The following is a 56,735-nucleotide window of genomic DNA, read 5'->3' as shown; positions in this document are numbered from 1 at the left end:
AAAAAAGGGTTATCACCCAAAAGTTAAGGTCATTTCGAGGAAAATAAATTTGACAAGCAAAAAAAAAAGGTTGTCATCTCAAAAGTAAGGTCATCTCGTCCTAAAATACACGTTTTATTACGATTTTAAATGCATTATGAAAAATACGAGACATTTGACTTCCTCCTGCTCGTACGCACGGGCGTCCGTCGATATAACACATAATATTTTTATGAAAATATGCACTTTTTTCTTAAAAGTTGATGGAGAGGGGGGAAAATTAATCGTATCAAGTCGGGGTATTCAGTAATGAGTACAGGAGAAACTATATTTTACTGATTTTAATGATTCATCCCATTTGATTAACTCATCTATTCGTGTTTTGGGGCTAATCTTTCCCTTACGCATTGCTTTTTGGCAGAAGTTCTATGGAAAATGCACCTTTTTTCACACAAACTTTGAGACACTCTGTATTCATTCCCCCATTGCTCGAGAATGAATGGGCAGTTAACGACGGGGTTAAAGATTTATTGAAGAATGGAATGTATATTTCATGAAAATGAAAGCCATTTCCCTATTGGATGTTATCTTCAATACGTGTTTTTTAGATGAAGTCAGTTATCGAATAGGCTCTCCTGGCATTTGAGGTCTCTATCGGTGACGTCACTCAGGATCGTCATGCCTGGACCATCGGCCAGGCAGGGGTCGCAATGGTATATGATTTATGCATAATGCACTCGATATATACAATAATCTTGTCCTCCCGTTCAAATGAATGTGAAACTCATATAATTTCCATCAGAGCATTCAACAGGAGTACTGTAGTACACATTTCTTTGTTATAAGTGAATTAAAGTCCCTCCAGTGAGTTTGCCTCACCCCTATTGTGAAAATGTATCACCCCTAAGTTGTAACACAGTCAGCTGTTTGCACTCAGGGTCACTCCGTGACCTGTGTGTGCGTTCAAGAGTTGTACACGATTTTCTGTCTCATTTAGGCAGAAATCTTTCATAATGTGTTTTTCTTACCATTATAAAAGACCAAAAATAGTAGGGGGACATTTGATATTGTGTCCCCCCTACTATTTTGGGTAGGGGGACGCGTACCTCCTGTTCCCCTGGGATTTCCGTCCATGCCCACAATATAATAGCTTTCTCACACTAATCGTTACCTTCACCTTCACCTGTCTTGCTCGTAAACATGATTGGGTTTTTCTTCTTTTTTCTTACCGTACTTTTAGTCAAATTCACTCCATTATTTGTTTATTCATGATGTACACTACATGCTTAACAAGTCTTTTATTCCATACATTATGGATGAACTTAAAGAATATGCAAAGGATGTGTTGTTCAAAGCAAGAGATATCTTAAATCAGATCAAAGAAATATTTTAAGGTCTTTTATAATATCGCATATGAGCATATTAGTATCAAGAGTCAAGCCATGCAGGTGATGTGATATCTTGAATCAGATTAAGAATAAATTCTACGCGTCCTATAACATATCTGTAAGGGAACAAAATCAAAATAAATTAATTCCTATCGCGTACTTTTTTTATTATTGATTTTATTTGGTTGATCGAACAAGGTCAAACTTTTCTAGGACGCGAAAAAACTCGAACATATATGACATCACTACCAGACTTTTTTTCAGTGATTCAACGAACCCTCTTGGAATGTACAATATGGATTTATTAAAGATTTAGAATTATTCGCTCAAAATTGAAGTTTTCAATGATCTTTATTTACTTGGTTGATCGAACAAGGTCAAAATTTTCTAGGACGCGAATAAAAACAATGAATATAAAAAATCTCCACCAGACTTTTTTCAATGAATGAACGAGCCCACATGGAATCTACAATATGGATTTACTAAAGGTTTAGAATTATTTGCCAAAATTGAAGTTTTCAATAATCTGATTTTTATCTGTTTGGTTCATCGAACAAGGTCAATTTTTTCTAGGACGCAAAAAAAATCCACCAGACTTTTTTTTCAATGAATGAACGAGCCTACAAGGAATGTACAATATGGATTTATTAAAGCTTTAGAATTATTTGCTCAAAGGTGAAGTTGTATTGTTGCAAATCAATGATCTGATTATTTTTTTAGTGCATCGAACAAGGTCAAATTTTCTAGGACGCGAAAAAAAATTCCACCAGACTTTTATCAATAAATGTACGGGCCCACATGGAATGTACAATATGGATTTATTAAAGTGATTGGTTAACATTGGTTTGACTTTTAAAATATCTGAGCTAGAAGGTCACACTTGTCACCTGTGCCTGTGATATGTTCCAAAAATGAAGCCCAGAAAAAAATTGTGTTCGAAAATGATTATTTAGTGCTTCATGAATTGAAATATAAAGTGACCGGAAACACCATCTTAATTTCATCCCGTACACTTATGTGTACTATTTAGGTGTCTATAAGACGCCTATTTACAAAATCGGGGTTTGCTTGTAGTTTTAGCTTTTCATTCTAAAAAAATGGTTGTTTTCAGGGTTTATTAGTTCTAATACATGCACTTGTACACATGTTTCATCTTGTTGGTGAGAGAATTTTCTAAATCGGCTGCTCACAAAGTTAGACAATACCTTTAAATGTTTAGAATTATTTGCTCAAAGGTGAAGTTTTATTATTTGGTGCAAATCAATGATATGAGACAAGGTCAAGGTGAATAGACATTGCTGAGAAATTACCATTGGAATATTGTATTATATATCATGATTAAGTGCCGAATTTATTCTAGATTTTGATATTTATCTATACCATAAATTATGGGAGGGGGTACAGAGATTGACTAGATTTGGGGAGTCGAAATACGCAACAATGCGAGGTAATATCATGCTTGCAAATTAGAATTTAATCACCCTTCCCCCTTGCCGTGCTGCAACTCCGATATTTTCAAGTGATAGAAATAATCAATAGTCTTTCATGAAATGGTCTATTTCACACAGATGTGAATATTTATGATAACATACGATCATTTTATTTATCATGACTTTACAATCTTCTTCATTGTACTCGCCCATAACTTGCAATAATTATACATGTACTTAATATATTTTATGTATTACACTCTGGATTTGTTTTGTAGAGGGGGGGGGGGTTCTTCCCTCAAAAAAAAAATCCCATGTACAAGAAATATGAAGCAAAAGAAAGAGAAGGGGGCGGGTTATTTTGTTGGTAACACTTCGTAATTCCGAAGGTTCGTAATTCCGAAACATGCAAATTGCCTATACCTCGATGTTCGTTACTCCGTAAACGTAAAAGGGTTCGTTAATCCGAACATTTGTGGCGTTATTCCGAAGGTTCGATAATCCGAAAACGAAATAAGGTTCGATGTTCCGAAGGTTCGTTATTCCGAAGGTTCGTTAATCCGAAAACGAAATAAGGTTCGTTGTTCCGAAGGGTCGTTAGTCCGAAAACGAAATAAGGTTAGTTAATCATTTAGATTTCGGACAAACGAACCTTCGTAATTACGAACCTCATTTCTTTTTCGGATTAACGAACCTTCGGAATTACGAACCTCACTTCGTTTTCGGACTAACGAACCTTCGGAACAACGAACCTTATTTCGTTTTCGGATTAACGAACCTTCGGAATATCCGACCGAACCTTCGGAATAACGAAGCTTCGGAATTACGAATGTATGCGATTTTGTTCGCTATCAATATGTCAAAATCTATCACAAAAGTATATAGATTTACATGTTCAGTTGATCAGTATACTCATATCATACTAAGATCAAATTTTGTCTAATGCGATTGACGATGATTTCAGAATTGGATTGCCCTGTCCAAGTAGTGTAGTTCATATTTACAAATAGACCCATGTAATACATATGGGGGTGGTGCGAAGAACAATCGGGTGGTGGTGGTGATTTTTTTACTGACTGCTAAGAAAGCATGAATGCTTGAAAGCAAGCAACCAGAGGACCGACGGCTTAAGGTCCTCTCCGAAGGACCTGCATGGTACTGAGGATCAATGCCTTACCAAAGGGCACTAGCGCACCAAGTGGGAATCGAACCGGTCACCGGAATACGGCCCGCTCCACCGACTGAGCTATCGCGCCTCCTCGGGCATGGTTTAAAGGACAAGTCCACGCCGACAAAAAATTGATTTGAATAAAACGAGAAAAATCCAACAAGCATAACACTAAAATTTTCATCAAAATTGGATGTAAAATCAGATAGTTATGACATTTTAAAGTTTCGCTTAATTTCACTAAACAGTTATATGCACATTCTGGCTGGTATGCAAATGAGGAGACTTATTTTTTCTTTTCTTTTTTATTATATGAAGTATGAAATATTCTAACTTTCTCCTCATTGTCAAGTGATACAACGATTAATTCCTTCCTGAACATGTGAAAGTAGCATTGTTTTATACTATATGGTTCAGTCAAGTTGGTCCTTAATGTCAAATCTTTAAAAAATGAAATATTGTATCATTCAAACAATAAAAAAAACAAAAGAAATAGTGAGTGATGGACATCATCGACTGACTCACCTAGTTGTGCGTATCACTGTTTTGTGAAAAATAAGTGAAACATTAAAATGTCATAACTTCTTATTTTACATTCCGATTTTGATGAAATTTTCAGCACTATGTTAGTTTGATTTTTCTCTATTTAAGTCAGCATTTTCTTGAGCTGGACTTGACCTTCAATAAGTTGAACTCACTGACCAGATTGTTATGAAAGTTCTGTTTTGGTGCTGTACAGCCCAAAAAATAATGTTACCTTTGAGTACTCATTATTAATGTGGGTAACAATCCCTTTTCTACTGCATTATCGCTTTTTGAAGCGGCGTGTCCCCCCTACCTGAATTTACGGTCACTGTAAACCCCTCCCCCTCACTGATGTTGCTCGCATGGGCGGAAATCTGTCCCCAAAGCTAGGGGGACCAGGGCCTTGAAAATTTGACAAGAAAAAAAAAAAGATTATCACCCAAATATAAGCTCATTTTAACCGAAATATAATTTGACAAAAAAAAAAAAAAAAAAAAATTATCACCCAAAATGTAAGGTCATTTAATCCAAAACACAAGTATTATTTCGATTGTGAAGTGATGTTTTTCTCCATCATAAAAGACCAAAAATAGTAGGGGGACATTTGATATTTTGTCCCCCTACTATTTTAGGCAGGGGGACACGTCCCCCTGTCCCCCTGGGATTTCCGCCCATGGTTGCTCGTATACTCTTTAAGAATATGATTCAGTGAGTCGGTTTTCATTCAACGGATTTCTCCGTAGCCACTCAACCAAGAGTTTCAATCAAACTTTTTAATAGCGCCACCTCCATGTCGAAAAGGACAAATGCTCTACTTGCCTCACGCCCTCTCATGCTTTCCCAACGAAGAAATAAAAAAAGGTATATTCACATAAACTTTGCATTAATCTTAATCTTGTTATAATCTCAGCAAAATAAGTAAGATAATTTGCTTCATATGTGTTTTATTAAAGTTTATAGATTGCTGCATATTTTCTGTTGCAAGACTGAACTCTTCTGTGTCGGTGCAATTTCACGCCCCCATTTCCATGGTTACGCTCTGGTCAACTTGGCTCCTCCCATTCCCTTTTCTTTCCCATCCTGATACTCTTCTCCCTTTTCTATCCTATTTTTCTACCCTGCTTTCACATTGTAAAAAATCGCAATTTAAATGATGATTCCAGTGAAAAATAAGGCTAATGACGAATATTTAGCACGTGTGAGACCAAACTAGAACATGATTAGAACCACGAACGCTTATCACATTCGCGATTACAATAGCAATCATCATTACAATGATGATTCAAGATCCACGTGTAAAAAGGCACTCAATTTCCTCTATTTTTTGTATTCTTTCACCCTTGTCTCCCTCCCCTCTTTATTCTCATTTCTCTTTCCCCTTTTAAAACTCGATCTGCCCCCCCCCTCCCCCCCCCCCCCTCATTGTCTGTGTTTGCAATTCCCTTTGTCATGTTTTTTCTTTTTTTTTGCCTTAGCGCCCTCTCCCGGGTACGCCTTACGAAAAGTCTATAAACACTAAATGCTTTAAGAACAACGGCAGGAATACTTCAAACACATACACTCCAGTCTAATTTATTTGTTCGAATCCTTTTTAATTTATATTGTTTGCATTGTAACATTAGAGCCTCATTTTGTATGCGACATTTTTAATGACAAAATCTCTTTCACGATCAATCAAACAGAAGGACAACATTGTACTTAATTCTTAACTACTCCGAGAAATCATCATATTATTCTTGCAAAACTCTTACATAATTAAAAGAAAATAAGCATACTCATCATGGTGGCAGTCGGGACCCAATGTAAACACCACTTGTTGCTATGGTTGGAAAACCTATTATTTATTCATTCTTCTACTCATTTATTATGTTATCATTTATTCACCCACTTCATCAACTTGTTTATTTATTCATGTATTCATGTATTTATTTATTCATTCATTCCATCATTTATTTTTTTTTTTTTTGGGGGGGGGGTGGGTCATCCCTGGTAACATAGTATATTATTTTAATATACCTTCATTGATTGATCTATTTATCAATCTATTTTTACTTGTTGATTTAATCGTCATTCAATTATACATTTTTAGCATGGCTGATAATAATAATGAATCTGAAAAGATTTTCGTCTTATTTCTGAAAATGCCGGAATAGATTTCAATACAAATATACATATTTTAATACAAATACATCTATGTACCCAATACTCGAAAATATATGTCATTAATGAAACATTGCATAATATCACAGTGAATTCGTAAATACATATAAAAAGGCATATCATATGGTATGAAATTAAGTAAGCATTTCTGAAAGAAAGGCACAATATAATATATAATACTGTATTTGATATTTTTACATAATGCATAGTAATTATTCGCAAATAAGCGAATTATATTAGAGAAAAGTATAAAAAGATGAATTCATTATTCGAATAGGAAAGCTCTCGCGGTGATGCACTACATTATATACATATATACAAATTTTGCAAGTCAATTATAATTACGATTGATGCAATTGGATGTAAATCTGTCTGTAAATCATGTAAATGCACATGATGTATCTTTTTTTCAAATAATACACGGAGAAACCTTATACAGGGAAAGCCGTAGAATAGTTTTGATTTTTTTTCTGACATTCTTACATTCTTGACACACTCTTGAACTCATCGACAAACTGAACTCCAAAACTAATCCCTTATTTGAAGACGCCCCCCCCTCCCCCCCTGAGAAAATCACATGACCTTAATTTATAGAATCATCAATCTAGAATCATTGCAACGTATATCTGGCAAGGAGTGATGCAATGGAGGGCACAGGGGGAAAGGTTTTTTTGTAGTGAAAATAATATCATAGAAAAGGAGGAAGAGGATGTTTAAGAGGAAAGAAGAATACCCCCCCCCCAAAAAAAAAAGGGTGGTCTTGCTTGGCCATGTACCTCGATGGTAAACTGTCGATTCGTCTATTGCAACCTCGTCCACTCAGCACATGGTCTAGCTTCATCTAGTCTAATGCCATTTCGTCCATCAATATTTCGTCTAACAGCCATTTGGTGCAATAACCATTTGGTCCAATAATCACTTCGTCTACTCTCCAGTTCGTCTGTTACCATTTCGCCTTACAACCAGTTAGTCTAATGTCAATTTTCTTTTCATTCATTTCGCCCAATTAACACGAAGTCCAATTAGACCAAATCGACTAAATGGCTGTTTGACCAACTGGCTACTAGACGAAATGGTGAATTGACGAAATCGCAATTAGACCATGTGTGGATAATGGACGAACTGATGGTAGACCAAATAATAGTAGACGGGTTGGTAATTGGACGAATCGGTATTAGACCAAATGGATATATACCGATATCTTATTATCAGCTGTTAGCTCAATGTGATTGAATATTAAAGTAAATTGCTGTATAATTTCTTGAAGGCAAAGTCTCACATGCAAGATGAAGAATCAAAGGATTAAGAATATGAAGTAGTTTCACACATCTGCCCTATCGGATTAAAACGGAATCTTAAAATCCCTTCCTACTGCATAACGTAATCCATTGTTATCCCTCTGAATGCGCACGTGTCCTCCTACTTGTTAGCCTACAAGGAATTTCGAGAAAATTCTTTGAATTTTTAATATTTTGAGAACACTCTTCATTATGATTTCATTTATTTTGAACAGATGATATGTTTCTTTCACGCTTTTGCACGATGGATCAGAAATGGTTGCAATTACTTTGTTTAAAGAGATTTTGCTACAGGGTCGTTTTTTTTTTCAAATCCGCCTTGTGTTTGCAGGGTTGTTACATTATGGATGTTGTACATTTTTCTCTATATTTTTCTTTTACAAATAAGACACTTACACTTGCCCGTTTAACATGTTCATGTATTCAGTTTTTTGTTGTTGCAATGTTTGAAAATATCGAGAATAAAAATATGTCGCATCGCGATAACAAAAAAATACAGCATCATCTATAAAATTAGACAGACATTTTTTTTGGGGTCTGCTTTACGTCGCTGTATTGGTCTGCTAATTAGTTATGGTACATGTATAACATGATAAAGTGTTATAATTTTCCATCGTTTATGCTGACTGTTCCATAAAGGCAAATGGTTCGATTCTTATTTATTTTTTAAAGAAGTCTTTGGTATGACTCGGTCGCAGATCGAACCCATGACCTCTCGTTCAAAGATCGTGCTCTCTACCACAGCGTCAACATGTCGACCGCCTTGTAATCATCATGATCATAGCGTAGTCTATATCCCCCAACTCCTCTTAGTCATCAAACATCAAACCAAGAAGTGCCCTTTCTCCGAACTTTTGGTACAGAGAGGCGAGTGCTCAGAATGAAGCGGAATCGTCGACCGAGTCGACTCTTGGCTGTTCCTATGACAACAGGGACGCGGGATCACGCCCTCCTCCGCCATCTCGGCGTCCAAGATCTCATCATCTCCGCCATCACGGATCCTTGTAGGGCGTTGGGACGGGGTACGGATCGGGGGAGAGAGGACCTCGCGACAGGTGATCCATAGAGCATCGGGTAAGTCGCATTGTGAGACCATGATGTGGAGTTGTAGGTTGAAGAACTCCTTGGTGTAGGTGAGATAAAAGACCATGAGGGCTATGCTCATTACCCATTCCGCAAAGGCACTTATTAGATGAGGAATGTAGCCCTGAAAGAGAAGAAACAAAAGCAAGAAGACTGAAATAACGATCACGAACATACTTTAAACTTTCACGAAATAAAATGATAACATTTCATCTTATAAAATAATGTTTATGATTTTTTTTCTTCAACATTATTAGTATTTTTTACTAGCTTTCATCCACTCTTATGGACTTTCTCAAGCCAAGTTTTCAGTGTGGTCACAAACACAATGCTGTCTTGTCTGAGGTTTGTGGCTTCATGATTTCATCTGTTCATGGACCTATTTGTAATAGGTCCATGGTGTGTTAATCACATATCTGGAGAATCTCTCTATTAACAGGATTAACTACTTGGTTAATCCCTTTTTATCCACAGCCACTCTTTCACCTTTCTGGGCATGAACAGGATGGGTTATCGATCGTCAGTTTGTCACCCATTTTTGGCCCATGCAGTGACTCAGTAATTAAAAAAACAGAGCCAAAGACCCCACGTAGCATTGTACGAGACTTATCACTTGGCTTGAGAAAGTCCACAGGACTGACAGTCCTGTAAAAAAAGGGATGGTAGAAGGTTCTCCAGGAGCTTGGCAATTATTTCTTTTGATCATCCCAAATCAATGAGAGTTTTCTGTATCATTATTCATCTTGTTCTCTGAGGAATGCTGGGAGAAATGATCGTGGCCGTTGCCGGACGCAGGATCCCCAGCCCCTAGTAGCGGGGAGGGGGTGGGGAAAATTAAATTTTAACAGAAGAGAAGTCCTTCATAGAAGCAAGGTTGCGAACCAAACAGGCAGAAGAAAAATATTTTTTTAGATAGGTTTAGATTCAAGGTTGTGGACCGCAGGGCACATTTTGTTGGAATTTTGTTAAAATACAATCGTAAATTATGTTTCCTAAATTTCTGGGGGAAGATCCTCCTCTCTACTTAAGGAAGAAGTTGGTGGCAATGGAAACGGGTTTATTACATGGTAAAACAACAGGACGTATTATATTATCAATCAAGTTAAATGTACCATTTCCCTATCTGTTCCTGGACTAAAGGAGAAGGGACGTCAATATCATGAATATGTCAACCTGTTGGCCATTTTAAGCCAATTAGATGAAAGGCATGGCCTAACTGAAAATTAGACAAAATAGTAAATGGTGAAAAACAAATATAGGATTTCGTACCAGAAAAAAATTGACAAGCCCCCCCCCCAAATGGTCTTCAAGCTCGTCAGGGGGGGGGGGCAGAGATAGGTCCTTTGGATGGGGTATGACTCGTCAGGGGAAGGGGCAGACTGCCCTCCTGCCTCCCCCGTATGTACTCTAGTGATTATTACTTACCCCATCTTCTGGTCCCCAATGCACCTGTGATCGATCTCTCGTATGGTCACCGTGTGTATGATACCAAAGCATCTCAGCTATTACACCTGTTATGATACCTGTGGGGTCACTTGGGTTAAGGTCAATCACTACATTCTATTTCGATAGTAATATTCATCATTATATGGTAGTTAGATTAAGGTAAATAATTTGATTTTATTCCGATATAAATATTCATCATTATATGGCAAATAAACCAAGGTTAATCATTAAATTTAATTATTTATCATTATAATTTATGTTCATTACTTTAATAATTTCATTTCATTTCTATATGAATGTTCATCATTACCATCGGCATTGGGTTAAGGTCAATCATAATTATACATATATTTCTACATGAATATTCATCATTATAATGTTCATTGGGTGAAGATCAATCAGTTATTTCTATTTCTATATAAATATTCATTATTATCATGGGCATTGAGTTAAGGTCAATCATAATTATACATATATTTCCATATGAATATTCATCATTATAATGTTCATTGGGTGAAGATCAATCAGTTATTTCTATTTCTATATGAATATTCATTATTATCATGGGCATTGAGTTAAGGTCAATCATATTATACATATATTTCCATATGAATATTCATCATTATAATGTTCATTGGGTGAAGATCAATCAGTTATTTCTATTTCTATATAAATATTCATTATTATCATGGGCATTGAGTTAAGGTCAATCATAATTATACATCTATTTCCATATAAAGAATTAATCATTATATGTTCATTAAGTTAATAAACAAATTTCATTTCTATATGAAAATTCATCATTATCATGACCATTGGGTTAAGGCCAGTCATAATCATACTTCTATTTCCATATGCATATTCATCATTAAGTTCATTGGGTGAAAGCCAATAATTTACTTCTAGTTCCATATGAATATTTATCTTTATCATGGTCATTGGGTTAAGGTCAATCATTTATTTCAATTTCCATTTGCATATTCATCATTATCATGTTCACTGATTGGGTTTAGGTCATTCAATCAACTCAATATGAATATTTATGTATCGCATGTCCTATTCTGTCTCACCACCTCTCAGTTCACGAGATATGTCATCACATTTAAACTTGACGTCATTATGACGTTATGGATAGTAAAACAGATTTACTAACATGTGCATGTCATTTCCAAAGAGGCTGAAGTATGATTGTATGGGAAAAGGGCGATCTGTAGTTTGTATTAATGTTTCCTTCGATCTTGTCTTTAAAGAGTTTCGTCATGTTAACCGAATGCCCAATAATCAATCCTCGATTCAAGAACCAGAAAAAAATGTTAATAAAAATTATTATTTGTTATTGATAACTTAATGACTTATCCGTTTATTCTGTATCAATATTCAGCCAATCACGGTATGTGCTCTATGTGTTTATATAAGGGAACACTCTTAAAACAATGAATGTAAGGGGTAAATCTCCCACTAAAAGGAACGAGGTAAAATCGTTTTCAGTTTTAACAACAACAAAAAAAGAAACCATACAACAAAATAAGAAATTTGGTGAACTTAGGCAATATATCCTGAACATATGACATACAGGTGCTCGCATGTGACGTCACAAAATGTCAAGTATGCACAAGTCTGTTATGATTTGATGGATTGTCGTTGAATATTCAATAGTACTGATGTCTCTCTATTATTTCTGCTATTTCTGCTTTTTCTTGAAACCACCTTAATGCCAGGGTTATTTTTTTCCTTGAAATGGCCAAAGATTGATGGAAACTCTTGATTCGCTTGGCCAAAAGTTTTCAAGAAACCTTCCTACCACATCCACAAATTGACGTCAATTAGCGTACATTCGGCCTTAATACACTCCCATGGGATGACAATATAATGATATAATTACCAATGAAAGGGATATCATTATCCTATATTAGAGGAATCCTACCGTGGCAAGTGGTCAGATGTTGGCACAAGTATTACAACCAAGTTCATGTGACGTCACAAAGCGATACACTATATTAGAAATAAGTCGCGGTGTTAATAGAGGACAGCACCCTATAAAGTTACACCATTAGTTTTGAACATGTTGAATGCACATAGCAAAACAGGTAGTGTTTATTGGTGTTTAGGATTGCACTTGTCATTTTAATTCGGTGTTACATTTTGGTGTTAGCTCAACACCTGTGGGTGATAATCCAATTCCTTTGGTTGTTACATGTACACGCTATGGTACGTTCGATCTCTGTACAGTGTATTCTGAAAACTCCAATGTGGCTCTCTGTTATTTTAACACCCCAGTTACTGTAAAAAACAACTGTCATTGTTGTTAGAGGACCCGCTCTCACAGCACACCAAATATAGGCTTAAAGACAAAAAATATATATGTTTCGATGTAAGATACATTTATTAACACCAATAAAATATCGAATAAACTTTTGAATTATTATTAAGCATGTATGTCTTGCACATACTGAATGTTAGGAATGAAACATTCAAATTGAGTATACTTTAGAAAAGTCCTTTGTTCATCCACCCAATTGACCTAACACAACTTTTCTACAAACGCTGAGCTTGGCAAGTAACTCGAAGAACTTTTATTAGAAATGACGTCATAATGTAAGCTAAAACATTGGATTGTGACGAAGCTCACATGTGACTTTTATATTGATTTTGATGACGTCACATGATGTCCGAGAGATACTAGAATCACATCACATGACCTTCGGACGCTTTTGATTTTCATCTCAGTTTACAATTGCGGATTTTTGATATTGGGATAATTGGGTATTGATGGTTGCAAGTCCGCAAGCTCGGAATTGTGTTAAATCTAATCATGCTACATGTAATTGAAATCCTTTGGAGGGATTAATAGTACAGATCTTGAGAAATTATTTCAATGTTATCCAAGGTACATATCGCTTTTCTGATAATCATACTTGTAAATAATAAAAGATAAAAGAATATTTGATGGACAAGTTTGAAATATAATGTTAATTTAAGATAAAGATTGTAGCTGGAAGATTAAAGGTATTGTTTAACTTTGTGAGTAGCCGATTTAAAAAATTCTCAAACCAAGATGAAACATGTGTACAAGTGCATGTATTAGAACTAATAAACCCTGAAAACAATCATTATTGAGAATGAAAAGCTAAAACTACAAGGCAAACCCCGATTTTGTAAATAGGCGTCTTATAGACACCTAGATAGTACACATAAGTGTACGGGATGAAATTAAGATAGTGTTTCCGGTCACGTTATATTTCAATTTTTGAAGCACTAAATATTGATTTTCGAACTCAATTTTTTCTGGGCTTCATTTTTGTAATATTTCACAGACACAAGTGACAAGTGTTACCTTCTAGCTCAGATTTTTTTAAAGTCAAATTTAAGTGCATGAATGAATCATGATTAAAAAAAGAAAGAGACAAAAAACAAGGGAAAATGAAACAAAATAGGGGACGAACAAAAGTGGAGTAAAGCTACAAACAGACGAACAAAAATACACAAAAACGAATGAAGAAAGAAAAACAGAAATGTAGAAGAAAATGCAAAAATTAATTAGGAAAGGTAAACAGAATGAATGGAATAAAATGAAATAAAGAAAGAAAAAGGCGGAAGAAAATGAAAACATAAAAAAAAAGAAAAACAGAATAGTCACAATTTGATAAGATGATTTAAAGAAAGAAAGTCAGAAAGGAATAAATGATTAAGCCACAAACTCTCAGTGGGAAAGAAGAAACAACAAACTAAAATACCAAAGGCGAAAATAAAAGAAAGATAGAAAATGGTTAACAATATATGAACAAAATACACAGGGGCGCTAACAAGGTCAAGATGACATTATACCCCAGTTCAATAGGCCTATAATATTGGTCATCTATTTTTGCCACGATCGGAAATAAATATCTATCATTGAGTTTGGGCTGAGTATCTCGCTGTCTTCCTTTGGCGAAAGAGAAATTCCGATTCAAATAAAAAGGATGAAACGAAATACAGGAAAATGTATGTTTTGCAACAAGGCTAAGGTAAATTCATAATTCGGATTACGTAACTCACATCTGAAAGTGAATGCCAGAGAAACGTGTCAAAAGCAGGAATTAAAGGGATAGTCATCTAAATGTGGCCCATGTGTTTATGTCATTTTCAAGTGACAAAATGATTGATAAGGGATCATAAAAAATAAATGTTTCTAATCCATCAACACGAATAGAAATTTGATTTTATGAGAACACAATAGAAAGTTAAAGGTACATGGAATCCATTTAAATCTCACTTTCGAAAGTTTGATAAAGTTTAACTACAATCAAAGAAAAGGAGAAATTACCATAATATACATAAGACTAAACTTCAGTACTCCATACTAATATGAAGGCCTACAATCTGTAGTTTAACAGTAACAAATAATATTATGATGTGGATCACTTTTATTAGGTCATTATGGTTTTATGCGATTACATCAAATCACGGATCAGACGCTATAAGCGCTTGAGATCCGATATTTACGTCTCTTCCGCAAAAGATTGGTAATTCGAGGATTTCAATATCAGTTGCATCCATACCTTGTGAATTTTCAGTAGAAAACTGGTTTTGTACACTGCATTTAACTCAACATTCTGTTTCACTGATAAAAATGATAGTGAAGAGTTTTTTGTAGCTTCAGAAAGCGAAAGAAAATAACTATTATTTCTTTCCATTTATCAATTTTAATTAATCATTTCTTACACTGGTTAGTCGTGCAAAGTGAATGTGTCAGCATTCCCGATCTTTTCAACATTTTATAATTTAATTTGAAGAATCCATGATTTAAACCAGTTATTTTCAGTTTTGTGCTTGTGATCTTTAAGGTTCTCGAGGTGCTACCCCCTTTGTTCATTTCATATACATTGTAGCAGCATCTGAATTGAATTGAACTGAATTTCTATTAAAGAAAGATGGTGATTTAGTACCATAGAGATGTATACTAGTTACAGTTTTATGTTTAGTACCAAACGCCCCCCCCCCCCTGTAATTACACACACCCCCTCCCCCCTCCCCCACAAACCCGTGCAGATCATTCGAGGATTGCGACCGATTTCCCTTCAAAATGTAACTTGGCATGTTCAGATCATGGACCTATTACATATAGGTCCATGTTCAGATGCAGTATAAGCATAAGCCTATTCCTCGTGCAGTAAGTGATTTCACGTTCCCTGAATTTGGATAGGTGAAATTTTTACTCAAATGCTAGTAATGAATTGAAAATGAGAAGTTTTATAAGGACTAGTTTTTAACAGTAATTTTCTCGAGTGAACTTATCAATGTGAAAGGGGTCTGATTCTTAATCAGAGTACCCCATCGGTGGGCAAGGGGTACGTCTCGCCGGATCTCTGGGGAGGTTACCTGAGCAGACAGGTGTCAAATGGAGGGTACCTGTGATTAGAACAGGTGATGACAATAATGGGATGGGTGTACTTAGCGTGCAGTGATCCGTTACGTCACGCCATCGTTACAGTCAGTCAGCGTGACGGAGAGATGATGATGGAAGAGAGAGAGATAGAGAAGGGGAGTGGGTGAAAGAGGTAGATAGGGAGAGGGGGATAGGAACAGGGAGAGACGGAGAGAGAAAGAGGGATGGATAGAGAGTTAGTGTGTGGGGGTGTGCGTGAGTAAAGGAGGGTGTGCGTGTGCACGCATGGGTTGGTTGGCGAGTGTAAAAAAAGTTTGTGAGATGTGCGTGAAAGAGAGGGAGTAGAAGTTGTAGAACGAGAGAGAGAGAGAATTGGGAGAAAGGGTGGGGTGAAAATGAGTAAAACGCATAATTTCCTTCCAACAATTTGAAATAACCCCCCTGCTTTGCGCTTGCAAAGATTAAGATGACTTAAAGAATATATTTTGTATTTTACAGAGTCTACGAATTTCTCTTTAATATAAACATTTCATCTCCTCTTTCAACATCTCAAGCTATCTAAAGTATCGTATTATCGAAAAAAGGATACTGATTATCATCGATACCGCCGTTGTCGTGGTGATGACCAGTCGCAACCGGCAGAGCAACATCGTGTTGTATTGTGGGTAGAGTTTGTATGAGATGATGGTATGCGTGACGCAATAGGCGGTTCCCATCACGAACAAGAGAAATGCTCCAATCAGATGGACGATTAGTACGTTTGAATCCTGTGGAAATATAATAGGGGTGATTTATTTACGACTTAAACACGAAACCACAACGATTGGCAAGAACGTCTGTTTGGTAATGGAGATCGTGCAAGTTCTCAATCTGCTAATAATTCAATTTTATCATGAAAAACAAAATTCCAAATGGTAATGGGTTTGGAGTCTTTTAATTGGTGCATTACTTAGGGATGTATGAATCGTTAAAAAAACATGTGAAAAAAAAACACTGCAGGATTTGACCTATGTTATAAAGAGTCAACTTTGCAATTAATGACTAAAAATTAGAGCAAGTTATTTAGGTTTCTGAAGGATAAAGATTATTATTCGACATTGCTTTCTTTTTATTAATTCCTTATTCGTAGTGTATTAGAGGCTGTGGAAATGTATCACGAATACATACATACACTAACACCGAAATTGAATTCCTATTATATTTCACTCCAACAGCCAATCATGAAAATAATAAATACAAAAATGAATGTAGCATCATGGGTATTCATATAAGCATGCTTTCGATACATCAGCATGAATATTCATAATCAGTTTGCTACGAATATAGCCTCGTGAATACTAATTATCCATTGGCTATAAATAAGGAGGCAAGATTATTATTGAATAGGTTAGTACCGACTGAGTGGCAAATCGTACTTAGTTATTATAACTATCTTGAATTTATTTATTGATGAAATAAGAACGTATACGTAGCAAAAATATGACACGCTGTATAAGATGTAAAAGATGTTTTAACCTTTTTTTCAATTGTTTTAGCAAACTTGTTTAAAACTTAAATCAACTTGTTTTAAACTGTTAATAACTTAAAAAAATTTAATAAAAAAATGATTTGTTACAGTGACGGGCTTAAACAACAACGTGATTATAACTTTAAACAGCGTTTTACACTGTAACCTTTCATCAACGTGAATTAGCGAGCCGAATACAGCTCTGCCGTAACACCATCACACCCAAACCATTTAAATGAAATACAATGAAAAGATTTGGAACAACCCACTGTCTTATTAAGTGCGTCATCGTGTGATCAAAACAGGATGTTATGATCTCCAAACTTCTTCCCCTCTCTTTATGGCCAGGTGCTTCCCCGTGCAGGGATTTTTTTTCTACGAGATTTCGCGAGAGAAAAGTTTTCAGCGCTGGCAATTTCTTGTCGAAAGGGAGCGCTATTTCTTGGAGCGTTTCATCAGACAAATTTGTTGTCATCAGATATATTGTCAGATCTGACAATTTTCCTTGATTTTAATTGGCTTAGAAGCACTATTACTGTCGAATTAAAAAATTTTGTCGGATGAAATATCCGACAAGTCATTTTATGAAAGTCTCCCCTTTACACGCTGGGAGGAAGAGCGCCATGCACCGCTTCCAAAACGCCAATGAGCAGAGCGAGCGATAAGTGCTCTTCCATAGAAGGTTGTCCATTCGAATCCCGACCTTCCCTTTAAAATCAATTATTTTTCTCCTGTTATGAAATTTTACACTCACTGGTTTAAATCGCCAATCGCTCGGGTTATTGAGTTGTGATCACTGAGGCCTGTTATCGGCCAAGGATGAAAAAGCCGTATGAAGACATCAATGTAGCAGGGGCTAGAAAAGGCAAAGCTTATTGAAACTAGCCCCGGCTGCGAATTTCCTTTTATCAGTACTTATGCACCCGACGCGAGAGGGCAGTAAAAATAGGAAAAATTGGTGGACTGGGACAGCAGATCATCCGACGATTTGCACCGGACGAACAGCTGCAAATATGTCGTTGTCCAGATTCAAGAGATTTCGATACTGTCCCGTTCCACTAACATTCGACAAAAGCCTCTCAGCACTCCATTGTGATATGCCTTGCATTTTCAAAGGAATCGGTGCGTTGTAGATAGAAAATGCAAAAGGTCCGGTTCATATGCACTCGCGACAGAGATACCATTCTTCTTCCAGGCAACTGATCATTCTTCAGCGGGTCCTTGATTTAATTGGTAATTACATAACGGAAAGTACTTCATTATCAATTCATGTCTGAGCCAATTTCTCAGTTGTAAAACAGAGAGACCTGGGAGATGTTGCGTATCTTTATTATAAAATGGTGATATAGATCCTAAACATAATTATGATTGGCTGAAATCTATCACGTGATTAGTTTACTGTATTCCACACTAATGGCTAGTTCTATTAACCGATCATGGTTTAGCACAATAATTTAATAGAAAAGGGTAATAATTCAATCAAAAGGCCTCTGGGAAAGTGAACGAGAAAGCCCCCCCCCCCCCCCGAAAAACACGATTTGGTAGAATCAATCATAGTTCATCAGTATTCCAAAAGCAATATCATGAATATTTTTTAACATCGGTTTTTAGAATCTTTAATATATTTTAAATATTCATTTATTATTAGATTCTTTCATCAATTCATACCTTGAAATGCAGCAAAATAGAATATTTATACGGGTTTTGCTCATTTCAATATAGTAATTTGTAATACATGCATGGGGTCCATGGCCCCGTCAAGTTCCTTCCCCTCTCTGTACCCTAGTGATTTTGTCGAATTCTGGAAGCGGCAAAGAAAGTACATTCAAATTCTGTTGCGTGCATCGATGATCTAAGAATTAAAGGCAGTAATTCATAGGGGTGCTTCCGCGTCTGTCATCACTCTCAGCCTCTTTAAAACCCTCAAGAGCTTTTATCGAGTTAAGTATATCTGTCTTTGCTATTTCTATGCTTGGCAACAAAAGTAAAGTCTAACGTGAATTAGAATCCATCAAGGGCGTGGGTTCAAGATGATTAGATATTTGTAGGGGAGAAGGGGGCCTTTGTTACGTTTTAAAGTCTTGTGAATCTTTGCAGAGGTACGATTGAAAGTTGTGCACGACATTTGAATTGCTCAGTGTTTTTATCCATATTGTAATGAATAAGTAGGGTTAATAGGAGGAGGGGGCGCCCTCCCTTAGCCCCTCTTCTAGAAAGTCTATTGTCCGTCCCCCTCTTTAGTTTTGGGAATTCCGAAAATATATTGAAAATGATGCAAAATTGCCCCTCAAACCTCTGTAAAGACTACATTAAATACACTAAAGATGGCGTAAAATTTCCGAGTGAATAACAGAATTAAACACAGTTATTTTTTTTTTATTTCTCTTGTTTCCCTTTCTTTAATTTTCTACTGATTTTTTTCTCACTTCTTGGCAAGATATAGGGGTGGTCGCCCTCCTTGCCCCCCTCACCGCCATGCATTGATGATAAAATAAAATAATAAAATTAGGTCCAACAAACATCACCAGAGTGGCCCCAACCATGCTTTACTGCACTTGCTATGTCTAAATCCACTGCCAAAAGAATACATAAATTATTTGAAAGGAAGTGACCCGGATTGTAGGATTGTATCTTCTTGTCATGCTTGTCATTTCTTGCTATTTCGTAATATGTTGTTTATTATCAGGTAGTTTTTAAAACCAATAAGGCTATGCATTCTGCCCTTGACATATGATATGTTGTTATCTGGTCGCATTGTGGTTCCGTTAGGTCTTATTTCTTGAGGAAATGAGTGCTTATTTTTTCTGATTTTCTTCTTACTTTTTGTCTGGCAGATATGCGTATACATCTGATAGTAATACTTTTATCAAAATGAGCAGATGAGGGTCAGTTTAAAAGTACAATACGAGCCCCGTATAAGAGGAGGCGGAAGAGGAGTTTGGTTTATGGGATTTCTGTTTCAGTTATCGAGCAGACTGTGCAGATTATGCGTTTGTGTGAGCGTGAGCGATAAGGTGCATTTGGGTGTTTGCGTGTGTATGTGGGTGTGTGTGTTTGTAATTGTGAGGGTGTGTGCGCGTTCGTGGAGGAGGGTGCGTGCGTGTTTTTATGAATCGTTTGAGTGCGTTTAAATTTGGCATAGGCGTTTGGAATGTGTGTGGGTAAATGATAGGTGTGGGTGTGTTTTCACTGCTGGAAAGAACATGGTGTCACACAGTGTGTTCAAATCGGGGATTGTGGCATTGTTGAAATGCTCAAATTGAACAGTGTGGAGATACTTTCACACTATGGACACCTCGACAGTCTGACTGTGCACAGCGTATTCACATGGTCGACTATGAACATGATTCAAACAGTTCAAATCTTCAAATTTAACAGTGTGAAGATATTTTCACACTGTGGACTCCTCTACATTGTGACTGTTCACAGCGTGTTCATGTGGTTGATTATGTGAATACGTAATTCACACTGTTAAATGCTCTCAATTTAACAGTGTGACGGTGATTTCACATTGTATTTCACACTGTGAACACACTGTGGTACACACCGTGGAGCACTATGTTCTAAGTAGTCTGCTTTAGAAATTTGGTAATTTATTCATTGAGATTTTAGTTTAGTCTAGCCATATTTAAAGCAATATTCTTCTTCATAATATAATTATGAAATGACAATTACTTGGATACTAGTTTATCAAACATGATGCATTAAAAATTTAACTTTTTTTAGGCGTCTGCTATGAAAAGATAAAAAGAAAAATTACTAGAATAAATCAAATTAAATCAAAGCGAAGCAAATCAAATCAATTAAGATGTTCTTAGGTGATTGACTCGGTTGTTGTGTGTCCAGACAGGTTGTGTGTCCGGACGATCAATTTTAGAAAGTCATTTGGAAAAAATTACAAGCGAAGTCTTTTTTAGTATATTTTTAGTAAAAAAATGTTTAGGAAATATTATAAAGAAAAAAAAAATAAGATGAATATAACTATTGAATTCATATTCTTAGTGCAATCAAAAAAACAAAACAGAAGGCTTCAGAAATATAGTGTTCGGACACCCGACCCCACCCATCCTTTTGGACACAAGTTAACCCTTTATTGTTTCATCAATATAACTGCTCTTATACTAGTATTTCTGCGGAGTCAAATTTGACTGGAAATGGCGCCAGCTGGAAGTTATTTTTATTCAGAATCAAAGTGGCCCGCAAACGAGTCAATTTTACTCGAAACAAAGCTGACCTCCAGCCGACATCATATCCTAGTCAACTTTGACTCATTCGAAGAGTGTCATTACCTGAAAGTTTGCGACTAGTGTCATTCCGAATCCTGAGATCCATCCAAAGACGAGTCCCCAAATATTCATACTCTTGATCTTGATATAGTATGGAGGAACGAGGCTGGCTAACTGACGAAATCTTACAAAAACACCAGCAAACACTACCAGAAAAGGAGAAAAAGAATAGAATAACATGAAGATTAGAAAATATTGATAGCTAAAAAAAACAAACACATGAAAATAAACTTAAGAAAGGATTTTGTTTAAAAAAACATTTACTGTGTATCATATAAAAATTTAAAAATACAGCTGCAAAAATTTCAAGATAAAATAAATTAATGAACCCACTGCATATCGAAATATATAATTATTATATAATATGATAATATAATGATAACAAAGGAGTAATTCGTGATATATTTGTAAATTTATTGCAAAAGAAAGAAAACAACATTTTTTAGAAATTAAACGTTAGGAACAATGGAATCTATGATATCTTATTTATTGCATCTACGTTGAATACTGCGAATGATATGGATTATATGGGCCTTTTTCTGTAGGGGAGCTAGACGCCAATTTATTTACTTGAGTTTGGACAAGACGACATAGATATGACGTCATTTCCGATATAAAATAAATGGTGCTACAGTGCCCTACTATACACTTTCCAACACAAATCCTCCCCTCGGTGCCCTCCTTACGTTCATTCTTCTCTTTATTCGTTTTCTCCCATTTTTCATGTACTTGAAAAAACATCCTTGAATTTTAAATGATGAAAATGATTTAGAATCTGATGTAACACCAAATAACGTGTTCCAGTTATTCGCAAGTTATTAATGTATAAATATAAAGAAGAACTTTATGCACAGCGCCCAAAGCGTAGTCATAGGCAATGCTAAAATTCAACCTATATTTACCACTAAAATCTGAACAAGCTCAAGCGAAAACCTAGATTAGTCATATGACGTCACCAGACTAAACAGGTCTCTGAATTGACACGTTTACTTGCGATAACACGTAATTACTGCCATTGATCGTTAACTAAATTCCAAGTGCTCCAGCTACTGAAGCATCCATCTCGAGAAAACGATTAATTGAATTCATTAACCGTAGTCCCAGTCATTAGCTTTCTTGCTGGGTGTGTAATTAGGTCTATGGTGGTTTAGAGGAAAACCCCACGCAAGACCATAACCTGATAACAAGGTCATGTGATTACTCATCCAGCACACGTGGATATGCCTCGCACGAAAATACCAAGGCAAAATCTTGAAGAAAAACCTAATCTCTATTCAACGAACCTCCTTTCTTTTTATTTATTTATTTATTTATTTTTAATTGCTTAATCATTTCATTTATTTATCAATATCTTTACTTGTTTATTCATTTATTGATCACATAATTGATTACTTAATGAATTTATCTATCTATCTCATTATTTATTCATTGATAAAAAATAATTATTCATTTATTATTTATTATATATTTATTATTTAGTCATTCAAACTATATATATTTGTCATTTTAAAAAGTCCATGAGTTCAGTATTTGTTACTTGGTATGATTAAGGCCTATACTAAACCCGATTGCGACAGTTTAATTAGACCTATGTATTTGTAAGGACAAATCATGGTTCTATTGTCAAACGAAAAAACGACATTGAAGAAAAAACAGCAAAGCCCCCCCCCCCTCCGTACTCTTCGATCATTTCACATTTTGTTAATCTGACCATTAAAGGAGAAAATCACCATGCAGAACAGTTTGTTGTAAAAATAGCAGAAATCATAGCAAAAATATGGGTGATGTTTTAGGAAGATTTCTTAAAGATCAAGAAAGTTATTAGAATTTTAAGTTTTGGATTTGTAACGTCATAAACGAGCAGCTGCCCCATATTATGTTATGTAAATCACACAAAATAATGAAAGTTCGATTTCCGAGGTGAAATGTATAATGTATATTGACTACCACACTTGATATTTAAGCTCCATATTGGAAAATCATCTAACAGGCAATGCGAGCGCGAAGTGTGAGCGAAAATTTAATAAAGTGACATGAAAGATTTTTTTTCCAAGTCTTCCCCTGATCTTATTTTATTCACTCTGTAAAACTTGACAAGCCAAAAAACACAAAGGTTTTCTTTTAAAATGAAAAGTCATTTAGTGCAAAATACATGTATTATTTCGAATGTGAATGATGAATTTTTCTCTATCATAAAAGACCAAAAATAGTAGGGGAGACATTTGATATTGTGTCCCCCTACTATTTTTGGTAGGGGGTACACGTCCCCCTGTTCCCCCCTGGGATTTCCGCCCATGCTTTCATGTATTTTTCTTTAAAATACGGCAATATATGTTTTATCATTTTTTCTGCAATTTTTATAATTAACTTTTTGTCAGGGTGAACTTCCTGAGCTCGGTCGCTTAACTCACTTGACCCGCTACCTTCGACGCTTCTTCCATGCACGGCAATTTTGTAAGATTTAGGATCATTCTTAAGTGGAAGACGTCCCCTCCCCGAAAGGCTGCCGTACAGTATTCTAACTAGTAAAAAGGGTGACTGCCCCCCCCCCCCCCGCCCGTGGATTGCTGCCCCCCCCCCCTTCTTCGTGGAGGGAAAAGTGTATCAAGTCAGAGTAAGGCAATGCATTGCGAGACAATAATGTTGTTTATCAATTATATAGTAACTTATGACCTTCTTCTTCCGACCTCAAATAGGTAGGTTGTTGAGTGACGAGGAAGCTAAGTAGATCCGCCCAATTTAGAATTTACACACACGTATAGCTATTTGAACTTTTGGCCTATTCATAAGTAAAAACAAATCACGGAGGTCATGTTCTCAATGATTTAAGATTTGTTATCATTTGTATCTCTCTTTGTTCTTGATTTAGATAGCACTTACAGTATGTCCAACTCCATGCTATTGGGGAATTGTCATTATACAACTTAACTTTTGAGCGAATTCCCCATGCATTTACGCAGAAACTAATATATATTATATTTCTGTTTAAAAAAACTTACTATGAATTCTTTATCTAGAAATATTCTATGTTTGGACCATGTTTAATGTTCTGTAACTTTTATTAACATTTTTGAATGCATATACATATATCAGTTCTAAACGGTTTCGTCTGGAATAGATAGTTAGATACACTTTATTACATTTTATTGCTTTGTCATCATTATTTCAACGTGTTTTACGCGATCTTGCTTTTTGTATGGAATGCTAAGTTATTTCTTTTTTTCTTTCAATAAATGAAACAAAAATGTTTTTCTTATTTTCAGAGAAGTCCTTTACTATTCTGTAGACTGTCACCCCAAATCCTTAGGCCTACGATATGTAACAATCGACGAAGCTTTCATAATTAGGCAATTAAACCATTTTTACCCTCTATCATCAAAGCTAGGGTAAGGGTTTTTACCGAAAGAAATCCAAATGAAATGGAAAAAGATTCTCTGCTATTGATGAAAGCTTTGATTATACATTGTTATGTGAATGTTTTCAAGAAGGGGCGTTTTAGTTGCTTAAGTGGTATACAGTTGTACTGTGCTTCTTATTTTCTCTGTTACGTTTTATTCATCGTAAACTCACATTGTTAGTCTTTGGACTTTTTGAATAAAGTATTGTTGAATAAAACCGAATTGAATTTGAATTTGAATTCTCAAAAAACAAATAGTTTTTAGTAAGATAGTAATAATTAGAATCGTTTTCAAAAGAACGCTAAATATTAAAGTGGGTAGATTACAAATAAAAATCCTGCTTGTTTTCAAACATTATTACAAAGTCACTCGTCACCTCAAAGTTTGTAAGAACAAGAGACTGATCCAGTCTTTGTTCCCCTCATCCTCATAACCTGGATAACCATCTTGTATGTTATGACTAACAATTGTGATAAAGCTGCTGCACTCTTAAACATCGTGAGGACGAGGTTGTTTCTGTTTCTAGTCTGTATGGGGGTTAATTAGTTGTTGATAGACGATCTTATATAGGTCACCAAGGAGTATCTTTCTTTTATCCCAAGTGTCTAGAACAAAAACGTTCAATTACTTGCCCTTTCTTGCTCTGAAAGCTTTATCATGATTATGGAGTGATTTTTAACGTATTGAAAACGATTCTGAAATGTTTAAATTCAATATCATACGAATGGACGGTAATAAATAATATTTAAAGATGCTCCACCCTTACGAAAACCACAAAAAATAACAAAAGCACCAACAACAACATCAATTATAGGCAATGTTTCGGATATCTTAATTTTAAAAAGTGGAGCTTCAGTTCATTTGTCTAAGGCCTATTCACAACAGGCTTTTCTTCAACTTAATTTAGTTCTCTCCACGATGAATGTAAAGGTTTAGATTGTACGTTATCTACTTATGACTTTTTTATTTGTAGGAAATAAACGAAATCATTTCACGCAGCACGCATGGCAACGATGTGTATGTCTAAACCTATTATAGAATGGATGAGAAAATCCCCGCAATCTGATTGGTTGAGAGCTATGCAAGAATTTTTACTGGGCTGCACGAACGATATCCCGATAATCAAAACGATATCCACTGTAAACAAGCTATCGCCCGAAAAGGTCATTGTGATGTCATCGCGCATGTACTGTTACGCTTGTTTACGTCAAAATTTTGAATTTTCGATCAAGGCAGAATGAATCAAATAAAGGATGCAAAATGATCTGTAAGTACAAATCTGGTACCGTAATTGTCATTGGGATTAAAACTGCCCGCATACTTGTTAGTTGAGAAGTCCAGACATACGATCTAATGTTAGATCTACTGCCACTGCCCTGAGCTGTGAACAGCCAAATTAATTCTCCACTGCACTGCAGGCCCAGGCAGCTGCAAGCGCTGGCCCCCGGCGCGGCCCGGGCATACACACAGCTAAATTGGAGGTCGGAGGCTGCCTCAAGATCTTGTCAATGCAAAGCTGTATTTGGCATTTTGGGTATAATAATGCCTTTGTGCCAACATATTATGCAGTTAAGCCCATATTTATGTTGTCCAGGGTTATCAAAGTGTCTGCATTACATTTTGGAATTTTCATGCATCCGGTAAATAAATCATGCGTCCGGTAAAAAAAATCATGCGTCCGGTAAATTTTTTCATGCGTCCGGTAAATTCAATTTACCGGACGCATGAAATTATCATGCATCCGGTAAATCATTAATTTTTGTATTTTATTCAATAAATTTTTTCCATTCTATAAAACAGATGATGCATGGGTTTCTTTCGTGGGTCAGTGGAACTGTGTGCACGCGGTAACTTTGGCATTATGGTCTAAACCCACTCGGCTGCGCCTCGTGGGTTAAACCATGCCAAAGTTACCTTGTGCACACAGTTCCTACTGACCCACTCTAACCCATGCATCATTTGTATACTGTAAGCTTTATATAGCATTTGAATAAATTGTGAATGTTTGTTTTATTGTTATAGTCTCTCTGTCATGTCTGTGGTCAATATGATAATCTGCAAACTCATCCCGCGATGATCTCTGAATTCATACCACAATTTTACTATCTGAGAGTTTATATCCGGTTGAAAATCAAATCAATAAGATAAACTGCTGACTCCCCCTATACCTGTTTATTGGTTAGTATTTATGATAGATACCTGGGAGTGAAGACTTTGCTGGGGAAGGGGACACTCAACTATACTGGCTTCTACCAGCGCTACCAAAAATGTAAAAAAAAAAACAAAAAACAAAATAAGGAGGGCGGTACAGGGGCGACCTCTCACACAGTAAAAAGGGGAGGGGGAAAGAATACCACCAAAAGAGATGGTATTACTCGTGTAACTCTGTTGAGAAATCAAAGTTTCATTTTGCAGCAACTGACGGGTTAGAGATGGAATAAGATCGTATGGGCATTTGAGAGTGAGGGTGGGGTGTATGCGGGTGGAGATGTGCGAGCGAGTGTGTGGTCAATGCGTGTTTTAGGTGCAGCGGGTGGCACCCTTCCCAACGTATCTCACATTTTACACGGTTATGTAGTCAAGTTTATACCTCATGAATGTTTTTAAGAACTTTTGAAGCTTTCAAGTCGCCTTATAAACAGTAGAAAAGGTCGGTAAATGACCATAAAAAACATTTGCCACCAGTACATTTGACGACAGAGGTTGTATTTGCTACAAAATTGTACTCCTTATCGCTAGACCCTTGTGCCTATTTCCTACCATCACTCAGCAAGTAACAATACTTGTGAGCCTCAACAAAGGCTAGGCAAAGACACACACCCCCAAAGGACTCCTTTCGGCCCTCGTATCCTTGACACTACTTCATTTTGTAAAATAATAATTGATTTTCCTGCCTTGCCCTTCAGTTTTGCCTCCATAATTTTTTTTATCGAACGGAATAAGAAAATGTAAAAGCCCCGGCAATGCAATTTCATATTTCTGCTATATTTTGATGACCTAAGGTGTTTGTTTCTTTCTAGTGAGTTCCTTGATGCCAGGGATCCTCTTTAGAGATAAGATGTTTTGGAAGGATTTATAAATTTTCAACAGTGGGGTGAGAATGTAAAATAACACCAAAATAAGAAGAAAAGAAAATGAATATAGCTCCATGATGTCATTTCCTTGCAAATATAACTAATACATTTCCACAAAAAAACATATTCTATATGTAATTTTTATGCTATCCGAAAAAGGAATTTGAATCAAAACATTTTCATTCTTCTGGAAATCGCTCTTAACGAGCCACTCACAGCACCATCCACACTCAAGCATTATAGACCTAAAGTTTTCGTTTTTTGGGCAACTGCCCCTCTCATTTATCTTTTGCCCTCAATCTGATAAGTTCATGAAATCGATATAATTGGCTTAGAAAAATATTAGTCATTGATAAAATTGTGAAAATCACTTACTTTTGTCATGATTTCTTTTATGAAATGCTCCATTAGATGTTAAAGGGCGCGATTCAACAAAAGTGTACTATTAATCCCTAACCTCAGGTACATGGCGTTAGTTATACGCCCCAGATGCTGGAGGGGCGTCCTTACCGTGTGCCACGGGCACTAATTCTCCTTTGTAGGAACATCAAGAACATGAGATAAAAAATCTGCCGACTCTGGAAGTGTGACATGGAATATCTGGTAAGGAAACATTCGTGATCTCATTTTACAGGAGAAGCATACGTTTCAACATCTAGATCACGAACATAGAGAAGTACTGATAACTACAACCGAACAAAACAAGGGATAATTACCATGACTGTAGATATCTGATACAGACAATGACCTATATCATGTATATTCATGACAGATCCTTTATCATCCCAGACTAAGACGAGTTTCCATGCCGACGATGAAAAATTGATAGTTAAGTGTCCTTATTAACCTTGCAACACAAGCCCGGATTTCAGAAATTAATTGATTCATCATTATCTAACTTCTCTTTTTTTCTCTCTTTTGGATGATGCTTGCATTTTTATGTGACACAGATGACGAAGAGGAAGGAGGAGGACCAACCCTACCCCATGAGTTTTCAAGAAGTACAAATTGAAGGAGGAATGGATCAAGGACAGAAGATTGGGCCTCATAACTCTATGATTCCCTTATGATTCTAATATGACGTCATGCTAAGATAGTCTTGGCCATTATCAAAATATCCTGGCGCCACCCTGCACTGTAGAATCTCTGTTTAAAACTTTCAGCAAGTTGTCTAAGCCCGTTGCTCTAACAATTTTTTTTTGAAGTTTTAAACAAGTTGTTTGAATAAATTTTAAAAATACAAAAAAAAAATGAATAGTATTATTGTTTAATTTAAGCAAAATGTTGTTCGAGTGACGGTCTTAAACAACATACTATACTTTTAAACGTGTGGTAGCAGGAGTGTTATTATAACTATTATTGGTGGTAGTTGTAGTAGGAGCAGCAGCAGCAGTAGCAGTAGTAGGAGTAGTAAGAGCAGCAGCAGCAGCAACAACAATAGTAGTATAGTAGTAGTAGTAGTAGTAGTAGTAGTAGTAGTAGTAGTAGTAGTAGTAGTAGTGGTAGTAGTAGTAGTAGTAGTAGTAGTAGTAGTAGTAGTAGCAGTAGTAGTAGTAGTGGTAGTAGTAGTAGTGGTAGTAGTAGTAGTAGTAGTAGTAGTAGTAGTAGTAGTAGTAGTAGTAGTAGTAGTAGTAAGTAGTAGTAGTAGTAGTAGTAGTAGTAGTAGTAGTAGTAGTAGTAGTAGTAGTAGTAGTAGTAGTAGCAGTAGTAGTATTAGTAGCAGTAGTAGTAGTAGTAGTAGTAGTAGCAGTAGTAGTAGTAGTAGTAGTAGTAGTAGTAGTAGTAGTAGTAGTAGTAGTAGTAGTAGTAGTAGCAGTAGTAGTATTAGTAGTAGTAGTAGTAGTAGTAGTAGTAGTAGCAGTAGCAGTAGTAGTAGTAGTAGTAGTAGTAGTAGTAGTAGTAGTAGTAGTAGTAGTAGTAGTAGTAGTAGTAGTAGTAGTAGTAGTAGTAGTAGTAGTAGTAGTAGTAGTAGTAGTAGTAGTTGTAATATAAGGCCAATATGTCTAATTGCCTAGCAATTATCACATTATTTGCAACGTGACTTCGGCCAACTGTGTTCTGGACATGATTCATGTTTAATATGAACACGTGTTTTTTGTTGATCCTGTTTAGCCTTAGGTATGAGATGATTGATGATAGATGGTAGTTACAATCTAAGGAACTCACCAATTAACGCTGTCATGTTCAGCAGTTGACCGAAGATACAGCTTTGTGGGGCCGTGCTGGCAGCATCACTGTCAATAAAAGAAAAGAAAATAAATAAAACAAAGACTCGTGTTAAAATAAACGAATAAACAGAAGGATGACAAAATTGCGATTAATTGTGTAAACAGACATCATGTTTTTTGTCTATTATTTCAGCTGTACGGAGTGATAAATATTTTAACTTTTGTCCGCCCAGATTAGTCCTAACTGATGTTAACTGACGAAAACCTTCTTTTGATACTTGGAATATGCAGAGAAGCTAGTATGCCAGAAACAAAAATGTAAAAGGAGGGCGCGAGTCATTCATGACATTTCTCAAATCCTTCCAATTTAAACTCGTGTTCTGGAACAGTAAACATAAATATGAATTATGTTTGAAATTATGTAGGAGATACGGCTCAGAGTTCTATGGTAAAAATAGCATAAAAATTTTCGAAAAAGCCACTCCATTATCTGCCTTCAACCTTAAAAAAAGGTGATGCCTAAGCCGGTTACAAGCCTGCCGGCACCCGGATAAAACAAGCGCTCCTTTTCTTATCTCGTAATCTAGAAAGTCTTTGTAAATCTCAAGTTTGCTCGAGATCGACCGGGAGATCGTATGTAAGCACACGTGGCCCAATTACTGAATCATCATCGAGATAGTAGGATAACGAGTATTTCGGGGCGCCCGAAATCTTCGAAACTTGGCAAAGTTTTGTTGTCTAACATGAACATGAAGAAGCCGGTCAGGGGGAGTAGCTGAAGCTGCCGATCGGATAGAATCCATGAAATTATTTCCTGGAGAAATTCACAATTCTTTTAATTGTGCAAAATGAATTAACACAAACCATGCTGCATATAAGCTTGACGTAAATGGTGTATGTTGCAATTATGGACATGAGCAAAATGTTGTACAAGTGAGCAACGAACGTTAATTCAAAATTATTTCATATGTTGCTTAACATGCTTTAAACGAGTTATTATTCTGTTTTCACTAGCGCATTCGTTGATATATAAAGGGCATTAATAAGAAATAACTACCGCAAGTCAACGGAAGTGTGAAGTCACAAGATTTGATCTAGTGGCAAGTTTAAGCAGACAGTAAACTTTTTTTTCTACTTATGTCATGATTTACAGTTTTAAGGAAGAAAATGCAGAGGGAGACAAAATTTTTTTTTATAGAAGGGTTTTTTTTCTCATTTTGTATTCTTCTATCATACAAAAGTGTGGATTTTTCTCTTTAACAAGATGTCTCAGGAATTCTTCATCTTCCCCGGGGATCGAAGCCAAGATAAGAACTGATTGAATAATAACTACAACATCCTTCCCATCAGGCATTGCGCCAATGTTCCAATGAGATCAATATGTCGATCGCCAATTCAATGAAGGAAAACAGATTGAAAATACAGACATCTCTGACGACGTGTTTAAAATTAGTTCGTCCTGATGACCAGTACCGATTTGTTAAAGGCAAATGTTCACATCAATTTGACTTTTTAAAGAAATCTGAGATGCAAGTCCTACTTGTCACCTATGTCTAAGATATGCTATAACAAAATGAAGCCCGGAATAAAATCGCTCCCGAAAATCATTATTTAGTACCGAAGGTGAAATATTAAGTGACCGGTAACACCATCTTAATTTCGTTCCATACTCTAATATGTGTTAGTTTTGTCTCCCTAGGAGATTTAGTTAATATTTTTTTACTTCAGCCACACATATCTTGAATGTGACTGCACGAATTTGATTTTTTTTCCTGGGTGTTTTGTTTTTCATCCATAAGTCATAAACAGTATGATTGATGTTGTACTTTAAATTTGACTGTGTATTGTTAATTTACTTATGTTGTGCTTTGTGGACGGAAAATGAATAAATCTAAATCTAAATCAATATTAGATGCATGATGGACCAAAGTTATGTATTTCTTTTATAAGATCTGTGTATGCCTTTGATACATCATTAACAGGTCTCAGCATTGGGATTTTATTATTGGAAGTAGGCTATCCTTATATTGCACTTGGCCTATGAGTATTATCAGGGATGGAGCCAAAGGGGGCACAAAGTGGGGGGGGGGGGCATCCTGTGATAGTGAAAAAGAGGAGAAAATGGAATACAAGAAAGAATCAAGAATATGAATAACTTGGTCATGCAACTCAACGCCATGCCAGGTCGCTCCAAATATCTTAACATTGCTCCTAAAATACCCGTATTATTCAACGTTATATTCAGATCGCCGTGCCCCTCCCCTTATCCAAATATCTTACCAACGCCCCTGTCTAATTCGATGCTTACGTTCATGGGTATTTGCTACATATTCCAAACGAACTGTTCTCAAAATATCAACAATTAAGTTAAAAGCGTATTGATTTACATGGTTGAAAAAAGGCGCAATTATCCAATGATTTTCTGGAAAAACAGTAGGCCTATAGTGCTATATCGTAATTGGATTTTGTTGTCAAAATCAGACCAATGTAAAAATGTTTAACTTAATTGATACAGCTTAGGTTCAAGGTCAACAGTATCACCACGTTGCCAAATGTGTCATTGCCAATTTACTAAAACAATTTCATTTTAAATACAGGGAGTATCCCATATGTATTTTTGCCAATGAACAGCAACGTATACATGCATCAGAAAAGAAAGTTTGAACATTATAGGAATCCTCGCGAATTCCACCCTGACGAAATTCACGACGACGCCAATTTCGTCGCCAATTTGAATATTGACGACGAAATCGGCGGCGAAATGTCGTGAACTTCGTCGTCAATATTCAAATTGGTGACCGCGTAGCCAGGGGGGGGGCGGTCGCCCCCCCAAAACGTCCCCAAAAAGAAAAAAAAAGGGAAAAAAGAGAGGAGAAAAGAAAAAGAGAAGGGAGGAAAGGGAAGAAAGGTAGCTTTTTTTTTTCTTTTGATTCTTTTTTTTTCTTAAAAGAGAAACTCCATCAATTTTGCTTTAAATTTATATATGAATTTTCTTCCGCGCTGCGCGCGGTTAAATGACAATATTGCAATTCTCCATTGTTTCCCCCACCCTTTCTCTAACCCTGTTTTTCCACCTCAGGTATACATGGTATATGTGTTTCTTACCGGTTAAAGTTAAAATGTATCCATTAGGGCATGGAATTAGAGTAAGGCTACGCCAAAGTATATGAAGTTATCTTTTTTTAATTGATCGCGCAACTTCTGGTCGGGTCGGCTCCGGGCGTGTAAAATTTTATATCAATTTCTGCCGCCACCTCCATAAAGTCAACTTCTCCTGCTTTTCAGCTCATTACCAAACAACCATAATTCTGGGGCAAACAGGTTCCTAAAATTCGCGTCGTATTAAATAAAGAAGTACAATATTTTTTTATCAAATTCTATTAAACTTCATGTCATTTCCCTTCACATTCATCTCCTGCCCTGTTTTACGCCCTCAGTTTGAAATTTTGAATAACACTTAAGTTTCTTTATTATTCGAAATGAAGCACTTCAGGATGGTAAGTCAAAGAAATTAGGAATCCTCTTTTTTTTAATTCAATTTCAATAAATCACAGAAGTTTCAACTTTTTGCGCACTATTTCCTCATAAAGAAGTTCAATAATCTTAGAAAATCATTTTAATTAGAGCCGATGGTGGTATTAGACGTATCTGCATTATTTTGATGAAACGTCCACCCTTTGAAATTTCAGAGTTTCATTGATCTGCGCGGGACTGAATATCTTTCTCCCGGCATATATACACTTCTTCTCCTCTATTTTGCGAGTTAAAGATATGCACTGTCGCTCAATTGTTTGTAATCAAATCTGATCTTTCCAAGGGAAGTATTCAATATATCTTTGAGAAGACCCTTTAGTCGGGACCCTTTTCATGGCAAAAAAAATGATAAAACGCTTTAGCTTCCGCGCTTCGCGCGAGGGTATTATTATTTTAATTTCCTCCAATGTATTCCTTTTTTGTGCGTTCACAATCACTTTTTGAAAACAAATTAGATTCATGAAAACAATATTCAAAATCACAATGAGTCAACTGAATTGGAGCTGAAATAGGCACTAGAGACAAGAGAGACGGCTCCTTTTCATTTTAATTTATGAAACACCAAAAGCTTCGCGCTTCGCGCGGGAGGGGGAAACTCCCCCTCCCTGCACCCACCCCCTAGGGAGCGCGCTTCGCGCGCTCTGTAAGTGTTGGCACGCTTTGCGTGCATTTACCGCCCCCTCCAAAATGAAATCCTGGCTACGCGGTTGATTGGTGACAAAATTGGCGACGTCGTGAATTTCTTCGCCAATGTCGTCGTGAATATTCGCGATTTGGTCGATTTGCGATGTCCCTTCAGGGCCACCATAGCATCAAGCAACATGATAATGAATCGAAACATTATCATGAGTATAAAACTTGCAAACAAATATTTTCCCTAATGCATAATTTTTTTACGATTGGGTCGTACTTTTTGTTTTTTGCAAAGGGAGACGGCCATGTTGTCCAAATCACTTTACGTTAAATTGGACATTTGGCAATGTGGTGATAATTTTGACCGATTGGCCAGGTTTAAAGCAACAAAGTTCAACTTTTGTCAACATCAATGTGTCAATCTGCCAACATATACTAAATCCTATAAATTAAGGCTAATTCGTATTTCCCTATTGTCCAGAAACGGACTCTTGGCTGGTCAAGGCTTACTGCTCCCATACTCCTACCGAATTTGGAGATTCGCAATTGTTTTCAACACTACCAAATTGTTATATTCTTTACTGTTTAGATATATCCCCCCCCCTCTTCGAGACTAGTTTCAGGGGTTTTTAAATTGAATTCTTTATTCACCGACTCTACATCCATCAGCCTGAAAACTATTTTTCTCGGAGTACAGTGATCTACGGTCAGTGAGTAATACAGAGAATGTAGAACTAAGGTTACACGTCGTAATTCCGAAGGTTCTTTATTCCGGAGGTTCGTAATTCCGAAACACGTAAATTGCCTATACCTCGATGTTCGTTAATCCGAAAACGTAAAAGGATTCGTTAATCCGAATATTTGTGGCGTTATTCCGAAGGTTCGATAATCCGAAAACGAAATAAGGTTCGATATTCCGAAGGTTCGTTAATCCAAAAACGAAATAAGGTTCGTTAATCATTTCGTTTTCGGACTAACGAACCTTCGGAATTACGAACCTTCGGAAATACGAACCTTTGGAATAACCGAACCTTCGGAATTACGAATGTATGCGTAGAACTAGATGCCCCCCCCCCCATCAAAACTGGGGGATGCTAATATTACAGTTTCTGTCTACCCGACAGATTTTATTTCTTTTGTTACAGAGTTAGGGCTATTTTAAAATTTTATTCTGATTAACTTTAGAATTTACGATTTAGCACAAGATGCAGTGGGCAAAGTTATTAAACCCCTGAGAACATTTATCGACCTAGTTCGGTACGAAATAAAAGTTGTTGTTAGTAAAGGTTACTTGGGTTCCCTCTGAACTTGAGATCATTAAGATTTAACTACTGCAACTACAAAAACCACCCCAACCAAATTCACATATCCTTGTTCCTTAACTTATTTCAAATTACTTTTAGTTGACTATCTTAGAATCAATTACTCCAAAAAGATATATAATAAATAAATTCATTGAATCGAATTGACAAGTATTATTGCGATCTGAATATTGGATCCTTTAGTATACCCAATATGGTATTTACTTAAGTTTGGAGCTAAAAGCGGTATTCACATTAAAATAAATACAAATAAATTTTAGTTATTACTAAAGGGGCGGTATTAGTAATTTAAATCATACTACTTGTATATCTATAGGGGTGCAAGTGAGCACATGGCCAGGGCGCCACTTTCAATTTTTCAACAAAAAAAGTACAAAAAGTACTCCCCCCCCAAAAAAAAATAATAATGATAAAGTTTATATTGTCAAGCAACCAGGGGAGCAATTGGAGTCAAAATATAGAAGGGTGTGATTTTAGTGCTAGCCCAGATGTTGAAAAGGGGACAAATTCGCGCATGCCGGGGGCTGTTTTTATTGTTGTTGTTGTACTCTCTCTGTCCCTCTCTCTTCTAAGTACGCCAATAGATGGTTGACTTCCGAGGAAACATTCCCCTCCGTTTCTAGATCCCTGGGAAAATATATTGGGCGTCAAAATGGTCACTGACCCACCTTCTGCTGATATCTGCTCAACTATTGTGAAAGTGAGAGAGCTCCTTTGACATTATTGGTCTCAAGGGCCTAGACATAAAAACTACAAAACTAAGGTACTACATAGAACAGGAAAATTTAAGGAATATTTTTATCTATTTTGTTATTTTTATGCTCTTGTATTTTTTCACTTTTTATGGTTGCATTTTTGTACTTTTTATGGTTGCATTTTTGTACTTTTTATGCTCGTGTTTTTGCTTAAAATCTACCTGTCGTAGTGATGCCAGATATATAGCATCGCTGTGTTAGACCATGCCTCAATGCCCAGGCGGCCGTTTCATAAATCTGTTCGTAAGTTAAGAGCGACTTTAAAAATGACCGGTGAACATTTCTTTGCCAATGAAGATACCATTTAACACAAGAAAGGATCACCAGTCGTTCTTAAAGTCGCTCTTACACTTACGAACAGCTTTATGAAACGCCCACCATAAGTGGGCCAGGATGTGCATATAATTGTTTTGTGAAACAAAGCGAAACTTTAACATGTCATAACTTTCTTAGTTTACATCAGATTTTGATGAAATTGTCAGTGTTATGCTTGTTGGATTTTTCTCTTTTTATTCAAATTGGTGGACTTGTTGTCCTTTAACTTTGTCCAACTCCTCAGTTCATTACCACGGTTTGAATTTGAAACTCCTTGCTTCTCATTATCGCGTATCCGTCAATTTGTCAACATGCCTTGACATTTCTCCCCAAAGAATGTCCTTTACCCCAACGTAATCTCCCACTCACATTTCCTCTTGAGACTTGAAATAATTATGAATGTTGGATGTTAAAAGTAAACCTAAATCCCAAACAAACTTATTCTTTAAAACAATTTAAAATAAACCTATACATGATTGTCTTATTTTCTGCCTGACTAAAAAGTTGATTTTGCAACGATTTCTAGGCTAAATGAGCGAATACTCGAAGGAAAAGAGATTTTTACATTTAATACCTTTCTATGTCTTTTACGGGAGAGAATAAAGTTGACATAAAGATATTTTTTTTAAATGTTAAGAGGACGATGAATCTATATCAGTAAATAAAGTATATATTTTTTTTATTTTCAATTCAATTCAATTCATTTTTATTTCATTTTATTTACCACATAGCGTGAACATTCGTTTGATAATGTGTATATACTGTAGTGACAGACGAAATTATGCTCAATAATGTCTTTATCAATGAAATTAAAGACTTATAAAAGTGAAGAGAATTGCCAGAAATTAAGAAAGAAAAAAAAACAACCCAGAATTGACAAAGAACTTGAACATTCTGATGGTAGGATTAAAAATTCAGGTGGTGAGATTATGTAATTAAGGCAGTAATTATTCTTTTCACAAATTTCTTCATTTCTTAACCTTTTTCGAACTGGATATTATCATCAATGTCTTGGAGCAAGACTAAACCATCATCCATATCTTCCTGTCCCCTGTACAGAGTTTTTCCTCCTTTCCCCCTACCAATCCCTCTTTTCTTAACTTTATCGCTTATTTTTATTTTCCTTACTTCACAATATCTATCCTGTTAGATCCTTAGAAATAGCACTCAAGTAACGCGGTAATCCTCCGACCACACACCCACAACCCACACCCGCAACTTATTACACACACGCACACGCACACCAGATTCATCGGCGACACTACAGTTAGTATATAGGTCGACTCTTAAAGGGGAAGTTCACCCTGACAAAAAGTTTATTGTAAAAATAGCAGAAAAATAAAAAAAAAATATTGCTGAAGGTTTGAGAAAAATTCATCAAATAATTCAAAAGTAATTAGAATTTCAATTATTTGATTTGTGACGTCATATGCGAGCAGCATCCCTACATAGCGAATGGTAAAAAATCAATGAAATTTCATTTTCTCAGAAAATTGAAAATGGTTTTCGCTGTACCTTTTGTATATCCAATAGACAAATCATTTCACATCCGATCGTGAATAGAAAACAATATTAAGTCATAAGGAACCATACAAAATATGAAATTCATGCATTTTATATTACATAACACATGGGGCAGCTGCTCGTTTATGACGTCATAAATCCAAAACTTTGAACTCTAATAACTTTCTTACTCTTTAACGGATTTTCCTCAAACCTTCACCAATATTTTTTTACTATTTTTCTGCTATTCTTACAACAAAGTTTTCTTCAGGGTGAACTTCCCCTTTAACCACTTTTTATAAGCCTTTCTGTGGTCATATGAATGATTCATCAAGTATTTCGCATATTGGTTGCCCCTATAAATACAATCAAATCCTATAAAACACAGGGCACGGTGGTGTCAAAAGTGATCGAAGGCCATCCGATGCGGCCATATTCTCATGTTGATATTTCATTTTCTATTCAAACTTCACTCCCACTAAACCAGATCAATTTTAGACCTGTGGACCAACCACATCTGCTTGGCATCCTCCGACTTGACAATTACCAGATCCGACAAGAAATACCAGTAAATCACCAGAGTGAAACGAAGAATTAAAATATTTCTTAATAAACTTTGTTTAAACCATTTAGGAATAGCTAACCAGTTCACATAGCAAAATACCTTGTATAAAACGCCATACAAGTTGTTAATTTTTCTTTCACTGTGGTCTATGGCAATAACCATAGCCTAACCATGCCATACGCTCCCTTATCCTTTCTCGTCTTGATTTTTGTAATGGCCTTCTGTCTTCAATACCATTGTCTCACATTAATCGTCTCCAGCACCTCCAGAATTGGGCTGCCCGTATTATTTTCGAAGTCCGCCGTGACACACCTCCTGAACCCCTGTTAAATAATTTACACTGGCTCCCGATTAGACAACGTATTATTTTTAAGTTACTACTCCTTGTATACAAATCACTCTATAACCAAGCCCCAAAATACTTGTCTGATTGTTTAGAAATTTATGTCCCAGGTAGAAGAACTAGATCCTCTGAAGACCCAATTAACATATCCTACAAAAAGAAAACAGACTGGAGATAGAACATTCACTGTTGCATCCTCAATGGAATGGAACAAGCTCCCTCTTGCAATAAGACAATCCCCAACAATCAAGTCTTTTAAGAAGTCACTCAAAACTCTCTTGTTCTAAGCGATTGCCTTCATTTAATATGTCATTCTTATTTTCGTTTGTATCTTTTTTATGTTAATTGAAATTGTGAGCGCTTTGGGCCATTTGGGAAAAGCGCGTTACAAATATTGAGTATTATTATTATTATTATTATTAATAACGCATTACGTCATATACCCATATAATGTCACAAACCTATCATTCCTGTCATAAATCGAATGAGAAGGGTAATACGCTAATGTTACCATGGCAACCAGGCTTCCAGGTAAACGGTTTCCAAGGTAAATTGTTGACAAGTTTGATTATTATCTGTTCTATTTAATATAGGTCATGCCTGTCCATGCCCATGCAGCGACCATTTTGTTTTGTCGTTAACGTTATATTTACGTTTTAATTGATTGAGTCATAATTGACAAACATGTATATTGTTTCTATTACATGATTTTGGTGAAAGCTCATCTATGTTCGTAATTTCAAGATTAACCGCTCGCAATTGCGGTCTCCAGAGTTCACGAATCAGGTCCAGTTATTTCTTTTAATAAAACATTAGTACTTTTAAACGTTGTTTTGATTATGAAATATAGTGTTTTCTTATGGATTATAATGTATATAATATTATGGAAATATATTTCATGCGTGTATCATTCGAACGCAGAAATAAAAGAAAACAAACAATGTGCACAGTAAAAACACTGTTTTAATTGTTTATACAATGCTGTATAATACATGAACCTTACAGAAGTTGTTTAATCGGTTTAAATAAGTGTTTCAAATTTCAAACAACAAAGTTTAATCTTTCATTTTTAATGTCCAATAAACAATGTATGGTTGTTTAAACTGTGAAACAACTACTGTAAGGTTCATAATATAGTAACCAGTGTTGCATAAAATCTTTAACAGTATTTTTACTGTGTAGTGTGTCGTGACTGTCAAATTTGACAGATTTCATCGCCCCATACTTTCACCAGTCACAGGGCATATAAAATGGCAAACAATTACTCTTTTTGACATTTTAATTTGACCATGAACTAACCGTTCATTTTCAATATATCTCATAGGTTAATTGCGTGATATCCCAATTACACTCTGTCTGACTATAATGCTATTAATGTGTGTTTGATGTAATAATCATCGAACTACCCGAAATAAACACCAGAACTGAAGTGCAACCCTCCTTATTAACAAAAGATGAATGATTCATAGATTTGGCATTTTGATTTGCCCCTCGATCTACATCCGTGGAACCTCGACCCATGCCAAATGGTGATGTAAAGGTGCTAATCACGTGACTTAAATTATTTTATGAAAAAAAGGTATTCTAAATAGTTCTGTTCATAAGTTGATTTCCTATTTATGATCCAACCAAACTACACTAGAGTGGACGTATGCACATTTTTTGTTCTTCCGTGGGGGTGGGGGGTTAGGAAGGGGAAATTAAACTGTAGAAACTCGAAAGCGAGGGAGCAAAGTGACCTAGCTTGTCATTGGGGCGATTTTGCATTTTCTAAAGTGAAGTTTTGGTGACTTTATTGAAAACTTTCAGTAAAAACAATGTAAGTTTTCATTTTTTTTTTTTTGGGGGGGGGGGCAACTATCCCTCTACCCCCCCCCCCTTCGCGGCTTACGACCATATACACTAGTACCTTCCCCCTCCAGATGGCCTGCATAGGACCTAGTCTGCTGGGCAATCCCTTTACTCGAGTATTAAAGGGTCTGAATTGCAGCCTACCCATGCTTTGTGTACTGAAGGCTCTCAAATGTTGTATGTGCTAGTCTGCGTGGAGGCACACTTGTTGATCAAAGTTCAAATCAGGGTCTGGGCCTGCAGACTGCATTGGCCCCGAGGGATGCTGAACAAATATAAAATAAAACAAAATACAAGAAAGGGAAAGTTTAGATTAGGTAGGTATGGAGGTGTGACCGGGAAGGGTTGCTAGGAGGCAAAACAAACCCCCTGATAGCATGATTATAGTTGTGACGATGATTCATAGGATACGGGGGATGTCGTACACGGACGTATGCAGGTTTTTCTTCCCTAGGGAGCAAAATACATAAAATGTTGTAATCGAAAATGCGGAGCGATCGAGCTTACAATTAAGACTTTGCATCACTTGAATATGGGAATAAATAGACCTACAGTCAGTATGCACTACAAGCATATTTTGTGAAAATTTTGAATAAAAGTAGGCCTTAAACATTTCGGTGGGAGGGAAAATCCCCCATCTGTGTGGGCGTGTCTTACAAGGAGGTGGAGAGGGAATAAAAGGGGTAGATTGTCGCAAAGGTTGTTCTTATATCCATACACATCAATAATCCTCTTGGTTGACTGTGAATCAAAGATTAACAAAGATTATTGCAAGGACAATGGTGGAAATCGTTAATTAAATGACGCATTATCCTTTTACACGTTCCAAGTGTCCAGTCCAGTTGAAGAATGACCAGACGATGTACTTGTCTTGGTCAGGTGCTTTGTTCATTTCTTTTTCTTATGAGAGTGAAAATTGAAGGGGTCAGGGGCGGTGGTAGATAGGGCAGGGGCGGCAGTTCCTATTATATTTCAAACACTCTAAAAGGGTGTAAAATTTGAACATGCATGTTTGCTGGGTAAAATGATGTCAAATACGTTGTAAATTTTACGCTATGTTGCGTTGAAATTCACCCTTAAAACATGACTTTTGCCATACATGCATGTTCTCTTTCTACCCAATATAGGGTCATTTTTTTGTTCAATCTGCTTTTTTTTAGTGAAATAGTAAACAAAAGTATTAGAAGAGAGGGAGACGAAAATGACCAAGAAAAATGGAATAAAGAGAAAAAGAGTACAAACAACATGTTTATACTCTTGTCAATTTGATTTTTTTTTTAAATTACGTCACCTAAAAATTGTCACATCTTTTTTTCTTCATTTTTTCATAAACGACTTGTCATGACCCTCAACGTTTTCAACCAGTTTATCCAACAACCGTATTCCAACCATGGACCTATCACATGTTCCAACTACCACCACTAAAACTGCTGGAAACAGGCTCCCGGACCCCCTTTCCGTTGCTTTGGTTGTTCCCCCCCCCCTTGGTTGCTTACCATTTTCATATTTTTGTTGGGGTTGCTTTTATGGTTGGTAAATCTTTACCTTCACCCTCTTTTTGATGGTCATATTTGTTTCGCCAAAAACCCTTTGATGTTGACATTGGACCACTTCTCTGTTTGTCCTTAGTATATTTTCTAATGATTTGAAGTGATTAAATAATCAATTTATATATCTGTTCATTTTTTATTTCCTTATTTTTTTATTTTTTTATTTTTTTTTTTTTTGGGGGGGGGCAATTGACTCTTTTTTTTTAATGCCGATAGCGATGTACACAACTTAACATATCAAAGAGAGATGATTATACAGCCACTCAAGGGGCTTTAAAAATAGCTAAAATGTCCTCATCTGCCAGAAGCAAAATTTGTTCAAGGGAAGGATGGTTTTGTGTTCCCTCAACATCCTTCTAGGAGAGATAGGAAGGGATTATCCTGACATGGCATCTAACCATCCCAGACAAGACTTGAGATATACTTAACGTGCCAGCAAGGAAGCTAGTTGGGGGCGTCGAAGGGCACGTTATGGTCTGGGAGGTAATATGCTCCGGCGATTATTGCCCAGAAGCCGCCGCCGCCTCCGTCTCGGGAGAAACATTTTTTTTATAATATTTTACTTCATGTCCCGCTTCATGTGCTTTGCAACCTATTTCTCGCCCCATCCCTCAAACCCTACCCCCCTCTCCCCTCCGCAAATCATCCAGATCAATTGCCACTGTTTTTTTGTTCAGCAATTATGCTAAAGCCAGGAGCTAGAAGTTCAGCTTATCATAGTTCAAGTGGCTACCCGATTTCGATTCAGACCAATACAAGTAACATTTCTCAAACTAGAACTTCAGCTTATTATGTTCAAGTGGCTACCCAATTCGTTCAAGGTTATTGTTTTATATTTCTTAATTCACCAATAGAAGAGAAGATCTTTGTATTTTCTTTTCACCCGCGGGTAAATATCTCGATATGCAAGGCCCTTCCCTCATTTCCAAACGTACCTGACCATTTATTCTTGTTTGTCATTGTCATTTTACTCCCTGTCCTACTCTGCCTTAACATCACTCGTGACCCTCCACTCCACATTGAGTTCCACCCCCACCCTCCCCCGCCATCTCCGAATCCTCCTCATACCCAGGGGCGGATCCAGGATTTTACAAGGGGATAAGAAAAATTTTGACAGGCCCCCCCCCCCCCCCCCAAAAAAAAAGGTTTTGTACCTGAAAAAAGGGCCCACCTCTGTTTTAATGGCATTTTTACATTACAAATTTTAATTTTGCTTCTCATAGAGGGGGGGGGGGCATGCCCCTGTGCCCCCTCCCCGGATCCGCGCCTGCTCATACCGGAGGAACAATTTTACTTTGCCTCTGGGTTGATGCTATCTACCCGTGAAAACAAGTGAGATAACGATCAGTGTTATTAACATGATAGGTCATTACCTTGTAGTAGATAATTAAGAAATTTAACAAGGATAAGGTTTCCAAAGTACTTACCAACCATCATACATGTAGCCTATATTGATATTGCCTTAAGAGTATTGCCATTGCTGATTGTCTGTGTTATTTCTTTGTCTGAATCTAATGATCGTTTATGTTCAAAGAATTATTATACATTGTCAGAAGAAAAAAATTGTGAAACAATATAATTAATGTTGTGTTAAAGATGAAAGCTAAAAGATACAATCAATATTTCAACGTTAACTTGAAAAAATAAATTTGGTGTCCAGCACTTATTGTTACTAATTGAACGGTTGAATGTACATATGTCTATTGGTATTGATGTCGAGGAATTTTTCGAATATTGTGAGAAAATTCCCAGACCGAAATTATTTAGTGGTGTGTATCCTATTTGGCTATATATGCGGGTGACATGCAGACATACATCTTTGGAGATGATACAACATTCTGATCATAATGATATACATAAACATATAGCCGCATGGGTGTCGATCACGGGGGGATGGGGGGGATATATCCCCCCAATATTTCAAGTGGGGGGGATGGCCTGTATTATCATCCCCCCAATAATTTAGGGTAGAAAAATTATAATGATGATGAAAAAATGAAAAGATTGATCATGATGATTATAGTATGCCATCAATCAGTTTGTTTCCCTCGCAATTTGTGTATATTGTTTTCCAGGACTTTTAAACAGATGGGTGGAGGTTCAAGATGAAAAAGAATGAAATGTTTATTTATATGATATTTTTAACACATGGCATAAAAGGACCCCAACGAAAAACAACTTTTGTTGATAGGGTGTTTCATCCCACCAGTGGTGGGCAAATTAATTTTAATAAATCAATTAATTCAAAAGGGTGGAAAAATAAACGGGAGTAAAATGCTGGCAAGATAAATCGTCTAAGGAATGACGGTTAGCCCGATGGTGCACGAGAAGCCACACAGTTTGTAATTTGTGCTAGTCTTAATTGGTCAGAATCTGCATTTTATCATCATGCATTAGGAAGAAAAAAGATATTGCCAGTCGGGTTGTATACACAGAGGCGTCGATCCTCAATAATTCCGCATGTGCAACTAAAAATTTCGATTTGCAATAATCTTTTGTTGGATATATATCTTGTTCTTTATCAAAAGCGTCCAATAATCTGTCTTTTTTTCCAGATCGAAATATCAAAATTTTCAGCTCGCGCTTTGCGCTCGCAACTATTGTTCTTCTAGATAACCATCTCAATCATTGGTACCAAAAATGCTTAGAATATCAAGCTTTCAGGTCAAAATATAAAGAAATTTCAGCTCGTTCTCTAGTGAGTTAATACAAAGAAACCTAAACTTCCTGTTTTCATGTCATACTAAAAAATTTCAGCTCGCGCTTCGCGCTCGCATTGTTGGTGAGGGTGAGATATGTGTCTCTTTCTCATGAGTCATATATATATACTATATATATATATATATATATATAGGCCTATGTGTGGGTGGGTGAGTTTCTTCGTTTTGTGTGATAGAGCGCCTTTAGAACGTTGATTCATGATTTTGCCCCCCCCCCCCCATCTGAAAAATGGATCGACGCCCCTGTGTATACATCATGCTCAATAAACAGATCACTATGTACATGGTCCAGACAATTTTTGTCATTTTTTTTCTTTCGCATGAGTTTAGAATAGGCTCACTTGTAACACAATTTGATTTTTTTTTTAAATATATAAGTAAAGTACACTACAACAATGAAGGAATTTCCAAGAACACCATGCATATCAACCACTCCCAAATGTCCTTATTTGTGATTTTAGTGGGGGTAATGTTGAAAGATCCCCATCCACAAAAAATTTGTGTCAATCATCCCCCCCAACCAAGAATACCGATCGACACCCATGCATATAGGCCTAAAATGTCCTATTGAAATGCACAGTCATTCCATGAGAAGAAGAGGGGGTGGAATAAAATCCAGAGGAGAACTAGAACAAAACAACAACTAGGACAAACGAAATAAAGAATTAAGAAAGAAAGAAGAAAGAAAAAGAAAAGAAAGAAAGAAAGAAAGAAAGAGAGATTAGAAAGTATATTACAATTGTAAAATAAGACTTCTATCAGCATGATAATCTAACCAGAATGTCGGATTATCGGATATAACTATTGCTGATGGGGAATCGTTGGGTGGGTGGGGGTTAAATACCCCCCCCCCCCATAAAACCCTAAAAAAATTGCCTCGCTCGAAACATCTTCAAAGTCCACAGTTCTATGATAATATTGACCCACTGGACCCAGACAAAATACCCTTCAGGATGAATATGATAGGGTAATTTAGGATCGGACAAACTTCAAATTGGTCTAACAAATTGGGCACGACCCCCTACTCTAACCCCAGACAAGGTGAAGAATAGATAATAATCATCTGCTTCATACTGCTTAGATATCCTCTTGTTGTGATTGGAAATGAATCATGAGGGAAGGGTCACCCGTCTATATCTCTTGATCCCGTGAGGGGGTTAAGGCGAACAGGTAATGGTCAAGCGGGGGCGTCTGTACCAAACAATAGGTATCGCAGACTGTCGAAGACATATGACTGTTTGAATGACAGAGTTGTATTTTTGTGTTTGGCAGGGGAATCCACCCCAAGTGGAAATTGTTTTATAAGAACCAAGCCAGCTACATTACTAAACTAGTTTCATATTCATTTCATTTATTGGTTTTTGCAATATTTTTCATAAACCAAAGTCTGGACAAAAAATTCATATTCAAAATTGACATCAAGATAATAAACAAATAATTTTGTATATAAATCATGAATGTATCAAGAATAAGAAAACAATTTAAGTTGTATTTTCTGGTACACAATAAATAAGATGATGCAAGGGTCGACACAAAAGCAAAGCTTGAAAACGCGAGAGTCCTGACAGTGTGGGTTAGGGCAATACTCCTTATTTTCCTGCAATATACAAAACGACTTGAATTATTATTTTTCACTATTTGAAAAATCCCGGGAGTTGCCCCCTGCCCCCTTCCCCCTTTTAACGCACCCCTGCGGTATCCTTATTTCATCAGACCAATCAAAACTTCGTTTCCAACAACATTTTCCTACAGGGTATCTTCGAATGCATCGTTGTTTAAGACAAACCGAATCCAACATGACTTGCACACGTGCGTGGAATTAGTCTAGGGCATAATTGATTAATTTGCTCTATATGACCTCATACGTGTAATCAATATTGCTCACTGAGTCCGAGACTTGCGTCGTCATCGAAACGTCATACTAATTTCTTTGCAAAGAATCTGCAAGTGTTGTCGACGATAACTTGCCTTTCACAGGAAGTTCAACATTCATCTCATCTGTGTGCTTCATAGTATAAACACCATCACGTGTTTCTGCGACGTTCCGTAGTTTTCTTATTAAATGAAAGTTGAGTGACGACATTACTTTTCATAGCTTCACTGCATTTAGGCAATCCCGAAATGAGGTCTATAAACTGGAGCGTGGTGTAGAGGAGGTACAGAACTATTTCAAAGTCCTACTTTTTATTGCAAATGTACGAATCATCATTTTCACCCAAACTGTGCAATGAATCCTTCAAGTTACTCGGTTACTAACCGCTTTCTCGCTTGTATGGAATGTTTGAGACAGATACCCCCTCTCCCCCCCCCCCCCTCCCCTACCAGTCTCGAAGGAGGTAATCCTGTTACACGATCTCTTCAGCCTCTTGTAATATGTTTAACATTGTTTTGAGAGGATATTGAAAAAAATGTTAAATGAAATATGTGTGTGTTGGGCGGGAAGGTATTGCCACCCTCCCCCCATCGATCTTCAAAGTTTGCACAGCAGCCTAAACATGCTAAAGGAGAGGTTTGTCTTGTTCCCCCTATAGATTGATTGAAATCTCGTGAAATCAGCGCCTACAATAAGGGGTTTTTGCACCGCGATGCAGAACGAATTCAGGAACACAGAAAATATATTGAGAATGTTCGTCAGATGACAAAGAACAGCTTGGAGGTCTTTGTCGAAAAAATTGTGAACTGAAACAGCAGTTTCGTCCTACGTTTCGGTGCTGATGAAAAATTTCAAAAATGTTGTTTGTCCCGAGTGGCCGAGTCCAGGAAGAAACTGCGGTTTTGATCCACCAATTTTAGACAAAGACTTCTTGGTTGTTCATTGTCATGAAGGGCAATAGAAATACATTTTCTATTTTCTGGAATGCATCGTGCTTCGTGGAGCGAAATCCCCCTAATCAGGCTAGATGTCAAAACTCGACAAAGAACCTTTAAATAGATCTGTAGAGAGTATAATTCGTTTGGGATGAGATAGGATCGCATGAAGATCACGATCTTTCCTCTTCGTGATGGTGAAGGTCGATCTGTGTACTATCAGGGTACATATCAGCCTAATCATTCACAAACTTTGTCAGTTACAAATAAAACAGATTTCTGGTCAAATAGAAGCACCGCGCCAGGTAGTGAAAGTGATTTAATCTTCATGTCTTCCGACTCGTGTAGAACTGGGAGACATGGACTCAACTACGAATAAGTTCGTAGCAGCATAGGTCCATGGTAGCCCGGAATTCAAGTTTTTGGTTGGTGATAAAAGCGTGATACGTTCAGGGTGTTATAAATGCGAAAATTATTGAAAATGAAACATAAGATGATATTAAGATTTGCATAAACATGATATAAATTAGCTACCTCCTCTCTCTAGACTTCATTAATCAAACCAATAATTATTTTCTATGATCCAAATAAATGACATGATTTTAAAAAAAGTAAGAAAATTTCAGGGAAATAGCCTGAAAGACAGTGCGAAAAGTAAAATTTACGCAATCGTAGCCTATATTTAGACAAGCTTCGTGGTACAGTTTTACCAACAAACTTGACTCCAAAGCGGCCAATCGTCTGTGATTGGAAATAAATTAGTAGCTTTTGTCTGTTTGGAGTCAGTTTGCCGTGCCGGTGTGACAGTTAGAAGCACATAACAGCTGCACCTTCCCCTTGTTTTTCATCTACAATACAATTTCCCGCCTTTCCTCTCCCGGATATTAGTCAAGTTTAGAGCACGGTATTTTTATCATTATCGGACATTCACTACAACGAGATTCTGTGTTAATCCACGAAACTTTTCAAAGACACCATCGTAATCCTTGGAGGTTTTGATCAAATTTCCTTCCCAAATGTCAGATTCAAGTAGTTCCTAGACAGATGAGCGTGTCATTAAAGGTGATAATTATTTCAAGTATGTATCCCTCGCACGGTAATAAGTGAGTTGAAGATTGGTGTTTACCTATTGGTGTTGGTGTTAGGTCAATTTTAATGTCAGCATAGCACCAAAAGATGCAGTTGGTACACTGACGAATGTCACTGAGTGATGAGATGTCAATAATGCGATTTGGGTCATTAAAAAACCCCAGAATCTAAATTGTGCCACGTGCCTCTAACATCAATACCAACAGAGAACTTGAAATTGTCCACTGAGATGGTAGTTCATAACAACAGAACTACAAGTTCGTTCACTTCTTCTTCTTGAACGTGCAAGAAAAAAGTGTTATCCCAAAAACATGATACTTGGGAGGGTAGGCATTTATGGTTACACTTCCCTTGTCCATAAAAGCCCATAAACAAGGCCATGAAAGTTTCTCACTGTGCAAAGTTGGACCCGACAGATCTGGGATCCCAGTCCCATGTGAACATGGTGAAGGGTGCAGAGTTTCACCTCTTTTCATTAGATTATTCATTGTTCGTCATTCACTAATTTGACATTGTCACCTCACCATCAGGCATCAGAGACCTTGTTAATTGGTGACATGAGCTCTACATGGCAATCCGCAATTACCGACTGCCGGGGAACGGCGTCAGGGTCTTGATGGTGGGGTGGGGAGGGGGTAAAACAGAAAACTGTCTGCAGCTTTTCTCATTGGAAACACTTTTCGGACATAATATTAATTTAGTCATACGACCCAGCACAGAAGGATGAGGACGATGCCAAAAATCTCATATATAGGCTTATATTTGGAATATTAAATTTCTAGATTCTAGTAATTCCTCAAAAAGCTGTTAGCACCGAAATCGGTACACAGCAAAAACTGTGGTGTTAACCGGTGTACATAGAGGACCACACCAGTTATTTTACACCGGTGTTAAATTGGTGGTGTTATTTTTACACCTATAGGTGTTATTACAACACCTTTTGTTGTTACATTTACACTCTTTGGTGTCATGTTCAATCTTTAAGGTGTAATTTTAACACCTCAGGGTGTGGTCCTCTATTAATACCAATTGATGTCAGTTTTAACACCACAGTTTTTACAGTGTAGTTATTACTTTAATAGCCGAGGCAATTGAAGCGCCTTGTGGGCCTAACAAGGTGGGTGCGTGCACTATATTATTATTATTATTATTTCTTATTTCATTATTATTTATTATTATTATTATTGTTGTTTTTGATTACTTTTTCACATTTTTCAAGGTTTTCACTCTCTTTTTCGATTTCATGCCTCCACGATCTCCCAAGAGTTTAAACATTAGAGGTAATAGAAGGAAAGATTTTTTCATGCGATTCCCAGTGCCGCCAAAATTGGCAACATCTAGGATGTTGTGCTAACCACCACCCTATCGGCGGGGTTATTGACTCTTACTCTCTGTGTTTCTATCTCCCCCTCTCTCTCTCCTTCTCTCTCTCACACACACACACCCTCATGCACACACATACTCACTCTCTCTCTGTTTCTCTCTCCATCTTCTTCTCTTTATTTTTCTTCTTATTCTTCTATTCCTCTATTCTATTCGGTGTTGTTCATTCAGAGTGTGCCCTTATCCATAACCCTCTTAAAACATCTAAAATTCCAGAAATCTTAAACAAAGAAGCGTTTAATGTGACTATCCCTTGTAGTTACTGATTTAAAAACCTATCACTCATGCAACATTAAGGATGTAGGCATGAAAAATTATGGTGATGATGAAGATGATGATGATGACGATCACGACACTGATTTTACTTTAGCTTACCTAATATACGGGAACAAGAAGGCGACGTCGCCACGCGTTACGGCTACGATGTAAGCACTAACCAACATCGTAATAGAGAGAACTAGCATAGCTATTGGTAAAATACCAAGGTAGTTATATCGATGTATTCCACACGCCATTTTGAGTCAGTTGCTGAAACACCTGTATATTAAATTGTATTCAAACTCTCAAAGTGTCCGTTTGATTCACTCTTGATAAGAAGGTCTACATTTCATCTGTAAAGTAAGGAGAAATAAAAAGAAAATATGAATGGTTCATTCGTCCCGTATTTGTCGTGTGTCTTCGGGGGCGGTGCCACGGGGGAGGCATGGGTGTCCCCTTTGAATTTTCAAGTTGTGAAAAAAAAAACGGAGAAAAGTGGGAAAGGGAGAGAAAAGAAAGAGAAAGAAAAGGAGTGTAAACAAGGGAAGAGTCGACAGTGTAACTCTTCTCCCCTTCGTTCCATTCAGAAAACAATATGACGTCATTCTTGCCCCTCTCAATCAAAATGACACCCTCTTCGTGTGTCTCGGGGAGGGGGGTGGGGATTAAAGGGATGATCCAGGCTGGATATATTTATATCTCAATCAATAGAGTAAAATTCACATAGCAAAATGCTGAAAATTTGATCAAAATCAGATAACAAATAACAAAGTTATTTGCATTACTCCGGTGAAACAGTTCTAGGCATGTCTTTATGCATATTCATGACGATGTGCATATAACTGTTATCACAAAATATTGATAAAATTAAAAATTCTATACCTTCGTTATTTGTCATCCATTTTTATGACATTTTCAGCATTTTGCTGTGTGTGTTTTACTTTATTTATTAAGATATAAATATTTCCAGCCCGAACCATCCCTTTATAAAGTAGTTTCGTATAATAAATTACTTTAGGCCTAAATTGATCTGCCAACACGTATCTACCAAATGACACCTAATGTATTTATGCCATTCAGATGTTTTGTCATTAAATATATAAATCGTATTTGATGACAATGGCTCTGTATAACTTTTAAAAACTTACAAATTAATATTTAACTAATAAACGTATATCATGCATATTTTATGTGATAAGTGGGCTTGTTAAGATTTCATGAGTCAGAACACAGGAGCACGCGTACAAACGATTTTGTGGCTTTTTGAAAACCGATTACCTTTCCCTTATCCTGAATAATATGTTTCTTTAAACTAAGATACTTTGTATCCAGGCGCGGATCCAGAGGAGGGGCACGAGGGGCATATGCCCCCACCCCTTTTGAGAAGAAAAACCGAGGTGTGCCCCCCCCCCTTGAAATTGAAGACCTTTTTTTTTTGCTTGTCAAACTTTTTCGGGTACGAAAGATCCTTAATTTGTTTTTGAAACCTTTTTTGGGGGCTTGTCAAAATTTTCCTCCAAAAAATTTGCCCCCCTCCTTTTCGGAAAATGCTGGATCCGTTCAGAACTATGAAACAATGTATGATTTTTTTTGTGCATTAATTGCGAAATATTTATGTAACACCATTACATTTGGGATATTTTCATTGCCGCGGTAACTATTTGGAGATTTGTTTGTTATGATAATTTTTATAGCTGTACTTACAAGACATATTGTCTCTGATTATTCACTTACTTTCAACATGTTTAACTTTATTTAAAAAGACAAATTAAATCAGAGTATACCTATATATATATACTATATGTGCTGCACTCAACCCAGGTGAGGTAAATGAGGACCTGGCAGGAATTCATTCCTTGTAACGCAGCGCGTAACAGCTGCACTGCTAAAGCCAGGGTAATTATGCTGCATATACTGTAGAGCGCTTAGAGAGTTCTGACAAAGTATTAAGCGCGATATAAGCAAGTATTATTATTATTATTACCTTGTGTTCTTTCAACAATATTTGAAGAAGAAAGCAAAAATCGCATTAGCCACTTTAAATCGAAACGTAAAGGAAAACTAATTTCTCTCTTTTTAGTGAGGGATGTTTAGGTTTGCTTTGTAATTTTCCTTTGTAAATCGGGTTAAGAAACGGGAAATGCCAAACGGAAATGCCTAGGTATTTCTTAGGTTTCCTGCATGACTACGTCATAACGTGATATAACATGAGTTATAACATGTGAGGTTCTCTTTAGAGAAAGAGGTATATCAACTTGATCTAGAAACATAGTACTTCATCTTTACATGGAGGGGGGGGGGGGAGGACTAAGATATAGACCGGTGCCCTTGTTCGGAAATGGCAAATTACTGCTTCCTGCTTCTAACGTTCTCTCTCCATCACTACTCTCTCCCCCCCCCCCCTCTCTCTACCTTCCTATCTCGAATTGCACTTTCTTTCCATCTCACCTTCCCTTTCTTCTTCCATTAGTCTTCTTGTCTATCCTCTCTCCTGTTTTCATTCGAATTTCACAGACAGCTTGTTACGAGGGGGCTGATGCCCGTTTTATTCAATATTTATTTGCAGGAGTGGGTTTTCAACTTAAAATATTGTTTTATATACTTAACATCAATTTTTTTTCCTCAAATTTCCCTTAATGTGACCAATATGATATCATATGTATATGATATTTTTGTGTTATGCTTTACATTGTATAACTTTTGTTAAAATTTGGAATGAAAAAGAATAAATGCAATCAATCAACCTATATGGATTTCTACACACCAAATTGATCGCAAAACGTAATTATCAAGTTAAAAAATATACTTTTTATTTACATTTCGCTCATTCACGCATGTTTAAATAAAGTGCACTTATCAAAAACTCAACCTTGTCAAACTTTCAATCGCCCCACATGAAAATATTGGGTGATTTCAAGTCCAGTGTTGGCCTTGGTGTTGGTGTTGAAATTTGGATTGCTTCCCCTAGCTCCAAAACTTATTCTCAGTTTGTAAAACTGATCCAGATCACATTATTGCACATCTCAATAACCAGTGAGTGGCTTTACGGGACCATCTTCATTGTATGTTTGGTGTTATTATCGTGTAAAAATTGACCTAACACCAACACCAAAAGGTCAACACTGAACTTGAAATCACCCATTGTAGAGCTCCCTGACAGTTTCAGTCGTTATGGGGTGAAAACCTGACCCTGGCTGAAGGGACAATGGAGGCCAAACCATTTTTTTTTTTAGATTAATGTTCTTTACGAAGTAAATCCCGAAATTAAATGCATTTTCTATAAAAACAATACAAAGACGGTAAAAAAAAAGAACGAGGAAAATTACAGAAAATCGTGTATGTGTCTGATCTCATATTCGGTTTATTGCAATGACCTGGATGGGTGTACTTATCAAATTACCAACCCTGGTTAAATCATTTCGCAATCTTCTTAATGCCGACTGGTTATATCACCACACATTCACTAATCTTTTTATAACCATGTCGCCGTGATGATATGAAAATAAGGAAATCTTTATTACAGGTCGGTTAACACATTTATTGACATTATTGGTGCTGATTCGTGCTGCTAATTGTACTAATTCTATAAACACGTATCATACTTATTTGATTTACATAGCGCTTTGCCACAGGACACAAGGCAATGTTTGCGGAATAAAACAGGTTTATGTTTATACAAGTGTGTTTTAGTGACGAAAGTTATCTTTTGGGTGGTTGGAGTCTTTCATGATTTGAAATGAAATAAAAAGATATCACTTTATCAGAAATATATGTTTAATCATTAAACATTGCGAAAACTATCACGATGGCTGTCATGTCTATGTACTCTTTACTCATATATTTTTTTTAATTTTAACTTTCTATGGCCGAATTAAATAAGAAGAAGATTTCATTGACTACAATTCTTACATAAAAAATATGTGGTTTGTACTCTTCGAGTAAAATTAGCTGTAATTTTACGGTAAAGTTGGGAACTTTTACACTTTCGCAATTCAGTAGGAAGAGAGGTGAACAGATCTTTCAAGTGTATTTATTGGCTTTGTTTGAAATGGGACTTACCGCAGACCATATTCCAAGAGTGTTGAGCAACAATTAAAGAACAACGTTAAAGGAAGCGCGTGACATTATTATAATGAGTTCGCTGGTAATCCAATACCGCCAATTATAAACAATAACATTGCTAATTGGACATGCAACGTCATATGTTCAGATTCGTTTGTAATACGTCAATAAGTTGAGTTGACGTATTTTGAAATAATAAAGTAAGGATTGTATTGCGACACACCCATTCGATATAGAGTGATTATGATTTCTTTTTTTCTTTCATGTTTGAGTGAAAAATTGGCAAAAAGCCGAGTAACAGAGAGGGAAAGAGAGAGAGCGGGAGGGGGAGTATATTTTTATGACGATGCAGGGCCGTCACCAGCTTTTTTCTAGGGGGGTGCTTTTTATGAAAAAAAAACACAAAAACACAAAAAACAACGTATTAACTCAATTTTATGCAGTTATATAGCCCGCCGGCCAGAATGGATATAGAAAGTACATACTGGTCAACATGCCTATTGTTCCTCAATGCAGTTTCGGTGTCTGTGAGTCTTTTTTTTTTTTTTTTTTTTTTTTAATTATTTTTTTTTGGTTCTGAAGGGGGGTGCGTTCGCACCCTCCGCACCTCCCCTGGCGACGGCCCTGCGATGCTTAGGGAAAGTTAGAACTAGGCCCTACAATAAAATAATGACGATGATACTAATGATAATAAAACGACAATAAAAACAAAAACATCAACAACAACTAAAATGATCATAATGAATACAATACTAATAACAACAACATCGGTAATGATAGCAAGGTTAACATTTCTAATAAACAATACGAACGATAACAACAACATTATAAGAGTACTGAGAAATAGGAGGGTGAAGAGGAATAAACTTAGATAATTAAAAAAAATATTTATTTTTGTATGCTATTATTTGTACTCACATATAATATAAGCAATAATGACAGCAATGAATTGCTAATGAGCAATAATAAAATTCGATATGATGACAGAAATACTATACTCGAAATATGACTGAGAGGGAAAATATTCAAAAGGTTGGTAAAAATTATAGACACAATTACATATTACAATAATTGCTCAAATATGATCTTTTAGTAGATTTTATCTATATCTAGAAGTTATCCTCTTACCCTATTATTCCTTTCTCGTCTCCAAAGTTGGTATATAGTATTTTCCTGACACTGTTTATTTCCGAGCAGAGTTAGATCCACGTGCACTCTCACATGAAGTTGAGATTAGAAATAAGACATGAGCTTTGAACATCGCCTTCCTATAGTCACGAGTCATCCGATCGAGGGCCTTCCCCCATAGTGACCAACAGAGAGGCCTAGAGCTTGCTGTAATACGTCGCTGGCAGGAGGGGAAGAGGAGTGAATGTGTGGGTGTGTATTAAGGTGTGTGTGGGTGTGCTTGTGGGTGTGGGTGTACCTGTGTGTGAGGGCATAATGGTTAGGGTGTACCAGGGTGTGTATGAGGGAGAGTGTGTGTGTATGAGCGTGGACCTATTACAAATCCATGGTGCGAGCGTGTCTGTGAGGGTGTGCGTGTGTGCGTTCGCCGCCAGATGGGGGGGGGGGGAGGAGCCCACATAGACTCTTGGTGAAAAAATGTAAAAACTCTCTGCACTGTAATGAAAGCAAATAGGATAAGGCGTAATTTTTGTTTTTTCCTAAAAAAGAACAAGTAAAAAAATAGATATGCTACGACCCTATTGGAAATAAGCCTTTCGGCTTTCATGGGCTATCCTGTCAAGGTATTCTTCAATTTCATT

The 56,735-nt window shown here is 36.6% G+C and overlaps 1 protein-coding gene across 1 annotated transcript; it reads right to left on the bottom strand.

Moving 5' to 3' along the window:
• Positions 1-8,485: 8,485 nt before the first annotated feature.
• Positions 8,486-56,483, bottom strand: LOC121420953 (DNA damage-regulated autophagy modulator protein 1-like). The gene is made up of 7 exons (XM_041615512.1): positions 56,095-56,483; positions 51,022-51,257; positions 30,274-30,341; positions 21,639-21,781; positions 16,432-16,609; positions 10,457-10,554; positions 8,486-9,155 (listed from the first exon to the last, which is right to left on the bottom strand). The coding sequence occupies exons 2-7, from the start codon at positions 51,159-51,161 to the stop codon at positions 8,772-8,774; spliced, it is 1,011 nt and encodes a 336-aa protein (XP_041471446.1). The 5' UTR covers positions 51,162-51,257; positions 56,095-56,483; the 3' UTR covers positions 8,486-8,771.
• Between the last annotated feature and the right edge of the window lie 252 nt (positions 56,484-56,735).

This window comes from Lytechinus variegatus, chromosome 9 (genome assembly GCF_018143015.1).
Source record: "Lytechinus variegatus isolate NC3 chromosome 9, Lvar_3.0, whole genome shotgun sequence".
Lineage (NCBI taxonomy): Eukaryota > Metazoa > Echinodermata > Echinoidea > Temnopleuroida > Toxopneustidae > Lytechinus > Lytechinus variegatus.
The sequence above is the reverse complement of the archived record's forward strand: the minus strand, read 5'-3'. Positions and strand labels throughout refer to the sequence as shown.

Coding starts and splice junctions, on each gene's coding strand:
- LOC121420953 (XM_041615512.1), bottom strand. CDS start 51,161: ATGGCGTGTGGAATACATCGATATAACTACCTTGGTATTTTACCAATA. Junction 30,342..51,021: donor TTCTTGTTCCCGTATATTAG/GTAAGCTAAAGT, acceptor TTTTATTGACAG/TGATGCTGCCAGCACGGCCC. Junction 9,156..10,456: donor ATTGGGGACCAGAAGATGGG/GTAAGTAATAAT, acceptor CTTCTCTTTCAG/GGCTACATTCCTCATCTAAT.